The sequence below is a fragment of the Haliotis rubra genome, unplaced genomic scaffold (genome assembly GCF_003918875.1).
Source record: "Haliotis rubra isolate DU_JTF1 unplaced genomic scaffold, ASM391887v1 Scf332, whole genome shotgun sequence".
Taxonomy (NCBI): Eukaryota; Metazoa; Mollusca; class Gastropoda; order Lepetellida; family Haliotidae; genus Haliotis; species Haliotis rubra.
In genome coordinates this window covers 865,004-937,092 of record NW_025767005.1, presented here as the reverse complement: position 1 = coordinate 937,092, position 72,089 = coordinate 865,004, and the positions used below count along the sequence as shown (strand labels likewise).

General features: G+C 40.4%; 1 protein-coding gene and 1 long non-coding RNA gene across 2 annotated transcripts; one reads left to right on the top strand and one right to left on the bottom strand.

The window, feature by feature from the left end:
• Positions 1-37,966: 37,966 nt before the first annotated feature.
• LOC124284276 lies at positions 37,967-52,542 on the bottom strand. The gene is made up of 3 exons (XM_046720353.1): positions 52,197-52,542; positions 42,093-42,296; positions 37,967-38,344 (listed from the first exon to the last, which is right to left on the bottom strand). The coding sequence occupies exons 1-3, from the start codon at positions 52,288-52,290 to the stop codon at positions 38,145-38,147; spliced, it is 498 nt and encodes a 165-aa protein (XP_046576309.1). The 5' UTR covers positions 52,291-52,542; the 3' UTR covers positions 37,967-38,144.
• On the top strand, positions 41,611-63,437 carry LOC124284282. Its single transcript, XR_006900519.1, has 4 exons — positions 41,611-41,620; positions 43,278-43,283; positions 54,075-54,085; positions 63,364-63,437. It is a non-coding gene; the product is annotated as an uncharacterized LOC124284282 (long non-coding RNA).
• The last annotated feature ends 8,652 nt before the right edge of the window (positions 63,438-72,089 follow it).

The following is a 72,089-nucleotide window of genomic DNA, read 5'->3' as shown; positions in this document are numbered from 1 at the left end:
GTTGTCTACTCCTATGCTGTGAGGGACTATACAGCGTCATACAACCATCGTAAGGAGCGACTTGATTGACTGGGTTCTCAGGCTGTTTGGTGGAATACGAATTGTTGATTCAATATTTGTCAATAAGTTGGTTCAATATTTATGAAGAATTATATTTGTACTCTGTCAACTGCTGATGTTTGTGAGATGAAATCGATTGTTTTACAATGTAATTTATCCAACTGTAACCACTGCTTCGCTATTCTCTTGATCCACATCTAATGTTCTGTTGATGACAGAATGGTAAAGAGTCCCAAATGCACCTGATGTCATCACGTTTTTAACTTTTAGGACTGATTAAATGAATGTCACTACAACGAGTGGAAAAGATATGTGCGTTTTCTGTAAAGTCCCCATGGATCTGAAGACACATGCGACACCTTTAACAGTTCCAAACGACGTTCAAGATACTCATGAGACAAAACTGGTTTCTTGGGTCATATTTATTACTATTAATAATAGATTGAAAGACTTCCTTTAAAATAAACCAATATGATATTGTCTTAATGTTTCTGCTTTGATTGTTCTGACTGTATTTGGGGCGGTTTTGTTAGTCTAGTGTTTAAAGGGTTCGCTCGTCACGCCAAAGACCCGGGTTCGATTCACCACATTGGTACAATGTGTGAAGCCCATTTCTGGTGTCTCCCAGCGAGATATTGCGGGAATATTGCTAAACGCGGCGTGAAACTAAACTAACTTATTCACGGTGACTAACATGGCATTGCTCCGTTTGTTGATTGTTGTACAAAGCTGGATGCTATCTGTGGTCTGTAAGCACCACGACTGTTGTTTTACCTTCCTGTACAACTCGACGTTTGAACATCCATCACATCAAGGTGACCAATCATAAAACACTGTCATTTAGAGAATATGTCAACAACAACACCCTCTCGCAACACTCGCCACACAAAATGACTGTATTACCCATATTTACTAACGTTATGATATATACGTTTCATTCGGCGGCCATATGAACAACGTTTGAAATCTACGTATCATCTGGCTGTCAGATTTACACACGTTTAAATGAGTGTTAAAATAAACGAATATTCAACTCTGTATTTACATGTATTTCACACTTATCTAAATCTGGCCATTGTTTTCGTGTGTTTTCTAGCATGTGTAACATATGTAAATGCTGTGATTGTAGGACATGCATTACAATACCTTTGAAATCTCGTATGACCAGGGTTAGGTTTGTCGTATATTTAGTACACGCGTAAATGGTTGGTAATGGGTAAATAGAGTTTTGCAAGATTGACACTACTTTAACATGTATTTCAATGGTTCTGTACTCGCTCAAGCTGGTTGTTTAATAATGAGACTAGGTATGTGTACAAAAACACTCATTGGAAGAGAATATTTCGACAGCAACCTGGAGACATGTGGATTTCTGTTTTGGAAATCTCTTCGGAATCCTACAATCAGTTACGATGGTTACATTTACAGCATGTTTCCAATTGGTGGTGTCTATTCCTTAGCAACACGACCCGTGAAGACACACGTCATCGTATCCAAAATGCGTAGATCGATGCTCATTCCGTTGATCACTGGATTGTCTGGTCCAGACTCGATTATTTACAGACCGCCGTCATCAAGCTGGAATATTGCTGAGTGCAGCGTTAAGCAACAAACCAGCCAACCAAGCAGAAAGAGAAGTCACAAGTTTTACAAGGCAAGCCGTAATCAGTAATGGTTTTTTTACGAATCCATAATTCATTATATGTATACATTTAATAAAAGTAAACTAAATTTACATTCTTTAGAAATATATGAACAATATAAATCTCAAATATTGACATTAATACACAAATAAATGTATGCTGGGCCTTCAATACAGCATTGAAAAATATTCACGCTTGTTTCACAATGTCTTACAGAGCCGTACAACTCAGTAGTGCACACAAATGGTAGTCCTTCGCTTCACTTATTGTAAGTGTCGATGTTGACATATGTGGTACCATCGATTTGATTGGCCCAAAGCTTAAAGTCACAGCAAGTTTTGACTTCTCTTTTCAACAAAGCTATATTTCTAATTAAACGATGTAGATCACAAAATTAACTGTATCCAATGTATGTTAAAAAAACTTGTACAGTGTTTTATGGTTGCAGAGCTTAGAGCTCAACGTCCCTGTAAGAAAAAATATATACACAACTATTTTGATTAATACTCGCTTTTGCGAAATTCAATCGAATACATTCATGCCAAGTATTTACACTACTGCGCGAAACATATGTCAATATTAGCCGAACCACACCTTTCAAGTCAGTTGATAGATTTTGTGATGCTGTTAAGAAATGACCTTGTGTTCTGTTTCAACAATGGTATGTATTGTTGATAACTAAGGTGATGTAAACATATTGACAATGTATGCTGAGGACACATATTTTTACAAGCGTTAAATGACGACGTCAAACCCATCACGTGTTCGCGAACGATGAACACGGTGGATGAAGTTCAGTTCCTTAACAACTCACGTCATATCGGCAATAGCCATATCGTGACGAGAACTGGACAGATTCAGCTAACAAGCATAGTAATTAATTAACCCCAAAAGCACAGTATCAAAGAGGGCTATATATCTCCAGTTCTTGGAGGTAGATAACACAACCCATGGATTGCCATATTTTTCGTAGATTTTGATCATGTTTGTTTGGTTGGTTGTTTAAAGCCGCGATGTGTCTTGTGTATTTCAGATGTATATTGTTCATATATTTCTAAAGAATGTTTCTTTAATTTACCTTTATTAAAGATATACATATGATGAATATGGATTCGTCAAAAAACCCATTAATGATTACAGCTTGCCTTGTAAAACTTGTGACTTTTCTTTCCGCTTGGTTGGCTGGTTTGTTGTTTAACGCCGCACTCAGCAATATTCCAGCTATTTTGGTGTCGGTCTGTAAATAATCGAGTCTGGACCAGACAATCCAGTGATCAACAGTATTAACATTCGAGTGTTTCTGACATCATTTGTTGTACATTAGATGTAGATGTTGACGTTAGAGTTAGTGTTTGACATGTTTGAATCTGTTGTCTGTATCGCATGTAAACTGTAGACTGCAAAACATCTCAAAAAGGCTCAACATCGATGTCACGGATATTTGTTGTAAGGTGAGGTGAAATTGGGTTTAACGTCGTGCTTGAGTATATTTCGCTCATGTGACAAGGTGCATGCGTGTGTATGTGTATGTGCGGTTGCTTGTACTAGCCCAGACTTAAGCTGGTTTTATAGTGCTAGCCCACTGAGATACCATGCCGCAGTGAAGCATGAATACCCTACTCAGACACATTATACTGACTCCGAGCCGACCAGTCCTTGTTGTACCCATTAATGCCAAGCGCCAGGCAGGGACTAACAAGTACCATATTTTAAAGTATTTAGGTTTGACGCGGTCGGGAATCGAACCTGCGACCTTCCGCTCTCCGGGCGGACGCTCTAACCACTACACCACGGAGGCGGTCGGATATTTGTTGTAAGATGCTGTGGAAATATAAAGGGATGTATCAAAGAATTAACAAATATTATACTTTCTGTTTTCTTGTGATGATATCATGTGTGTTTGAATTCATAGGACTTATAGTTAGCACTACGTCTTTCAAAAGGCAATATTTTAATAGTAAAAATGACAACATTTTTGGGTTTGGGATTTTGGTAAAGTAGCCTCCTTTACACCACCTTTACATGGGACAAGGCTTCGGAAAACAGAACCATTTCCGTATCCCCGGTTGTTTAAATACAGTCGGTAAATATTGTTCCAGAAGTCTGGTGTGAATTGGTTCAGGTTCCCGACAATTTCTTTGTGTGGAACCTCCTCTTCAGTACAGATGAACACGTAGAACTAATGATCAATAAAGTGAAATCTGTTTGTAGCTGTAAACATTGATTGTAAAAACACGACTCAATTGTAGGTAAAGAAATCATTTTTACTCACTGATTGACTTCACAACGACAACAGTACATATACTAAGAGAAACAAATAGAGGAACACAGGGGAATTCAAGTGTTCATTAACATGTTCCAGTTTTCATCACCAGCTTTGAATACCACTGTTGGAGGAATTATGAGAATAAATAAAGGAACACTAACATGAAGTGTTGTTTCCTTATTTGTTTCCTCCAGTATATTATTGAACCCGTCTTTAGATGCACCATATACTAATCTATTAATCAATGTAGCCAATTAATTGATTAATTAACCAGTGTAGCCAGTAAGGCGTTGGAGAGGGGTATACGGAACTTACTTTGAAAAAAGGCACAGTTAAATTTGTGACCGAGGCTGTTAGAAGTGCTTTAAGGACACGTGAGGCTTGCTATAGATAGACGAAGAAAAATGAACGTCGTGCTACTCAGATTCAATCTTTTCATCTCTATTGCGTTTGCAATGAACATTGCATCTAGGCACTTGTTTTCACGGGTCATCACTCTTGACGACCTGGAGGCAGAAGCACTAAAGGTGAACACGTGTCAGTCTGAAAGCATACAGGACTGTGTGGGCCTCTGTGCACGGGACGCCCTCTGTATGGCGGCAACACAGTATCAGGACCACTGCTTCACCTACAGATCATCAGTGTCATCATCTGGGAAGACAATCGCGACGGCCAGAACATTCATTAAACAATCGGGTGAGCTAGTGTTTTCTCAAGCTTATAGTTATGCATAATCAAAGATAATTACATCATGTAATATAATTTGTCATTCAGAGGTCATATTTGTCTCTTATAAAAAAATATTGTTTTGATAATGATTTTAAATATATGTCCACCAACATAATGCAATACTTATGCATAACTTGAATACTAAAAACAACAGGGAAGCTATAAGGAAAACGTCAATAATGGAAAACTGTAAGTCTGAATATAATTTCGGCACACCCATGACCAAGTAGTGGAACATGATTAAGAACAGTCAAGACAAAGGATCAAAGTCCGTTCCCACTGTCATTAAGAAATAAATCTGAAACTGCCAACATATTCAGCTACAACCCTCGTTTTCGGAAATACCAAAACAAATAAGAGGAATTAAAAGGTATCATAATGGTGGGAAAGACAATGAAACAGTTTGACTCATTTATATACTAACCTGTACCGTGCTGAAACACCAATTCACGTTTGAATGTATATGTTGAAAAATCGACATGCCGACAGTTTTCTCTTTATATTCCTACCAAGCTTTGGCCGTGATCATTCTGATCCTTTCAGTGACTGTTTCATAATCAGTAACTAACCGTGTTTGTAAATCCGAGGAGTGCATGGCCAACAATTGATCATTATGGTACTTGGAGATAAAAACATGGATACATGGTTAAACGGTATATGCCCTCACATTGTGAAATCAAATAAAAGTAAATTAATACAGCCCAGAAAGATTTTATCAAACAGTTCCTCTATGAAACACCATGATCGCTGTTACACACTGGGCCTAATGACGTTTAGACAAGTGAGTCTGTGGATTCAAATTCTAGTAGACTCAGTGTATGCAGAAGAGTTATAATTAGTTTATAAATGATTGAATATATTTACTGCAGTAAATCGCTAGCGAACGGGATTGGGGTGTGACAGTCGCGTCTTTAACCTAATTTGTAGAACGGGATGAATAGGCGCGTGCGGAACTAATTGTGCTGGCTAATTATGTCCGTTGTTGCATGCAGGAACATATTAAAGGTAGCTTGATCTGCCGCACTTACTCGTGCTTGATCTGTGTATTGATCGTGTTTAAGAAAATGTTTTCATACTTATTTTTATCATTCCTGTAAATGTGATTTGATCAAATATGCTGTTTGGTAAAATATTTATGGAATCTTTAAGCTGAATCCATAATATCTACTTTGTAAATTGTAATTGAAGTCTAAATAAAGGAACTTGGTGGTTCCTGTACATTGTTTTCACTGATTTTGTGTATGTCGGAGAATGTTACTTACATTTATGTCCTCCATTTTCAGTTATTTGCAATCAATATCTACGCTCAAGTGTGGACTAAATTGATACATCACTTGCTTATTTGCAGCCCTGTGACCCGTGAAGATACGGGTCAGAATTGATCTTCGGTAACCCATGCTTGTCATAAGAGGCGACTAACGGGATCGGGTGGTCAGGCTCGCTGATTTGGTTGACACATGTTATCATATCCCAACTGCGTAGACCGATGCTCATGTTGTTGATCACTGGATATTCTGGTCCAGACTCGATTATCCACAGACCGTCGCCATACAGTTGGAATATTGCTGAGTGCGGCGTAAAACTAAACTCACTCACTCACTCACTATTACAGCCCTGCAAACCCCAGACCCATGTCCCGTGTCTCAAGGCTACACATCAGTCCTGTCTCCACGCCTGTGTTACAAACTTCTTAACATCAGACTGAGCTGGGCGCTAAGTCAAATTTGGTGTCAACATGCGGGCGGCCGCCTGATCATCCTCAACACAGATGAGAAATACGATTACATTGCTTCTTACATGAAGCAAAACAATTTTCGTAAGTAACATATATTAAATTTAATACATAGCAACTACGACTATTTGTACAGCACATGAGTCCATGCACTTGTACATGCTCAAGGCGCTAACACATTATTATTTTTTACCCCGGATTGCTCATGCTGCCTCTAGAGGCGCTAGAATGTTACCAGTCATATGGCATATCTCATCGGGTACCCATTCACTGCTGGGTGAACAGAGGCACTTTATGGACAATCTGACTTGCTCAAGGTGCGCCCACATTTTAAGTGTGCTTCCAATTTCCAAACCATTAGCATGTCCTGATTGTCTTGTATGTCTTTTATTATGGATTTGTGTTTAAAACAAAATCTAAGAAACAGATATCAGGCATTACGAATTTTATCGTTGTCCGGCAAAATACATTTAGGAATTTGTCACTAAAAGGGTTAAGCAGTGGAGTTACCCTGAAGGTCACAATGTGGTGATGTTCTCAAGCTATAGCTGGGACATTGTTGACTTGGTCCCTACACATACTCAATAGTGTCCTGATAAGAGGTCTTTATTCTGCTTATTAATGTAAGTCATCATTTAATTCTTAGTTTTTAAAAGAAATTGATACAATTCATATTTTTTGTCGTGGTTGGTACTGTAAAAATAAGTTACTTTTAAACTGTAAAACTATATATAATATAACGGTGATTTTAGTGGCTGTACCCTCAAGAGGGTTGAAGTAGTCTGGAGACGGTACGTACGACTACATCATTCAATGTATCTTTATCTTTGAAAAATTCTGCAGCACGGGTCATCACAAGAACACCAAGACACGTGCACATGACACCAGTGCTCAGAGACCTCCACTGGTTGCCAGTAAAAGCTAGAATAGAGTTCAAACTTCTCTGTATCACATATCGATGCCTCCATAACACCAGCCCTGACTATCTATCTGAACTCTTGACTCCACATACTCCAGCACGTAAACTCCGATCAAGTGATCAAAATCTCCTCCAAGTTCCTAAATATCGACTGAAGACATTTGGCTCCAGATCCTTCTCCAGCACTGCCCCTATCCTCTGGAACTCACTTCCATCAGAGTTGAAACTGTGTCCAACCTTTGAGAAATTCAAATCAAGACTAAAGGCCCATATGTTCTCCAAGTATCATAGTGACATTTAACTCATCTCAAAACTCCCTGACTTTTATCTTTATACATTCCCATTGTAGCGCCTTGAGCAGGCATATCTGTCTGGATTGCGCGCATTATAAATGCACATTTATTTATTATTATTATCTTAATCATTACCAAAGGTATTTCACTGAGTGGCTATTGGTATCTAGTGTGGTGATCTACCTTTAGTTGCTCGTCATCTACAGCCCATTTTTATATTGTCTCTTTATGTTCTCTTTAATGTTATCGTTTTTGATATCATACTAACTTAATATATGTGACACACCAGTACATTTGCTGTCCATCTACGACAGGTTTTAAGCTCTAAATTTATTCATCTTTGATATATAAATTGTTCTCGTCACGATAAGGTTGACATAGGATTTAAAGGAATATATTTACAAAAAGACACCTGAGTAAGTGACTTCACCAATACAGGTATCTGTGTAGAAACGTGCCACGTGTTTGATTACAATGACTTAGTCTGCACTGAAAAGCAAAAGATCTTGCAAAACGTGTTCCTCCCCAGAGCCGCTTTATAAACAGTGCCTTTCACTGCAATTTAGACAGAAAAATGTGTGAGTCGAACAATATTGTATTACATTTAAGTGACCGGCAATACCTCATTCGGAAAGTGATTTGATATCAAGACTTTTCATTGTCAGCCTCTGTAATGAATCATCCTTCAAGATCAGAAAATTCTAAAGATAATATGCACAACGGAAGCCGAGAATTGCAAAATTTGCGCAAAGGGAGCTCAATGATTGGGTAAATGTTACATGGTTAACAGCTTCTCCGGATCACTGTCCTCAAAATATTTACCTGTACAACACATTATCCGATCGTATTCCACCTTCACCCACAGGGTCATGGATTGGTCTGGAGGTGTGGAATGAAACCTCTTACGCCTGGACGGATGGTTCAATCTATGTCAAGGAAGAAGCCAAGAATGCTAAAAATTTCTACAGTGGGTTCACTGGATGTGGATTTGTGGACGAAGAAGACATTCAAACCATTAGGTGTGGGAGAATAAGTCGGTCTGCCTTGTGTGAGATTTCGGTATGAAACCGTCCTTTTCGTTTTCTAATATGTCTTTTTCAATATTCATATTCTACCATTAGTTCATAACTCTTTAAGACAACTATTCTGAAAAGGATATTGGAACTCAAACCTTGTCCACACAGGAGGTACCATTACGTGATCTAATGATTTACAGTAGCTTACATTTAGTAGGCCAAAGTGTATTGAGTAACAGGCCAGATTGTAGCCTTTATATGCAGATAAGAATCTCAGCATTGGTCCTCAAGATCCTACAATGTATGCTTGTTATAACAGGAGACTGAACCAATTGGGTTCTCAGGGTCAGCTGCTTGCATTCAAATCTGTAATAAATTGCTGATTCAATACTTGTCAATATTCTTTAATCTGAATCTGGCTGATGTTTGTGTCTAAAATCAATTTGCTAGTTAACCGCCATGCTTCTTCATTCACTTCATCTAATTCAGATTGTTCCAAAGTCATATTTACAAACGGCATATGATAAAATTAACTGCTATTCATTCCATTTAAAGGTGTATTTTATTAACCAATTAGGTTCGATCCAAGAGTGTGTGATTATATGTGGACTGTTTATATAATCCAAAATTCTTGAAAGGCATGCGGCATCATATTTATGAAAAATCAAACGACTTTCATTTCTAGTTCTTGACACACAACCATTTTCATCATTGATTTTGATCCTAATGAAATTGACTGTCTGATTTGAATAAAACAATCTGATATTAACTGGTTCCTCTTCGATTGTATTGTGTGGATAATGGTATTGCTCTATTTTCTGACTCATCATTTCCTTATCTGTACAAACCCGGATATTAGTTTTGATCTGTTCGCACTGTATTTAGCCATTCAAACAATGCTAGACCCAAAACACTCACTATATGCCGGCGGTCTGTAGATAACCAAGTCTGGAACAGAATATCCAGTGATCAACAGCATGAGCATCAATCTACGCAACTGGGATACGATGACATGTGTCAACCAAGTAAGCGATCCTGACCACCTGATCCCGTTATTCGCCTATTATGCAAGCAGTTTTAACTCAGATATTCACGGGTTGACAGGACAGATAGATGCAGTTGAATCTTCCAGACTGCAGTGCCCAGTGCTCAGATCCTTCTAGGTCTTCGACGAAAGCACCCAAACACAGTCAGGAACTGCTTACATCATTTAGGGTTACGGTGGGGTAGCCTACTTGTTAACGCTTTCGCTCGTCACGCCGTCACATCGATTCCCCATATGTAAAATGTGTGAAGCCCATTGTTTGTCCCCCACCATGATATTACTGCAATATTGCTGAAAGCGATGTAAAACTAAACTCACTCACTACAACATTGAAGTATACGACGATGTCGTCCGGGCCCCACGACTTATCTTGATGCAGCACCATCGAGAAAATCATGACTGAAATCATGACTGTTGATATCAGTTGTGGTGGAGGACTGGTTTATGTCACAGACGGAACCAGACTTAACATTTCCCATAATGACGGACACAGCGTGTATGCAGATGTTTGAGGACTTATGCTTAAACTCAAGCTAGTGTCATGGAAAGAAATTTAAAATGTAGGATATGAGGCGATGTAAATCCAAGCTGCTCGCAGTTGGCTCAACCGTTATTTAGGCTGCTTGGACTTGTAATGTCAGCATCATGGACATTAAGCATGCTGGTCCACCATATTTTTTTTGATGGTAATATTACCCAACTAAAGTGTACATGGAAATCTTTATTATTTGACCTTGCACATATAAAGTGAAACGTCTCGTGACCATTCATCTTGCAAACTGCACTGAAAGTGTATTTATGTGTATTCGACAAATCGACCATATACATTGATGTTTGTAGTTCGGAGATGAGTTCTACCTCATGCCTGGAGGCATATTTTCACAAGCCTCATATTGTTTAAAACATTGACACCTTTAAGACAATCTGGACAGATCTTCTTTCCTTGAAATTAAATCCTCATGGAATCAAATGGACTGAACGTCTCCTCCCACTTTGGATGACCTCCGTGTTTCTGACATCGTATCTTGTTAAAATTGGTGTTGTGCAGAAAATATGTGAAGTTTTGATGTCTCTCGTGTTGACGGTGAAGACTGCAACATGTCTCTGAAGGTGTCAACATTGATTTCATGGATATTTGCTGTAGGATGCTATGGGAATATATAGGAGAGTGTTAGTTAATTCACAAATTAAATCACTGTTTCCTTTTGATGACATTATGTGTGTTTGAAATTTAGATTTAGAGTTGTTGTTAAGTATTCTGCAGGCAATATTTGCATATTAAATATCACACGTTGGGAAAGTGACCAGTTAGTTGACATGGTGAACTCTACATAACAAGGTAAGCTGTAGTGTGTGGTTGCTATCCATCGCATTTCTATACTTAACAGTAAAGTGAGTACACCGGTACAAGACACTGTGACGAGGCAAATCTGCAAAAGCTTTGGAAAAACATAACTATTTCTGGATTTCAGTTACTAGTTTCTTAGAAATCTGGAATGAACTGGTTCAAGATCCTGAACATGCAACCTGTCCAACACATAATGATCAATGAAATTAATTCTCATAATCATAATCAATGTAAACATTGGTTGAGAAAGCACAATTTATTCGTTGGTAAAATCATATTTACTCACTGACTGACTTCTGAAAGAAAACAGCATGCTCTAGTGGAACGACCTTTAGCTGCAGTATATATTCTGATTAATCAATGCAGCCATTATGGCATTCGAGGGGATATAAGGAAATTCTTTGAAACAGACATAGGTCAGTTTGCGATCAAGGCTGATACAAACGCTTTAAGGACACCTGTGCCTGCTAAAAGTGAAGGAAGAAAAATGAACGTATTGCTACTCCGATTCACTGTTTTCATCTCTATTGCGTTTGCAATGAACACTGCATCAAGACACCTGTTTTCACGGGTCATCACTCTTGACAACCTGGAGGCAGACGAAGTCAAGGTGACCACGAGTCAGTCTGAAAGCTTACAGGACTGTGTGGGCCTCTGTGCACGGGACGCCCTCTGTGTGACGGCAACACAGTATCAGGACCAGTGCTTCACCTACAGATCATCAGTGTCATCATCTGGGAAGACAATCGCGACGGCCAGAACCTTCATTAAATATTCAGGTGAGCTAGTGTTTTCCCAAGCTTAAAGTTATATTTAATCAAAGAAGATGATTCATTGAGAGGTTATATTTGTCTTTTATCAACTGGTTTAATACTGATTTTAAAAACATCTGCTCAACGCCAACATCAGCAGATCATCAGTGTCATCATCTGGGAAGACAATCGCAACGGCCAGACAGCAGTGGCCAGAACATTTATTAAACAGTTGTGTGAGCTAGTGTTTTCTCAAGCTTATATCTAATGCAAAAGACATGGGACACTCAGGTAGGTATAAATACATGTAACTTAGATCAAACTAAACCAACAATTTATTTTCACTTACTTGAGTTGTCCGTCCAAGTTTGAAGAGGTCACAGTGCGACGGCCATGCTCACGAATACTTGTTAAAGGCGAGGATCCTACTTTCTATACATGTATTTCTTGTGATGAAAGAATCACGATCAAGCATGTCCTTCTTGACGGTGTTCATTTATCCATTACAAGGGATAAATATGTCAATCTTAAAACTTTGAAGGATCTTTTTCGTGTAAATTATTATTTCATCATTTCATTTTTAAAAGAAATAGTGTTGTGAGATAAATTGTGTTTAAAGTTGTGTAAAGATATAAATGCTTTATGATTGGTAGTTTCAATTAACAACTGAGATCGTTAGTGTCTGTATCCTCGAAGGGGTTAAAGTATTGTAACGTTATTGTCCTCCTGAGAGGGTACATAAGTCCCCAAACAAGCGAAACGATACCAAACTTTTTTTAAATTATAAGTTGTGTTTGGATTTCGATATTTTGAGTGTTTATAGTTAGAAACATTCAGCCGAACACAACAAAGCTGAATCAATGAAATAGCCATGTAGGTGCCAAGCAAGAACTCAGAAAAGTGAACTTATTCACGATAGTTTCGTGCACGTGCACACATGACACACGTGACAAATATTCGGTATAAAAGCACATGGAAATGTTTATGGACATCTACATTTGTCTATTTGTCTTCAAATTACAACATTGATTTTCTGTTGATCTTTTGCCATTAATTAACCTCAATAATATGGTATCGTTTCTTTTGCCCCTGAGTGTATATGTTGTATTAATTTGTGTCTAGATTGTCAAAATTGCTAATAGCTAGAGGGGTGGAAGCAAATGTACTGTAAGTCCCCATGGTACCTAATATGGTGATCGACCTTCAGTTGTTGGCGATCTATAGCCTGTTTTTATATTGTCTTGTCATCTATTGATAAAAGGTTTTAGATTTAAGTACTAGTTTTAAATTTATATCTGTGATAATCTGGTTATTTTACTGTACTTCGTTCACAGTTTTTTTGTAATTTACCATTAATTATTATAAATCTATAACTTGATTTATTCACGATATTGCTGAAATACTGACGGTGTGTCTTAAAATCGTAACTTACTCATGCATTCACGCACTCAAGCTTATAGCTACATATATTCAAAGCTAATAGTTGGCCATTCAAAGCTGATATTAGTATCTTCTCAATAGGTTTAGTAATGATTGTAAACAAGCTGAAACAGAAAGCCGAAAAATATTTCCACTAACAACCTATAATACTTTTGCATAACTTGAGTACTAACTCGCGCAAGGAAAAACTAAACCATAACAAATGACTCCAAGCATGGTGGAACTATGAGTCCAAGGCGTGGAACATTAAGGGCAAACGAACCAAATCTGGTTGTCACAAATTTAGTTACAACCCTCAGTTTCTGAAATACCAAAGGCAACAGGAATAGAAAACAGTCAATTCAATGTCTGATAATTGGGAAATTACAACAGCACATTTTCACTCCTTGATCCGTTTTGCCACGTGCAATACATTTGTCTGTATCATGGATTTTAATTATGTATGTTTATTACATAATTACTAATTACTTTTATTATTCTGATGGGTTTACCAACCGAGATTATGGGTTAAAGCATCGTACACTGTGAGTAACATGCAGTTTCTTCGTTGACATAGATGTTACTGGGGATTCACGCAGAAAGATTAGATAACACAATTTTCAATGTTGAGGGGAGGGAGGGAGTTAAAATTCATAGTCACATCGGCAATACCTTGAATGAAATAAGTGGTCAAACGTTAATAACAGATATTATCTTAACTCACGCATACATGTTACGCGTGAAGGTCCGGGTTAGAATATTGATCTTCAGTAACCCATGCTTGCCATAAGAGGCGACTAACGGGATCGGGTGGTAAGGCTCACGCTGACACCAGAAATGTTGACACATGTGATCGGTTCCCAATTGCGCAGATCGATGCTCATGCTGCTGATCACTGGATTGTCTGGTCCAGACTTGATTATTTACAGACTGCCGGCATATAGCTGGAATATTGCTGAGTGCGGAGTAAAACTAAACTCACTCACTCACACATAAATGTCATTTTCTGGTTGGCTGAGCGCTCTTCTATTATTTTCAATGTACCCGGCTTACAAACGAGTAACGTTTTCTATGTTACGCGCTGGGAATGCCGAACTGTGGTATTTCTTTTGCTACTTCATGTTAGTAAATTCTAAACTCGAATAACTGAGTCACGTATGATGTACGGAAATTACCAATGTTTTGCGACTGAAGGGAGATAACTCTATTATTTATTCTTGTCTGTCGTTTTCGGTATTGGCTAATTGCCTTACTCTGGTACTCCTTATTATGATCCGATACTCGTGCTTTGAAGAGTTCAAAATCAACATTGAGGTATTTGGTAAGATAAATACGTTGTTCACTGGGCCCTCGGGGCCCATCGGTTGATGTACCCTGTATGTTTGTTTATGTTCACTTCGGGCTCAGGGCACATAAACTAACATAGAATGTACATCAACCCATGTCCCCTCGTGACCAGTGAACAGCTTGTAATGTTATATAATAAAATCTGTCGCCAAAGGTCAATAAATTAACTAGAATATAACTGTTAGAGATAAAAAAGACTCGCATGTGCCTTAACATTATATGACTATATGGTAATAAACGGGCTATAATTAGCCATCAACTGAAGGCAGGTCATCATTTTAGGGACCATGAGGACTTACAGTACTTCTGCTACCTGCATGGTCTTACACCATCCCTTCAATATTTTTCAAACTTTGTGTAATAACTTATTCATATCACATATACATTTGTATATCTGCTGTGGCCAATACAGCATCGTCTAAAGAGGACTTCAAATCTGGACTGACAACCGAAGTAAGTGTAGCCAATAGTGGGTTTTATTGCATGTAGTTTATTCATATCTACGTGGGTGTCCCACTTCTGTGGCATTAGGTCACGTATGTAAGATTTTATCACGGGTTTATGAAAATCAGAAGTAGAATTAGAGCCTCACTCGCGTCCACTACAGGGACCATGTGGCACGCGGGGCCCTTTATGCCATCCAAGAACTCCTAAAGTCAACCTTACTTAATCCTACATGACCCTAGACCCACATAGTTAACCGTACTGTGAACGAACTGTGAAGACCTCCAAACGTAGTTCAATCCTAACAGTGGTGCATAGTGTGCCCTACTCAATCGTAGTTGACCCCACTGGACCGTAGTGATTTCCGTAATAAAACGTACTTTGGTCGTAGGGCCATGTTACCACGGTGTACTACGGTCAACACAATGGTGCTTTAGGGTCAGTTACGGTCAACTAGGGAAAACTAGGGTCAACCACGTTGAAACTACGGTAACCGTAGGGTCTTGGCATTCAAGCTAACCGTAGAGATAATTTGAACATTTTGAAAAAAATTTGGTCTAACCAGGGCCCCGTTCCTCAAAGCGATCGTAGCGTTAAGATGATCGTAACTCCCATACTTTAACATAGACTTACAACAGTCGTAGCGCTACGATCGCTTTGAGGAATGGGGCCCAGGGCAAAATCATGGGTTGGCTGCAGTTCAAAGTACGGCCATAAATATGGTGATCTACGCTGAACAATGCTGAAATACGTCTAAGGTCAAATACGGTCTACTTTATTATATACGTTCATCCTCCACTACGGTCTACTACGTGCGTGTCCACTTATACAGTTCTCTGATACACCTCTGTGCATATGTTCAGTCCAAACGGTAAGCGGTGGAAACAGTAATTACCAAAAGGTGTGCTAAATGTGGTTAATCTAGCACTTCATCATCCAACTTTATTTGCCAGAAGGAAGATATTGCATCAAGTTTCACGAAGTACTTTGAGTTCCCCAAGTTTGCTGTCATCTCCTCAATGGTTGGGATCCTAAAGTGGTCCGATTTGAGATACTGATTCAGATTTCTTGGATCGAGACAGATCCTCAGATCACCTGAGGGTTTCTCTGCAATCACCATGGAATGTATCCAGTCAGTTGGCTCCTCAACCTTTGATATCACACCATTAGCTTCCATTCTTTCTAACTCTTTCTTTACTTTATCATGTAAAGCAAAGGGTATCCTCCTTGGAGGATTCTGCACTGGTTCTGCATTTTCCTTGAGTTCAAGCTTCACTGGTTTCTCATTTATGCCATCAATCTTTTTATCAAACACATCCTGATACTGATCATACAATTTTTTCACAGGACTGTCCTGAACCTGATTAACACGCTGGACAAGATTAAACAACAAACATTCCTTCAATCCCAACAATGAAATTTTTGCATTGTCTACCACTGAGAAATTCACCACTTGTGATTGAGTTTGAAAATGAACAGGTAATTTTACTTCACCAACAATGCTGATGTCCAGGTTGTTGTATGCAGTTAGCTTCCTGCTAGGTTCTACTAGTGGTTTATTTGTCACTGCTTTGTAAATGTGGTAGGGAATAGTACTGACATCAGATCCAGTGTCCAATTTGAAAGTGACAGTTTTATTTCTGGAACCTACTACCGGCTTCACAAACCACTCTGACTTGTCAGACATCACACTGTCTACCGATGATCCATTGGAGATATATCCCACATAAAAATCACTTTCATGATGATCATTTGTTGAGTGCGGTCCATACATATATGGCCTATTGTACTGGTGATATTCCTGTGTATAATTCACAGTGCTTTGGCGTGACCTACACAGTTTCTGAAAATGTCCTAATTGTGACACCTGTGACACTTCATGTAGGCAGGACATTTGTTTATGGGATGATTTTTGCCACATCTAGTACAGTTAGTTATCATTTTTTCTCTTTCATTTCCCCTCATTTGATTGCCTTTTTTGTTTATGTTCATACCTCTGTTCTCTTTCATTTGGTTTGAATGTCCTTGAGTTACTTTCCTTGCGTGTTGCATGCACCACATTTGTTTCAGTATTCATGTCTTTCAGTTGTCTACACACACGTTCTTGTGATTTGCACAATGTGTTCAGGTTTGTGAGGTCAAGATCTTCTGTTGTGAGTAATTATTCTTTAAGCTGGACACTAGCGATGCCCTCTATCACCTGATCACAAATGTTCTCATCCATTTTATCTCCAAATTCACATTTGCCCGCTTGAGTTCTCAATTCTTGCAAGAAAGTGTCAAAAATCTTATCACCCTGTCTTATCTGACGAAATATGTGTCTTTCGTAAGTTTTGTTTGATTTACCCACGAAATGCTGTTCAAACATCTGTAATAAGCCATTGAATTTGGTATCTTCAGGCACAGTAAAGTTATTGTAAACTCGTCTGCCTTCATCTCCTATCAGAGTGTGAAGTGTCGCCTGCTGAACGCCATCACTCTTGGCAACACAACCTGTCGCGGTCATATACAGTTCAAGCTCTTGTTTGAATTTCCTCCATGCCGTTGCTATCTCTAAGCTAGTGTCAAACGGTTTTGGTGCTTGAAGGCCTTGCATTGTGTGTAATTTACCTTTTGACTTCTGACACCATGTGTTATTTGTTGTTATTTCGTATTTGAATACAAAGTCAGACGCCCATTTATTCGGGGTTTATTTTACTACACTTCGGGGTTTATTTTACTACACTTACTACAAGCTTTCTGATTGGCTCCTCTGGTGCAGCCAGTACTCAGTCTAACAGACACACTGTTTATATAAATGAAGTGCAACTGTATTAAAGGTCTCGTGACAATAAGTACGGCCACGGACTTGTTAGGTGTTGCCTTTGCAGCAGAATTGGCCAGTGATCTGTATAATAATCTTACCTCACACATAATTATCTTGTTCTGATTATATTGGGAACAATATGTTAAGCCCATTTCTGGTGTCCCCCCGCCGTGATATTGCTGGAATATTGCTAAAAGCGGTGTAAAACTAAACTCAGTCAGTCAGTCAGTCTGATTATATATGTTCCCCGCTGGAAATGCCGAACTGTGTGAATTCGTTTGTAGTGTTTGACCTGTTGCCTAACTCTGGTACTGCTTATTATGATCCAATACCCGTGCTTCAATCAGTTCAAAATTAACACTGAGGCGTTTGGCAAGAGAAACACGTTCTTCACTGGTCCCTCGGGGCCGGGTATATGAGTTTAAGAGGGTAACATGATCTCCTCATAAACTTTGAAAGAAGAAACGGCTTACAAAGAAATCAAGAGCCTTTCGGTATTAAGCTTGTGACAGACAAAATACTGCCTTCAGGAACACCCTGAACCTGATTATAATGATCAAATAGGATCGACCCCACTTGGACTTGAAATTATTTGTCTGTAAAAAAAAAAACTGTGATAAAAATGAGGTAAACAACGTCTCAGACCAAAAGCATATAAATCCTTTAAAACTGCCGTGATTCCAAGTACATCGTATGATTTTTCCGTTTTGTTCTAAAAATTCTAATCATACAAAACGATCAATACTACTTCGACTTTTCTGGAAACCGCTTTGTACATTGGTAATTATGTTATTGGTTTCCAGATGCCAAATTAATCTATTATTTACCATTCGTTCCATGGTTGTGATGATCGAATCTACGGTCAAGCATGTTTTGCTTGAATGTATCGTGTTTTCCATCACAAGGGCTAGATAGGTAATACAACATTATTCACAGCGATATTTAGTGGCCGTACCTTGATGAGGGTTGCAGTACTATAAAATTATTGTCACCTTGAGAGAGTATGTAACTCTTCTTAAGTCACAGAATATTACTATCTACCACCGTTTGTAATCGCAGGATATTTGTGTTCATTAGGTAAACTGAAAGAATTGCCCACAATCGCTGCCAGCTGAAGGGAAGCGGACGAATTGTCCCCGCCATGTACTGTAATTAATCATTTCGTTTTAGATTTGGTCGAATGGATAAATAACTTGTTGCTGTGGCTGTACCCTCGGAGGAGGTTTAAGTAGTGTAAAATAAATGTCCTCCGAAAAGGGTACTTAAGACCACATCTTCCAATGTATGTTTATCATTTCCAGAATTGTAATCGTACAATTTTTGTAGTTTTAATTTCTGGCTATCGTGCTAAAAAATCGCCAACAGCTGAAGAGATCGCCGTCCAGCTTGGGCCCATGCAGGTAGAAAAAGTACTGTCAGTCCCCATGATCCCTAGCATGGGGATCTACCTTCAGTTGCTGGCGATCTATAGCCCAATTATATATTGTGTTGGTGTTAAGTGTTTTCCCTTACACAATGCCACATATACCTACATTTAGAATACAAGAACCCAAGTAAACTGCATCACTCTCAAAACCTAGGAAAACAGTTGATGTGTACTCAGCTTAATGTCATTGGCAATGATGACATAATGATTGCATACATATACCAGGTTTTTATAAATGTACAACAGTTAGGAAAACATGGAAGTTATTAACTAAATAAAGCATCTATTCTTTACAATTTGCACTGGAAGACATTGTACGTTTTGTCGAAATTTGGGGATATTTCCTGTACAATTCAAGAAATCCAAGTGTTATTCGTGCCGTGGTGCTTGTTCCCTGTTCATGTCAACTGTGACTGGTGGACTTATGCAAAAATGTCTGTTGGCCCTTTTTTTTTTTCTTTTTTTTTTTTTTTATGCATTATTTTTTGTATTCTTGGTTTTTTTAGTTTAGTTTGGACTTGATTTGTTTCAGCACTACACGACCCATGCCCCGTGTCTCAGGGGTACACATCAGTCCTGTCTCCACGTCTTTGTTTCAAACTTGTCCATGTAAAACTGAACTGGACAGACTGTCAAGATCTGTGTCAAAGTGAAGGAGGTCGCCTCATCCTCCCCAACACCGGGGGCGGTGGGGTAGCCTAATGGTTAAAGCGTTGGCTCGTCACGCCGAAGACCCGGGTTCGAATCCCCACATGGGCACAATGTGTGAAGCCCATTTCTGGTGTCCCCCCGCCGTGATGTTGCTGGAATATTGCTAAAAGCGGCGTAAAACCAAACTCAGTCAGTCAGTCCTCAACACAGATGAGAAATACGACTACATTGCTTCTTACTTGAAGAATAACGCGTCTCGTAAGTAATATATTTTTAATTTTCAAACAGAGGACATGTCCTGTTTAACTTGCTTTGTGACAAAACTAATACATAAAAAATGTTGTCGTTGATGATTTGTCTTTTAAACAAAAATCTAAAGGCTTATTTTATAGCTGGAGGAGTATTATCCTTCTTCACAAATAATCATTTAGGAATGGCAGAAACTGACGCTGTGGTTTTACCATGAAGGTTTCTATGTATCCTTATGCTTTCCTCCTTTGATGATGTCCTTGGGGTGTAGTGTGACCATAATAATAATAATAATAGTTCCATTTGTTGCAATAATCCAGCCGGGACAGGATGAAGGATCTCGCTAAAGTTGCTGCAGTGTCTTGGGTGAGAGATGAGGTATACTCACTATGTTCCACAGATGGTAATTGCAGACTCTACAGAGCTCTGAGACTTGTCTGTCCCTGGAAAGATCTGATTGAAGATATACTCCCAAATTATCCACGGATCTGGAATGTGGGACTGTGATGTCACATATTGGGATGTCAGTCACATCTAGTTTCTGGAGTCTCTGTCTTGGTCCAATGAACATGGCTTCCGTTTTGTTCTCATTCAACTTCAGCATGTTGGCTGTCATCCATGTTTTGACATCGGTTGTGCAAGTTGCCATTTTTGCAAGAGATGAATGTTCAACACCAGGAGAAATACTGTTGATCAACTGGGAGTCGTCTGCATAAACATGATATGGTACTTCATGGCTATTGAGAAGCTTTCCCAGTGGTTAAGTATATAGCGTGAACAGTACTGGTCCAAACACAGAACCCTGGGGCATGCCACAACATAGATCGATCCTTGATGATTGGGTGTTTTTGATGATGACACTCTGGCACCGATCTGACAGGTAGGAGGAGAACCAATCATGGACACATCCTGACAGGTCATACTGCATCTCAAGTTTACACTTCAAGATCTCATGGTCGATTGTATTGAAAGCTGCGGATAAATCCAACAGCACAAGCATCCCTAAGTCACCACGGTCAACCACTGAGCGCAAATCGTTCACAACTCGCACCATGGCCCTCTCTACCCAATAGTGTACTGATCTCGTATGAAGAACAGTTTTTATTCTGCTACAATCCAAAGTTCCCATATCATTTGATGGAAAATTTTAACAAATCCACACCTAAGTACAGTTACTACTCTACAGGTGTCTGTCAAGTGTCACTTGACTCAAAACGTTAGCTCAGAAAAGGTAAATTTTTGACTGGCATGATTCACTCTGGAGTCATATAAGGGTCTTGCAAAATGTTCGTCCTCAAAGTGGTTGTATACAATGAAAACAGAAACAAATTCTAGCCGGAACAACATTATGTTACATTCAAGTGACAAAGCAGGCGTATCTGCAATATGACTTTCACACAGCGAGTTGAAATCATGACAATTTGCTGTCAGCATCTGCAATAGACCAACCTTAAGGTTCAGAGATTTCGAAATACAACGTACACAATTACAGTACACAATCCGATCTTGTTCCACCTTAATCACAGTTCTATTTCACAGGGGCATGGATCGGTCTGGAGGTGTGGAATGAAACCTCTTATGCCTGTACTGACGGTTCAACCTACCTCATGGAAGGAGCAAATAATCCCAATTAGTTCTACGAAGGGTACAATGGCCAATGAAGACATTCGCAGTCCTCGGTGTGGGAGCAATTTTCGTCTTCCCTTGTGTGAGATTCTGGTATAACATATATTCTTTGGGTCAAACAACCGTATATAAATTCTACCCTTCGTTCGTAACTCCTTCAGATACCTTCTGCAAAATGATGTTGGATTAAGCCTTATATGCCAGAATATGTATCATGCACACTGCAGATGCAAATCCCATTGTAACCTAATATGCAGATTAGAGTCCCATTGTAGCCTTATATGCAGATCATGAATCCCATTATAGCCTTATATGCAGATCAGAGTCCCATTGTAGCCTTATATGCAGATCAGAGTCCCATTGTAGCCTTATATGCAGATCATGAGTCCCATTGTAGCCTTATATGCAGATCAGAGTCCCATTGTAGCCTTATATGCAGATCATGGTTCCATTGTAGCCTTATATGCAGATCAGAATCCCATTGTAGCCTTATATGCAGATCAGAGTCCCATTGTAGCCTTATATGCAGATCAGAGTCCCATTGTAGCCTTATATGCAGATCATGGTCCCATTGTAGCCTTATATGCAGATATAAATGCCATTGTGTATTTGGCAGATAAGAATCCCAGACTTGGTCCTCAGCATAACAGGCGACTCAGTTGATTTGGTTCTCGGGCTCGGTTGCTTGCAGGATTACGTGCTATAAATTATATACTATAAAGAGTCTATACTTGTCAATAATTTGGTATCTCAATCTGCCAACAGCTGATCTTTGTGTCTAAAATTAGTTTGCGTGTACACTACTGTTCTTCCTCTAACGACTAATTCTCCATTCGCTTTATCTAATCCACATGTTTGTTGAGTACAGAGTGCTACTAATGGTAATATACAACTACTATTCGTGTTCACGTCTGTAACTGTCTGTATAATCCAAAAGACTAGAACGACATCCATGAACGACTTTCATTTTCAAATCATTGAAGACAGTCATGACTAAATCCCATTTTCATCATGCACACTCATTGTTACTAATGAAAGGGACACTATCTTTGAATAAAACTGTGATATCACTCGACCTGTTCGTCTTTGATTGTGTTGAGTGGATATTGACATTCGGTCATTTGTTGACCAGTAGATCCCGTATCTGGACAAACACGGATATTATTTTTGATCTGTGAGCATTGTATTTTGTCATCCAAACAATTGTGAATCAAAACACCCAGTGGTGACACTTTCTCGAGCTGATGTATGAAACGCATTTGGTCCCTGTACAAATACAGCAATGAAATCACCCATTGGACGAAAAGATTTCCATCAGTAATAGATGGAAGAAACAAGTGATATTGACATTGTCTGTGTATATATAATATTTATCTTACCTCACACATGTCGTTTTCTGATTGCCTGAGCCTATCAATGTACCCCGCTGACAAGCGAGTAATATTTTCTATGTTACCCGCTGGAAATGCCGAACTGTGGGAATTCGTTTGGTACTTTGTGTTAGTAGTGTTTTGGCTGTTGCCTAACTCCGGTACACGTTATTATGATCAAATACCCGTGCTTCAAACAGTTCAAAATTGACATTGTGGTATTCGGTAAGATAAATACGTTGTTCACTGGCCCATCGGGCCCCATGAGTTGAAGTACCCTCGATGTTTGTTTATATAAACATGTTTACATAAACATGGTTGACAAATGTCATCGTTTCCGAATTACTTAGATCGATGTTCATGCTGTTGATCACTAGATTGTCCTGTCCAGAATCGATTATTTACAGACCGCCGCCATATAGCTAAAATATTGTGCACCGAAAACTAAACCCACTCACTTTCCGTTAACCTCAAAGAAGGCGCCTATCGATGCATGTTAAGTGCGGAAATACAGAACGCGCGTAAGGATTAAGGTACTTTGATAACAATAATCCCGAGTAATTAACAAAAAAACACCGCTAACAGATTTGTGTTGCCTAATTTGAAGTTTTTGATAAGAATAATGACATGTACGGTGAGAAGTTCAAATACACACACGTGCGTGTGTTCACACAATGGCAGTCATGTTTCCAGTTGACTGTTGGTTTTGCTTTGGAGATTTTACGTGCGCCTTTCGACATTTTTCCGACCTCCAAAACGAAACTCGTTCGACTATCGATGAATGTTAAGTGCGAAAACACAACAAACCAATTGGAACACGCGTAAGGATTGAGGTATTGTGATCAAGATAATCCCGAGTACATAAATCGGTAACGCAGTAAGTGATTGATTAAAAAAGTATGGATAATTTTGGCACATGTGATCTTTTTAATAAGGGGATAGGGCCAATAAAGGTGAGAGATTTAAATACACACACGTGCGTTTGTTTACACCACGGCTGTCATATTTCCACAAGACTTTTAGGTTTGCTTAGGAAGTTTTACGTGCGCTTTCCGACATTTTTCCGACCTCCATGGCGACTATCGATGAATGTTAAGTGCGAAAATACAACAAACCAAGTGAAAGTTAGTGAGTGAGTTTAGTTTTACGCCGCTCTAAGCAATATTCCAGCTCTATGGCGGCGGTCTGCAAATAACCAAATCTGGACTAGACAATCCAGTGATCAACAGCATGAGCATCGATCTGCGCAATTGGAAACCGATGACATGTGTCAACCAAGCCAGCGAGCCTTACCACCCGACCCCGTTAGTCGCCACTTACGACAAGCATGGGTTACTGAAGGTTCATTCTAACCAGGACCTTCACGGAGAGACAAGCATGGGTTACTGAAGGTTCATTCTAACCCGGACCTTCACGGGGAGACAAGCATGGGTTACTGAAGGTTCATTCTAACCAGGACCTTCACGGGGAGACAAGCATGGGTTACTGAAGGTTCATTCTATCCCGACCTTCACGGGGAGACAAGCATGGGTTACTGAAGGTTCATTCTAACCAGGACCTTCACGGGGAGACAAGCATGGGTTACTGAAGGTTCATTCTAACCCGGACCTTCACGGGGAGACAAGCATGGGTTACTGAAGGTTCATTCTAACCAGGACCTTCACGGGGAGACAAGCATGGGTTACTGAAGGTTCATTCTAACCAGGACCTTCACGGGGAGACAAGCATGGGTTACTGAAGGTTCATTCTAACCCGGACCTTCACGGGGAGACAAGCATGGGTTACTGAAGGTTCATTCTAACCAGGACCTTCACGGGGAGACAAGCATGGGTTACTGAAGGTTCATTCTAACCAGGACCTTCACGGGGAGACAAGCATGGGTTACTGAAGGTTCATTCTAACCAGGACCTTCACGGGGAGACAAGCATGGGTTACTGAAGGTTCATTCTAACCAGGACCTTCACGGGGAGACAAGCATGGGTTACTGAAGGTTCATTCTAACCAGGACCTTCACGGGGAGACAAGCATGGGTTACTGAAGGTTCATTCTAACCAGGACCTTCACGGGGAGACAAGCATGGGTTACTGAAGGTTCATTCTAACCAGGACCTTCACGGGGAGACAAGCATGGGTTACTGAAGGTTCATTCTAACCAGGACCTTCACGGGGAGACAAGCATGGGTTACTGAAGGTTCATTCTAACCAGGACCTTCACGGGGAGACAAGCATGGGTTACTGAAGGTTCATTCTAACCAGGACCTTCACGGGGAGACAAGCATGGGTTACTGAAGGTTCATTCTAACCAGGACCTTCACGGGGAGACAAGCATGGGTTACTGAAGGTTCATTCTAACCCAGGACCTTCACGGGGAGACAAGCATGGGTTACTGAAGGTTCATTCTAACCAGGACCTTCACGGGGAGACAAGCATGGGTTACTGAAGGTTCATTCTAACCAGGACCTTCACGGGGGAGACAAGCATGGGTTACTGAAGGTTCATTCTAACCAGGACCTTCACGGGGAGACAAGCATGGGTTACTGAAGGTTCATTCTAACCAGGACCTTCACGGGGAGACAAGCATGGGTTACTGAAGGTTCATTCTAACCAGGACCTTCACGGGGAGACAAGCATGGGTTACTGAAGGTTCATTCTAACCAGGACCTTCACGGGGAGACAAGCATGGGTTACTGAAGGTTCATTCTAACCAGGACCTTCACGGGGAGACAAGCATGGGTTACTGAAGGTTCATTCTAACCAGGACCTTCACGGGGAGACAAGCATGGGTTACTGAAGGTTCATTCTAACCAGGACCTTCACGGGGAGACAAGCATGGGTTACTGAAGGTTCATTCTAACCAGGACCTTCACGGGGAGACAAGCATGGGTTACTGAAGGTTCATTCTAACCAGGACCTTCACGGGGAGACAAGCATGGGTTACTGAAGGTTCATTCTAACCAGGACCTTCACGGGGAGACAAGCATGGGTTACTGAAGGTTCATTCTAACCAGGACCTTCACGGGGAGACAAGCATGGGTTACTGAAGGTTCATTCTAACCAGGACCTTCACGGGGAGACAAGCATGGGTTACTGAAGGTTCATTCTAACCAGGACCTTCACGGGGAGACAAGCATGGGTTACTGAAGGGGTTCATTCTAACCAGGACCTTCACGGGGAGACAAGCATGGGTTACTGAAGGTTCATTCTAACCCAGGACCTTCACGGGGAGACAAGCATGGGTTACTGAAGGTTCATTCTAACCAGGACCTTCACGGGGAGACAAGCATGGGTTACTGAAGGTTCATTCTAACCAGGACCTTCACGGGGAGACAAGCATGGGTTACTGAAGGTTCATTCTAACCCGGACCTTCACGGGGAGACAAGCATGGGTTACTGAAGGTTCATTCTAACCCGGACCTTCACGGGGAGACAAGCATGGGTTACTGAAGGTTCATTCTAACCCGGACCTTCACGGGGAGACAAGCATGGGTTACTGAAGGTTCATTCTAACCCGGACCTTCACGGGGAGACAAGCATGGGTTACTGAAGGTTCATTCTAACCCGGACCTTCACGGGGAGACAAGCATGGGTTACTGAAGGTTCATTCTAACCAGGACCTTCACGGGAGACAAGCATGGGTTACTGAAGGTTCATTCTAACCAGGACCTTCACGGGGAGACAAGCATGGGTTACTGAAGGTTCATTCTAACCAGGACCTTCACGGGGAGACAAGCATGGGTTACTGAAGGTTCATTCTAACCCGACCTTCACGGGGAGACAAGCATGGGTTACTGAAGGTTCATTCTAACCAGGACCTTCACGGGGAGACAAGCATGGAAGTTACTGAAGGTTCATTCTAACCCGGACCTTCACGGGGAGACAAGCATGGGTTACTGAAGGTTCATTCTAACCAGGACCTTCACGGGGAGACAAGCATGGGTTACTGAAGATTCATTCTAACCAGGACCTTCACGGGGAGACAAGCATGGGTTACTGAAGGTTCATTCTAACCCGGACCTTCACGGGGAGACAAGCATGGGTTACTGAAGGTTCATTCTAACCAGGACCTTCACGGGGAGACAAGCATGGGTTACTGAAGGTTCATTCTAACCAGGACCTTCACGGGGAGACAAGCATGGGTTACTGAAGGTTCATTCTAACCAGGACCTTCACGGGGAGACAAGCATGGGTTATTGAAGGTTCATTCTAACCCGGACCTTCACGGGGAGACAAGCATGGGTTACTGAAGGTTCATTCTAACCCGGACCTTCACGGGGAGACAAGCATGGGTTACTGAAGGTTCATTCTAACCAGGACCTTCACGGGGAGACAAGCATGGGTTACTGAAGGTTCATTCTAACCCGGACCTTCACGGGAAGACAAGCATGGGTTACTGAAGGTTCATTCTAACCCGGACCTTCACGGGGAGACAAGCATGGGTTACTGAAGGTTCATTCTAACCAGGACCTTCACGGGGAGACAAGCATGGGTTACTGAAGGTTCATTCTAACCAGGACCTTCACGGGGAGACAAGCATGGGTTACTGAAGGTTCATTCTAACCCGGACCTTCACGGGGACCAGTAAGACGATTAAGGATTGAGGTATTGTGATTAAAATAATCCGAGTGCTTAAATCGGTTATGGCATTATGTGATTGTTTAAAATCATGCATAATATGTAAGGTCATTTTGGTTCATTTGATTTGGTTTTATAATGGGATAGAAAGAAGAAAGGTGAGAGATGTACATTCACACACGTGCGTTTGTTTACACAACGGCTGTCGTGTTTCCACATGACTGTCGCCTCCGCGTTGTAGTGGTTAGAGCGTCCGCCCGGAGAGCGGAAGGTCGCGGGTTCGATCCCCGACCGCGTCATACCAAAAGACGTTAAAATATGGTACTTGTTGGTCCCTGCCTGGCGCTCGGCATTAATGGGTACAACAAGAACTGGTCGGCTTGGAGTCAGTATAATGTGTCTGAGTGGGGTATTCATGCTTCACTGCGGCATGGTATCTCAGTGGGCTAGCACTATAAAACCAGCTTAAGTCTGGGCTAGTACAAGCAGCCGCACATACACATACACACGCATGCACGTCGTCATATGAGCGAAATATTCTCAAGCACAACGTTAAACCCATATTCATTCCACCTAAACTCCACTTGACTGTTGTGTGGGTTTGCTTTGAAGATTTTACGTGCTCTTTGCTACATTTTTCGCTATTCTAATTATAAATAGCGACTAGTTTCAAAACGATACTTTTATATGCTCTTTAAAAATGTATGGGAACCTGAACTTTCAGTTTGGATAGGCAGTATAAGCGTTCACAAAGTTTCAAGGACAGACACCTTTAAACGCACTACCATTTGTTTTTATCACCACCCCTAACACAACGCAAGGGATGCACGTGCACAGCGCAGTAGCCCATACACGTCATTCTTAATTTTGACGGTTTTCAAGAAGGTCGATAAGTCTCTGTAGACCATTAGTTTTTGACAGTCATCTTGCATCACACATTTGTTAGTGTTTGTTTCCAGCGGTTTTATTTTGTTTGAAAATGAAAATCGTACTAATTTCACATCATACACCAATCATCTTTCAAGAGCGATTACTATACAAGCAAGTACGTTCATGAGGAAGTGCAAGTGGTGATGCACTCTTAACACATGCATTATTACCCCATCAACTTTGATTGACCCTGATGTATATTTCCCCAACGGCGAACGATCTTCTGCAGGTAATCGAGTTTTGGCAAGAAGAAACATATTGACTCATCTATTATATATTTATTGCTTGTACACCTGCAGAAATCACTTGTTTACGAGCGTCTATAGGGTCTTTCATATCTATTGCAACGTATTTATCTTAAATTCCAACTGGGGCATGGCAGCGAGGTTACGTGTTTTGTCAACTGGTAGAAGTTACATAAAACGGGGCGGTATTTTCCCACTGACATCCATCAGTAACGTTCGTGTTATTATAATTTGTAAGCCCATTTCTGGTGTCCACCAATATGCTATAATATGTAAAAGCGTGCGTGCATCAGTTAATTCAAATGGTCTTCTTAAAGAAGCAATACAAATATATAATATGGCCAAATTGGCCAGCTCCTCTTCCGAAAACAGGAAGTTAAACAGACCAACCCCAGTTCCGCACAAAATGTCACCCGCCTGAAAATACCTGTGATCACATTCACTATAAGTCATCATGTAAACAAAGATAGCACTAAGTATTAAAACGTATGGTCAGTTTTAATTACTGGATTGATATACATTTATAAAATACAAATATCGGACACAAAATCAGCCAATCACAGCTGTCAGATGATTCAGTCCACACTGAAGGCTACGGATTTGGATTGGTGTAGTGTAACGGGAGCGGCTGGTCACAGTTGGATGACAATTGCGTAGATCGATGCGTATGTTGCTGATGACTGGATTGATTGGTCCAGACTCGATTATTTACAGACTGTCACCACATTGGTGGAATACTGCTGAGTGCGACGTTACACAATAAACAAACAAACACCCAAGCAGTACAAGAGAAGTAAATCTGTAGCAGCAGGGGGATCAGGCTAAAACGGCCCCATGACAAAACGGCCCAAGTTTTGCTTGGCTATTTTGCTTGGCTAAAAACGGCCCCGATGTTGCTATCAACTATGTTGCTTGAAATGACCCCGTTCAATTGCAAAACAAGACGTGAAATATATTTGGGGCCGTTATAGCCAATTTGGGGCCGTTTCGACTTGGGGCCGTTCTGCCGTGGGGCTGTTTCAGCTATAACCAACAGCAGGGTAAACAGGAAGTAAGCTTCGGAAATATAGGTGACTAACCCATCTGAATTTCGAAGGATTTGCAGTTACCTTGGGTAACCACCGCGGTTCATTTTTAAAACAGGGTGATGTGTATTGGTGCTTACAAGAGAATGACACTGAAGACTTTAACGCTCAATTCACTGTAATTTAGTAACTGTGGACTCTTGATAATTTCATGAAGACATCTTAAGCTGGCATGCTTGACGCATGTTTACATGAATATATTGCACACGAAGTCTGAAAATATATCTCTTCGGCTTTATAAACATCCGTTAGAAATGAACCGATCTACATCTCAATGTTGATATGCAGGTGACCATGAGACAAATATCAGAGAGACACGCCCCAAACGCAACAGGCTGAAATTTGTTGCTTCATCTACTTTTACAAAATATTCTCGCCCATCGGAAGTTTACAGATTATTTACAAAGGCAAGGATATAATCTTGTGGATACATTTTGCCTTATGGTGAGGTGAGGGTGAAATTGGGTTTTACGTCGTTCTTGAGAATATTTCGCTCATATGACGACATGCATGCCTATGTGTATGTGCGGCTGCTTGTACTAGCCCAGACTGAAGCTGGTTTTATAGTGCTAGCCCACTGAGATACCATGCCGCAGTGAAGCATGAATACCCCACTCAGACACATTATACTGACTCCGAGCCGACCAGTCCTTGTTGTACCCATTAATGCCGAGCGCCAGGCAGGGACCAACAAGTACCATATTTTAACGTCTTTTGGTATGACGTGGTCGGGGATCGAACCCGCGACCTTCCGCTCTCCGGGCGGATGCTCTAACAACTACACCACGGAGGCGGTTTTTTGCCTTATGGAATGAATTTACTTTGTAATAACAAAACGTAATGGATGATCTGGAAAATATGTGGGACATGGTATGCATGAAAGTGTAACACTACACGTTGAAGAAATACGTGGGTAAACAAACTGAACAATGCCAATATCCATTCAACTCAATCGATAAAGAACAACATCGCACAGATGTATTGAGGGTATAGATTTTGTATAGAGAGCAATTTAAATACGTACTGAAAAATACGCATTTTTCATTCAAACCGGTGGGAATATAGAACAAGCAGAGTAAGTACCAATATCTTTAATTCGCAATGGCATTCTTTTGGACCATTCTTCTGATTTTTTGGGTAAATTTGTAAATATGGATCTTATCAGATGCACATCAGGTGCATCTCATTTCGCAACTAGGCAGATCAACCGATTGCAACATTACTGGTTCAAGGTTGAAAGATCGATTGCAGATATATTGATTGCCACATACATATACATATATGTTTTGAAGGTAAATACTCTGAAAACACTGATCATGATACCTTCACAATGCAATGTTGCAATTGCTGGCTTTGCTGTAGGTGTCTCTATCAGCCCCGTTCCAGAATCAACAGAATTACGTAGTTGAGTAATCAGAATACTTCATACGTCTTTGCTAAAATATCCCGAAGCAACTTAAACCATTGATTGATAGATTGATCATTAACAGTGTTCGTACAACTAGGCTCATCTTCACCTTGCCCATCATAAAGGTTTGCTAGGTTTCTAAACCTTTATAAAGTAGTAAAACTGCCACAAGCTTTAATATAATGAAGAATGACATTGTGATCTTCATGGCGGACGCTATTCCTCGAACACACACAGTAGTCCAGCCAATGAGATGTCAATACTGAGAGCTGTAAGAGATTCCACCATCGCCTTCCGTTGATTTACAAAATTCAGTAAATTGTGCGCCACATTATCTAGCAACTTAAACGATGTTCTTAATGCTTATTCAGGTCATAGACAGACACAGGTCTGCGCTTTCTGGTCATTAGTCCAGGCCATGCGTGAAGACACAAACAACAAGCACTTAATTCTTAATGTTGAAATACCGTGACAATATGACCTGCTAGAAACCTGAGAACAGTATCTACATACTGTAGGAAGAAACTGACATTTGTTGTGGTCTGAGTTGGCAACGATTAGGACCCCAGCCGAAGTAACGGAGATGTTTATTCAACGGACGGTTATTTTAGTCTGGATTACAAAGCATTGTTCTCATAGCAAGTTGATTGTTGGGACTGTTATTTTAGTCCGTAAATCAGTAATTGTTCGGATTATAAAGCAAGCTTTAATGATAAATTAAGAACAATTTTGCCGGGACTCAGGGAGAAGTCCTGATTATGGGGAAAACCGGATTACACAGAGTCCGGATTTGACAGATTCCACTGTACCTGATTTTGAATGATTGTTTGTTGTTTAATATTCCTGATATGGGACGGCAGTCTGTGAAGCAGACAATCCAGTGATCAACATCATGAGCATCGATCTGAGATAGCAAGTGAGATACGATGCCATGTGTCAACCAAGTCAGCGAGCCTGACAAGCCGACTCCGTTAGTCGCCTTGTACGACAAGCATGGGTTGCTGAAGACCAATTCATTCTTGGATATTCACTGGTCTGATTTTGAATGAACTATGAATTGTATAGTGCTGTGAAGAGCATGTATTTATCGCACGACGTATACATAAAATACATTTATAATAATAGAATGTATAAAGCGTGGCTAACAATAGAGAATTAAACACAATATAACGGTAAAGTGGTCTAGTTTACTCTCACAGAAGGGTTGGTTAACCAAGCCGTTGTTGCTTCAAGCGTGGGGATCGTCTCCTTGAGAGAGAAGAATGGTTCAAATTATTTTGCATGAGAAGTTTACTTGGTTTGTGATTTACTTTTCCATGTCGATGGAATTTTGCATTCGGTTATATGCCTGTTTGTGTCCCGTGTTGTGTTTGGATTGTTGCTCTTTGGAGCATTAGATCAATCCCTGGAAATAACAGTAACTGTTACCCCCAGCAGAAGATATTTCTGGTGGATGGAAAGCGGGAAAGAGCAGGTTGTTAGACAAATGAAATAATAATATACACTTTTCAAATATGTTGCTTATGGGGTGTCACCGTGATTCCTCAAATATATCTATATGTACCTCTAAATTATGACTGACAAAATAACCTGAAATACAATGGGATGGAGACTGAAGAGCTGCTGATGGGGTCATGACAGAGGTCACCCTTCTTTCAAACGCCATCACTGTATGTTCACAATACGACTGTTGTACGCTAGTAGGTCACGGTTCTTCGCGAGACCTTAGTACTTCAAACAACATTTCATACCTTTTCAAATGGTCTCATGGTTGTCAGTTCACAGGAACCTATACTATTTGCAGGGATAACAAATGCCAGATACACCCATCCCCCAATTAGCCAACTATTACGACTGTCAACAGCTTTGACAGCCAACCATGGTTGTACACTTGGTCCGGTCTAGTAAAGTCATATTTGGCGGTCGGGCAGTTAAAACTAAAACTTTTTCTTGAATATACGCATGTCACAGGAAATCTGGTACCGGAAGTAAGCTGGGTCCCGTCTCGCATATCGTGAGTTGGCGCGCTCAAAGGGAGCCGGGAACAGCTTAATACCGAAAGTAGCGCCTCGCGAGACTTACAAGCCCTATTGCTTCTGCATATATATAATTCTCGTGTCTGTCTCATAGACACAAAGATAATCGATAACAACGTAAATTAATCTATAAATGATTTCAATACGTTTCAAAAGCAGCTTCTGAACTAATATCGATATGTGTTTTAAAAACAGCAGAAACTCATATTGATCAGAATTGTTAAAAGCCATTAATCAAACAGGAAGATATATACCCAGAATAAAGAAAGAAGATCAATGTAATGATTGAATCGCACAAATGTTTTGTTGGAGATATCTGTGTTTACTGTGTCCATGTTGTTTCTGTCTCATTATGCCAGGTATGAGTACCGTGAACTGCATCGATTCATGTACAGCATGGGTATGATGCAATTTGTGTGGTTATTTACCGAGTTATATACTCGGGTTAATTGGAACGATTCTGTACGTAATTCAAATCTGGTGTGCATCCCCTGCTGAACACGAAAATAAAAGATGGCCGGCTACGGTACTTCATTTGTTTGAAATATTGTAAATATCTTTAGGCTACTAATTACTAGTAGTTAGTTGGTAGAAGATAAATAATATATTATAAGAAACACACGTTTTAACTGACATTGTATAAAAATACCTACATGTCACATATAGTGGTAAAGTGAGACGGATAATTCTGCCTAGATCGGACCCTGTACATGGGAGAGGGGCAGTTCAGCCTAGGTCAGACCCTGTACAGGTACAGGGGCAGTTCAGCCTAGGTCAGACCCTGTACAGGTACAGGGGCAGTTCAGCCTAGGTCAGGCCCTGTACGTGTGAGAGGGGCAGTTCAGCCTAGGTCAGGCCCTGTACGTGTGAGAGGGGCAGTTCAGCCTAGGTCAGGCCCTGTACGTGTGAGAGGGGCAGTTCAGCCTAGGTCAGACCCTGTAGTGAGAGGGCAGCAGCCCTAGGTCAGGCCCTGTACGTGTGAGAGGGGCAGTTCAGCCTGGGTCAGGCCCTGTACGTGTGAGAGGGCAGTTCAGCCTAGGTCAGGCCCTGTACCCTGTGTGTGAGAGGGGCAGTTCAGCCTAGGTCAGGCCCTGTACGTGTGAGAGGGGCAGTTCAGCCTAGGTCAGGCCCTGTACGTGTGAGAGGACAGGGCAGTTCAGCCCTGTACGTGGTCAGGCCCTGTACCTGTGAGAGGGGCAGTTCAGCCTAGGTCAGGCCCTGTACGTGTGAGAGGGGCAGTTCAGCCTAGGTCAGGCCCTGTACATGTGAGAGGGGCAGTTCAGCCTAGGTCAGGCCCTGTACGTGTGAGAGGGGCAGTTCAGCCTAGGTCAGGCCCTGTACATGTGAGAGGGGCAGTTCAGCCTAGGTCAGGCCCTGTACGTGTGAGAGGGGCAGTTCAGCTTAGGTCAGACCCTGTCGGCTGTACTTCTGTCAAATCAGTAGGGATTTTAATTTATTTAATTTAGTAAAATCCTCGTCTCCATGGGTCATCATATTTCCGTTTTCCGGTGCAGAGCTACATTCCGCACACTTTAATCTTCATCGAACCTAATATCTTTCGAAATCTGAAGCAGGGCAAAAATCATGACGTGTCCAGTCGTTCACGTGTGACATCACGTCAACCAGAAAAACATATTCGGTTGGTGCATCGATAGAATCAATACCGAACTGCCACATGAGGAACAGGGAACATTCAATGGTTAAGACCGTATGAGTTCGTGCTTCATCTGAGGAACCCGGGTAAAGATCGAACAAAGATCTTGGTACAGGTTTCGTCGACGATCTTGCTATTCAGCCCACGTCGAACTCAGTTTTTCGGGCTGAAATATATCGGTGGTATTGCAACTCACGGTAGACTCACTCAACTTATCTTTATTAATGGTAGTTTCAATGACGTACTGGGACAATATCATTCGAGATCATAATCTACCCTTTGTGCAACCCTTAAATGCGATATGCGACAGAATTTTTTAAATGAACACCATTTTCATTGTGATTGTTAACATATAATTTATGTTGTGACATTTTTTGTCGAGTATAGCTGGAGCATCGCTGATGCGGCCTTAAGCAATATTTAATCACTTACTCACTCACCCTTTGTAATGCTTTGATCTTCAGCAACCCTGCTTGTCGGAAGAGACGACTAACGGGATCGTGTGGTCAGGCTGGCTGACTTGGTTGACACATGTCATCTTACCCCATTTGCGTAGACACCGATGCTCATACTGTTGATAACAGGATTGTCTTGTCCAGACTCGATTATTTACAGACCGTCGCCATATAGCTGGAATATTGTTGAATGCGACGTTCTGCAGCAAACAAACAAATAAAGCAAGAAAATGCACACCCAGGCGTTGAATGAGCTTTATGAGACCGAATGCCCTCTGTGCTGCCATGGATGGCTAGTTCCTAGACTTGCACTCTCCCCACATGTCTGGGATCAAACGGGTAGATACCTACGACAGGAACAATATTGGGCAAGTCATGGTTGACATTCGGAACATTTTCCACCATGCTATTTCAGCCATGTGTTGTCATTAGTGCACTGCCTCGCCTGTATCAACGCAACGGGTGTCCACACCCGACATTGACATCGTCAACGTCTCTTAAGGAATGCATTCTGTCTCCTCTTAACAGTTATTGGCTTTGTAAGTGGGGCAATATTCCAGCAATATAATGGCGGTGGACACAAGAAATAGGTTTCATACATTGTACAAATGTGGGAAAGCGAACACGGGTCTTCGGCGTGACGAGCGAACGCTTTAACCACTAGACTACCCCACCTAACCTGGTTTAGTCAGTACGGCGGTTACGATAAAACATTATCCCACTGATAACACGCACATTTACGTCAAAACATTTTTCCATCAGTGAATATGGATAGAATCAATTCAATTGAGATTCTATGTTTTCCAAAACGACTGATCTTGAAACGGCACTTCTCTTATGAAAAATCTGCGTTTTACAAAAACATACAAAAAGTATTACGTGGGAAGATTCATACAATAATGCCGATAAAAGCATTGAACTCATTTTGTCAAACTGTAAACTGTGGAAGACAAAGTCTTAAGTAGATACAGTCAATAGGCATCAGCCAGTATCCAATTATCTATAAAAGGTTTTAGAAGGTATTCACAGAAATCGATTCAGACCAAAGCCCTGCCATCACAGAATACATCTTCACGTCTTGATTGCCACAGAAATAGCCGTAACCGATTGTGTTTTTCAATAATGGTAATGTTTCTTTAATGTTTGGATGTCCCTCTTTTGTTGTATAAGTTGGGGAGTATGGCTTTGTATTGTTGGTGTTATTGTTGATATGAGCTGTGGGGATAATGGCTTGTCAAATGATGATTTAGCGTCATCGTTGGGTTTGTGTTATTTTCCTATGAACGCTGGCTAGAAAATCGGAAGATGATTTCTTATTAGCCCTGGCAACAGGATCGTTATTTAGGTAAAACATCTATGGAATGATTGTATCCCGCACAGGTAAATACCTGGATCAAACAGTGTAGGGGCATTGGGTAACCAAGTGGATAAAGCGTTCGCTGGTCACGCCGAAGGCCTGGTATAGGTACAATACCAGGCCTTCCCCCATATTCATAGGTACAATTTGTGAAGACCCTTTCTGGTGTCCCTAGTGATATTGCTGGAATATTGCTAAAAGTGGTGTAAAACTAAACTCACTCACTAAAACAGAATAACCATCTGTCTGCAGAGGTGATCTACAATTACAATCTAAACAAACCCATTTTAACTTTATTAAACAAAATTAAAAGTACAATATTGTCATACAGTTTCTATTACGTGTCAACGTTCACAGAATGTGGATACAGACTTATATAACATATACCACCCGTGTTCAAGAGACCAATGGGACAGGGGACACTCTGACGAGATGGTAAATGTTTGTGGCTGTTAGTGGACTGTTTAATGCAAGGTGGAGGGCAGTTATTTAGCGTTGTGGTGGTAGATATTACCGGCAATTCAGGTGAGCAATAATTCATAAAGTACAATTCAAATCAAGGTCAATATGGATTGTTAATATCGTGAACTGAATCGGAGAGAAAAATTGCATATTGAACAGCGTTGGAATAGTAATTGGATTTATCAACAACATGGGTCTGAACCAAAGATTGGTGTCCTCAAACATAATTTTTTTATGGTTTTGAGACGCGAACAAGATAAGGTGTCAGTATTACTGCATCTTTACAGTTTCCTTAAACTGTCCAGCTGAATTTCATTTTACTCAAGACGTGAATCTCAAGACGTGAGTCACTCTGTTGTATGAATTTGAAACAAATCATGTTTTATACACATGTCGAGACAAAATGTTTGGAAGTAGAATATATGTCCCTGTACATCACTGCACAGCACAGCACAACACGGCACATCTCATCACTGCTCAATCCAGCTCGGCTCAGCTCAGTACAGCAGGTGTCAGCACTGATCTGCTCATCTCAGGTCAGCTCAAGTCAGCTCAAGTTGCTTCAGGTCAAGTCGGGACAGCACAGCAGATATCAGCACTGATTAGCTCATCTCAGGTCAGCTCAAGTCAGTTCAAGTCAGCTCAAGTCAGTTAACCCGACACAGCACTGCAGATTACAGCACAACACAATACGACAAGACATAGTGTTGCATTAGACAGCACGACACAGCAAGGTCCAGCTCAATTCAGCTCCGCACTGCACAGCAGAGCACAGCACAGTCAATGTCCGTTTCCATGTCTCAGGCGACGAGTATTTCACACAAGTACTCATACCCATTCTTACAGTATCGGCTTCGAATTTCCCCTCTGTATAGGAACCCACAGGCGCCATAGCCTATGTAGAACTTCGTCAGACTTTTAGCCCCGCTTCGAATGTACGTTGAACCGTCTGACCATTCATAATTGTTTTTCCCCTTCACAAACAGTGCAATCCACGGTCCTGCAAAATACAAGCAACTTCATGCATGAAGACGAACAATAATTTTTCAATCGACAACTTCTTTACTGCAACATATGCGACGACTCGGTGTAGATGCTAACACTATTATCAGGCATCTACCCCGAAACGTCGCATCTATTGCAATAACACCACTATCAACCATCTACACCGAAACGTCGCATCTATTGCAATAACACCATAATCAACTATCTACACCGAAACGTCGCATCTATTGCAATAACACCATAATCAACCATCTACACCGAGACGTCGCATCTATTGCAATAACACCATTATCAACCATCTACCCCGAAACGTCGCATCTATTGCAATAACACCACTATCAACCATCTACCCCGAAACGTCGCATCTATTGCAATAACACCACTATCAACCATCTACCCCCAAAACGTCGCATCTATTGCAATAACACCATTATCAAGCACCTGTACCGAAACGTCGCATCTATTGCAATAACACCATAATAAACCATCTACAACGAAACGTCGCATCTATTGCAATAATACCACTATCAGCCATCTACACCGAAACGTCGCATCTATTGCAATAACACCATAATCAACCATCTACACCGAAACGTCGCATCTATTTCAATAACACCACTATCAACCATCTACACCGAAACGTCGCATCTATTGCAGTAACACCACTATCAACCATCTACACCGAAACGTCGCATCTATTGCAATAACACCACTATCAACCATCTGCCCCAGAACGTCGCATCTATTGCAATAACACCACTATCAACCATCTACACCGAAACGTCGCATCTATTGCAATAACACCATAATCAACCATCTACCCGAAACGTCGCATCTATTGTAATAACACCACTATCAACCATCTACACCGAAACATCGCATCTATTGTAATAACACCACTATCAACCATCTACCCCGAAACGTCGCATCTATTGCAATAACACCATAGTCAACCATCTACACCGAAACGTCGCATCTATTGCAATAACACCATAATCAACAATCTACAACGACACGTCGCATCTATTGCAATAACACCATAATCAACCATCTACCCCGAAACGTCGCATCTATTGCAATAACACCATAATCAACCATCTACACCGAAACGTCGCATCTATTGCAATAACACCATAATCAACCATCTACCCCGAAACGTCGCATCTATTGCAATAACACCATAATCAACCATCTACACCGAGCGTCGCATCTATTGCAATAACACCACTATCAACCATCTACACCGAAACGTCGCATCTATTGCAATAACACCACTATCAACCATCTACACCGAAACGTCGCATCTATTTCAATAACACCACTATCAACCATCTACACCGAAACGTCGCATCTATTGCAATAACACCACTATCAACCATCTACCCGAAACGTCGCATCTATTGCAATAACACCACTATCAACCATCTACCCGGAAACGTCGCATCTATTGCAATAACACCACTATCAACCATCTACACGTCGCATCTATTGCAATAACACCATAATCAACCATCTACACCGAAACGTCGCATCTATTGCAATAACACCATAATCAACCATCTACCCCGAAACGTCGCATCTATTGCAATAACACCACTATCAACCATCTACCCCGAAACGTCGCATCTATTGCAATAACACCACTATCAACCATCTACCCCGAAACGTCGCATCTATTGCAATAACACCATAATCAACCATCTACACCGAAACGTCGCATCTATTGCAATAACAACACTATCAACCATCTATACCGAAACGTCGCATCTATTGCAATGAAGAAGTTGTCTATAAAAAATATACTATTCCTCTTCATTATACAAGCTTCTAAATGTTTCTCAAAGAAACGTCATGCTTGACTGGGCCATCGGAAGGTCAAGCACAGACAAGAACATCGTAGGTAGATCCTAACCCGGGAATAAAAACAAGTTTCTTCTGAACAGAGATTTTTGGGGAAATTAAAGAACAAAACATACGACATTATGGATAACAACGTCTTGTTTACTGCATAAAGGGACGTTTCGGTGTAGATTTTACACCGTTTTCAAGCTCAGTGTGACTGCAACGATGATGATGATAATGATGATGATGGTGATGATGATTAAGTAGGAGGGATTAAGTAGTAACACGGTAAAAACAGGCTGATGGGGGCTAAAAGATAAAGTCTATAGCTTGATTAGCTCTTCATGGGTGATTGTATGTACTACCATTGGTCTATGTTGGTCGAAGGCATCACCAAGGAGATTTATTTCAAATCACGAAACATGACGGATCTTTTTAATAATATAAGTTCTCATTTAATTATTGTATTTTTAATAAGATTTGTAAATAGATTTGTTAACTGATTTGTAAATAGACAATATTTTATGATTGAAAGTTTGAATTAATATCTCAGATTATTAGTGGCTGTATCCTCAAGGGGGGTTAAAGTACTGTAAAATGATTGTCCTCCTGAGAGGATACAGAAGTCCCAAAACATTCAAAGTAAATTTAAACTATCCCCTTTGTAAATCGTAGAATGTATGTTCATTTAATTTGAGGGTAGATTATCTAAAATTGCTAATAACTGAAGGGATAGTGTAAATGCAGCTAGGATCCATGCAGGAGGCAACTGTACTGTAAGTCCCCATGGTCCCTAGTATGGTGATCTACCTTCAGTTGTTGGCAATTATAGCCTGTTTTTACCTGGTATTGTCATCTATAGTTAAACTGTTTTAGATTTAATTACTAGTTTTAAATTCGAATCTGTGATAATTTAGTTATTTTACTATTCTTTGGCCACAGGTTTTTACAATTTACCATTAATTACTATGCATAACAATTGATTGTTCTCGTCATGATATGGCTGAAATGTTGCCGATGTGACGATACATTTTAACTCACTCACTCACTGTTGGTGGAAGGTTTGTGGATAACTTTTTTGAGTGGCATTTAAAGTTGGTGTGATGAACAACAAGGAAAGTTCCGTGGATTTACAATTTTGTATTATGTTCATATTACATTAAAGAAGTTGTAAATCCATAGAACTCTCCTCGTTGTTGAAGGTTTGTTGAGTTCAACATAATTTCAACATGTTTGGTTGTTTTTTTAAATTTGCAATGCAGTTAACGAGCATCGTTATAATATGTGTATTTGAATTATATTCATTACCAACATTTTTAATGTGACATTATGTATAAATGTTATCCGTGAAGATATGGATTAGAATTGGCCTTCAGCAACTCATGCTTGTCGTAAGAGGCGAATAACGGGATTTCGTAATTTCAACTATGTATTTGATTATTTAATTTCGATTTTCGTCTCGTTACTTCGTTTACATATGCGTAATTTCCATAATTTGAAACAAAAAGTCCGAGCAAAGGGAAAATACAGGAAGAATATTGAAATAACGAGAAAATGTTTGAATTAACGAGAAAGAATCGCAGTCACGTGAACAAAATTTTCAAAAAAGTAATCAAAGTATCTAGATAACATTAGAAAGTTTGAATTGAAATCACAACACAATGATGGCACATTTCCTAACATATATAGGCAAAAGAAATAAACAGACATTTGAAATAAGGAGACCGTTCGTATTATAAAGTGATTTATGTTACCAAAGTGGCACCATTAAGGTTTCGTGTAAAAGTCCTGTATATGCCCAGTTTCACAATACAGTTCTCACAGAGAAGTGTTCCTGTAGCTCCATACAGGTACAGAGACAAGAAGTAATAAGTATTTGCAAATCGTTAGGCATTACGTACGTGAATCGATCCTTTTGGTGTAAGCAGCCATGTGGTCATATTTCTCATCTGTGTTAAGGATCATCAGTCTACCGCCCTCTTTTTCACATAGGTTGTGAGTCTGTGGCGATGTCTTCCGTTTCGTGTGAAGTCTGTAACACATGCGGGGGGATAGAACAGAGGTGTAGCCTTCAGACACGGGGCAAGGGTCAGGCGTTGGTAGGGCTGAAACAGAGATACGTGAATTTAAATGTTATAAAAGAGAAACAGGGGGCTAAAAATGAAACAGAGGGCTAAAAGTGAAGCAGAGGGCTAAAAGTGAAACAGAGGGCTAAAAGTGAAACAGAGGGCTAAAAGTGAAACAGAGGGCTAAAAGTGAAACAGAGTGCTAAAAGTGAAGCAGAGGGCTAAAAGTGAAACAGAGGGCTAAAAGTGAAACAGAGGCTAAAAGTGGGGGCTGGCTAACAGAGGTGCAAGGGCTAAAAGTGAAACAGGGGCTGACTAAAACAGCTGAGGGGGCAAAAGCCAAACAGAGGGCTAAAAAGAAAAAGGGCTAAAAGTGAAACAGGGGAACTAAAAAGAACAGGGGCTAAAAGAAACAGAGGGCTAAAAGTGAAACAGGGGCTAAAGAGTGAAACAGAGGGCTAAAGTTAAAATGAACAGGGGCTACAGAAAGTGGGCTAGGGCTAAAAAACAGAGGGCTAAAAGTGAAACAGGGGGCTAAAGAAGTGAAACAGGGGGCTAAAAGTGAAACAGGGGCTAAAAAGGGGAGTGAAACAGAGGGCTAAAAGAAGTGGAAACAGAGGGCTAAAAAGTGAAACAGGGGGCTAAAAAGTGAGTGGAAACAGAGGGCTAAAAGTGAAACAAAAGTGGGAACAGGGGGCTAAAGTGAAACAGGGGCTAAAAAGAGGAAGAAACAGAGGGCTAAAAGAGTGAAACAGGGGCTAAAGTTGAAACAGAGGGGGGCTAAAAAGTGAAACAGGGGCAAAAAGGAAACTGAGGGCTAAAAGTGAAACAGAGGGCTAAAAGTGAAACAGAGGGCTAAAAAAAGTGAAGAAACAAAGTGAGGGGCTAAAAGTGAAACAGTGAGGGGCTAAAAGTGAAACAGAGGGCTAAAAGTGAGACAGAGCAGAGGGCTAAAAGGAGAATTAGAGGGCTGAAAAACAGAGGGCTAAAAGGAAACAGGGCTAAAAGTAAACAGAGGAGCTAAAAGTGGAAACAGGGGCTAAAAACAGTGGGAGAACAGAAAAGAGGGCTAAAAGGCAAACTAAAAGAGTGAAACAGAGTGCTAAAAGTGAAAAAGAGGGCTAAACAGAGTGCTAAAAGGAGTGAAACAGAGGGGCTAAGAGTTGCTCAGGGGCTACAAGCTAAAAAAAAGTGAAACAGGGGACTAAAAGTGAAACAGAGTGCTAAAAAGTGAAACAGAGGGCTAAAAGTGAAACAGAGGGCTAAAAGTGAAACAGAGTGCTAAAAGTGAAACAGAGGGCTAAAAGTGAAACAGAGGGCTAAAAAAGTGAAACAAACAGCTAAAAAGTGAAACAGAGGGGCTGAAAGCAAGAAACAAAGGGGCTAAAAAAGTGAAACAGGGGACTAAAAAGTGAAACAAAGAGGGCTAAAAAGTGAAACAGGTGGAAACAAACAGAGGGCTAAAAGTGAAACAGAGGGCTAAAAGTGAAACAGAGGGCTAGAAGCGAAACAGAGGGCTAAAAGTGAAACAGGGGACTAAAAGCGAAACAAGGGGGCTAAAAGTGAAACAGAGTTCTAAAATCGAAACAGGGGACTAAAAGTGAAACAGAGGGCTAAAAGTGAAACAGGGGACTAAAAGTGAAACAGGGGGCTAAAAGGGAAACAGGGGACTAAAAGGGAAACAGATGGCGTTCTGTTTGCTGCCCAAGACCAGTCACTTCAAAATCGCCAAAATGTCATTCTTAAAGAATATGTTTACATCAAATGTCGATTGTGAAATGAATTTAATGACTGTCCAACAGTTTATCAATGGATCCCCTTCCTTGGTACAAATAGAATATTTTAAACGACATGATGGCATGGCTTGTTATGCTTACTATCGCCATGCCTATGGCTTTGACTCCGATGTCCATCCATGGCCAGGGCGTCTTGGAAAATCATGCCTTTAAACTTCTTTGGAATAGGCCCATATACAGCAAGATTCAGGAAAAGCATTCTAAACATGCGGACATCGCCTTTGAAATGTCTCGCTTACATCCCAAGTACACTGTTGTCAGACGCCCCATTGTTCTCGGTGCCCATGGTTTGGTACCTCCTGATATATTGGCACAGATCAAGAGAGTACCCGGGTTCACCACCGGGAGCACAGCCCTTCATATTCTCCGGAAGGTTTTTGGTGGGATCGACTAGGCAGTTCTTCCTGGGAGACGTCCCATTCCCTGTCTAAGCTGCGTGTAGAGGGGTGCCAGAACCATCCAGCCTCTCTCCGCTGCATTTTATTTACATACGTAAAACATAAAAGTCAATGTATAAAGTGCTTTAAGCCATACTAAGTTCACGCTCTACGAGAGCAAAGTAGTTGAGATGGAAAGTCAGATTTGAAAGGCAGTTTGGAAAAAGACAGATCTTGAGCTGAGATCTGAATAAAGCGAATGGTGGGGACAAAGACCCAAGATGAGATTGTTCCACTCTGTTCCTGCATTATTCATTCATAGGATATTTATATAGCGCACATATCCACGCAACTAGTGCATGCTCAAAGCGCTGGTATTTTTCCGTCGATCATTGGATGTCAATCTCAACCCCCCTGGGGATCATACAACTCTTGCAGCCACTAGGTGCACCGAGTTATTGTGGCTTTCTCATCCTGGTGAGGTACCCATTCACAGCTGGGTGGACTGGGACACATAGTCACAGTACTTTGTCCAAGATCACTCCATGTTGCTGTACCCGCAACAAGGTGTTTGCACGTATTCGGTATTCTCAGGCGGAACATTTTACAGGGTGTGTTTAAACCTTGCTGGTTTGTATTCTGCGATCAACATATACAAGTACCATTGGGTATCTTCAGATAAGCATCCATAGACGTGACACAAGATATTATAGTTGATTCTTTGTCGGATCATCAGCCAGTTTATGTCAAGCAGACATGGGGACTGTAAAACCTCCACCCCAGATGATAAACAGTATAGATCATCCACCGTTACAGATCCCATTAGTGTGAAGGAAACAGTGGTGACGGAAATGCGGAAAAATAAGATGAGATCAGGCGAGCTATTCTCGAAACGTTCGTAGCCTAGCGAACTTCTTAAGCCCATTCTTAACACATTGGCTACGACTAAAGTTAGGAATTCTTAGGGCTACGAATGTTTCGAGAATAAGGACCCATGTGTTTTCGAGAAGAGTGACATATTGTTCTGCTCTACCGGTTGTAACATCCACAACCTTAACATTCCTTAGAGATGTGGGTCTGAGGAGTTTCGGACTATCGATGAATCGTTAGTTTTCATGCGACGATACGATTCTGTTTTTGTTATTTTTCTGTTTCAATGCAAGGCTACTTTTGCAAAAACAAATTACTTTCAAATCTACTAAAGACCATCCAGCGTTTTTTTGTCAGTCTAATATTGGAAAATGTGCCGTTAGTAGCGTTTTAATGGCATACTGATGGCCGTTACGAACATGTTTCGACTGCTGGAGTTTCCTTTTAAACCTTCTCTGAAGTGTTTCTCGTCAAACTGTCTGCTATGGTGGCTCATTCGGGCCATTGCTTTATCGCCCTGAAAAATCTAGGCGATATTGCGACAAAGCGATAGCACGACACGATATTGCGATATGGAGACACGATATAGCGATATTGCGATATAGCCAAAAACGAAATAGCGATAACACGACACGATATGGCGATAGCAAGACACGATATGGCGATAGCAAGACACGACATTGCGATAACACGACACGACATGGCGATAACACGACAGGAAATGGCGATAACACGACCCGAAATGGCGATTACACGACACGAAATGGCGAAACAGCGATATAGCGATATAGCGATACGGCGATAATGCGATATAAACAGGCGACACGGCGATAGTGCGACATAACCATATGACAATATAGCGATACTGCGATAAAGCGATAATGCGAAATGGTTAAGCGACATGGCGAAACAGCGATACAGCGATATGGCGATAAAGCAATATATTCATCTTTATATGAGTTTGTGTGTATGTGGTATGTACTTATGTGTATTTGTGTGATGCGTCCATGTTGTATTTGAATTAGTATCGTATTAGTTTAAGTGAGAAAGCAGAAACTTTCTAGGGATTTCACGTAATGAAAATATTCGTGTATGCAAATGGATTTTATGCAATAGTAATCTTCTATGCATGCTCATCATGAATATGGTGCTATTGTGTAACTCATCGTCTGAATCATCAAAATGCAGCAACAACCGAATAATACATAGAGAGAGAACAAACATGATCGACGAAGTACCAAAAGGTGGAGTGGTTATTATTATTTAAGACTAGATCTCTTATAGCAACTGTTCAACTTTGGCGTCACATCACCACTACATTAAGCACAATGGAACAACGTCGGCCAATGGAATCACTGTTCCATCCATAAGTGTTGAAAATTACACTTAATGTAAAAATGTTTGTCTTATTGACCGGTTTTCTTTAAATTGTCATTACTAGCATATCATTTGGCTGATTATATTCAATCTTAATACATACAACACGAAGTAAAAGTTCGTTATTGTACAAATTTACCATTGTCTTATCTTTAAAACCATCGTATGAGCTACAAAGTGTTACTCTTGCTTTGTGAAAGATAAGTTCTACTTTTTTAAAACAAAGTGGGTAAATTGGGTAAACTGCCATGCCGTTTTGAGATGTACATGTCTTTTAAGGCCCATGTTAAACGCATGATCAACATCTGTATCGTGTATACGTGTTGTAACTAAATATACACATGAGCGTTAATTAAGCACAACCTGAAACTAAGGGCAATTTTAAAACTTTTATCTCAAACAGGCGATCATACTATACTAGCCACATAAAGAAACTGTGCATTGTCAAAAGATTATCCCAGTTGATAAGAAAGATAACAATGTCAAAGGTACATATAAACTTTGATGGAGGGATCATGATACCATAACAAGTCGGGAGAATTTCATTTGAAAAGTCAATCACAATGACGTCACGAGTCCACAAGCGGGACAGGGGTCAAACGACCATGTCACAAGCTCAATAACGGGTATGTCAACCATCGGCATTGAGAACAGCAGTGCATGGACGACGCATAGAGCCTATCAAACGTGCAAGGAAGGCTTGTGGGATGTCACGCCAGATTCTCTCAAGTTCGGTTGCAAGGTCAAGGACGTTATCTGGCGGATGAGGAAGACGGCGTAGACGTCGATCCATCTCGTCCAAAACATGCTCTATCGGGGAGAGATCCGGTGAATTTGCAGGCCAAGGCAGTAAGTCAACGTTGTGGTGTTGCAACCCTTGCCGTATGAGGGCGGGCATTGTCCTGTTGGAAGGTTAACCCAGGGCCAAGGAATTGCCACAGGTCGTAGAATCTAATCCCTGTAGCCCACACCAGTTAAGTTGCCCTGAACAATCACCAAAGGAGTTCTTTGGCGTGCTGTTATTCCACCCCAAATCATCACGGAACCACCACCAAAGCGAATCCTCTCCAAGACACATGTCTGTGCATAACGTTCTCCCACGCGTCTATAGGCACGTTGACGTCCATCACTATGGGAAATGTTAAACCTGGACTCATCTGTAAAAACAACATTTCTCCACCAAAACAAGGGTCTGCGGACATGATTTCGGCACCACATTCGGCGAGCTTGTCGATGACGTTGTGTCAGGATAGGCCGTAAGGCGGGACGTCGTGGTCTGATCCCGTGATGACGTAAACGTTGTCGAACTGTGTTGGGGTGGATACGGCGAAGTCCTGGGATGGTTTGGGCAGTCATCACTGCAGTCTGAAACCTGTGGCGAAGATGGGTCACCTTTATCCATCTGTCCTGTCTTGGCGTTGTTACACGTGGACGTCCAGAACGTGGCCGATCGATGACGTCATGTGTGTTCCGGTAGCGTCTCACCAGTGCAGAAATGGTGTTCCGGTGGCAGTGGAAATGTGCAGCCACTTGTCGTTGAGACATTCCCCCACGGACCATCCCAATGGCTTCATAACGTTGTGCAGACGTGAGCCTTGGCATGCTATGCGTTTCAATAGCCGTTTAATTTTTTTAACGATCGCAAGGGCAGGGGTTGAGCTTTCCAAAGTGACAGTATTGTGTGGCATTCATTTGCTCTGTTTCTCTTTCGTCACGCCGAAGACCCGGGTTCGATTCCCCACATGGGCACAATGTGTTAAGCCCATTTCTGGTGTCCCCCGCCGTGATATTGCTCGAATATTGCTAAAAGTGACGTAAAACTAAACTCAGTCAGTCAGTCAGTCTGTTTCTCTTTCCCGGAATGCACGCGCAACAACGTATTGCACGTCTCAAGGACGAACCCACGTGCATGCATGTTGGATATATGTCACTAATCTCTGAGTTTAAATCCTTCTGTGTGTACATAGGTTTGATAAATTTACATTTTAAATTTTTGTATGCACAGTTTCTTTATGTGCCTAGTATAGAATGCACATGTAAAGCACGTGCTTCACCCAATCTATAAAATGCAGTGGGTCGCAGGTTCATGTGCTGCGAACGCGCCTAATACATTGGGGTATATATTTCAAAATTGCAGTATGTGCAGTCTGAACTGATATAAAAGATGACAGTACATGTATTTTTCCAGTAAAATCCTAATGCTCTTGCCTCCACAAATCTGATAAAAATAAATGAATTGGACCTACTTTTGAAATCAAATACTTTAATCCAATCATGTGTAACATTGTATCCCGGGCTGTTTAGTTGGGCTATCTGTCTCCTTAATCACAGAAGTTCCTCAGCGGGTCCACAACACTTTATTCGGTGTCAAATATACAATTACATGATAGTATAGCAACGCACAGATAGCATCTCAGAGGGGATCATCAGTCCACCTGCCTTGCCGTTTTATGAGGGTCCAGTCCCGTTGAAAACCAGAATTCTACATATATTCTCACTTTCAGTCATCTTTGTATCGTATGTACAGTACATGTATGGTCAGTCTGCAGTACCCAGTACCTCATCCACAATATTAAGCTTCCGTGGCCAACCGGCCATTTGCTGCTGGCCTACACATGGCTTTGCTTTTAACTGCACTGTAAAGATTTAGATATACTACTTTTACTTAACTTAGTGAATGAGTTTTGTTTTACGTCGCACTCAGCACTATTCCAGCTATATGGTGGCGGTCTGTAAATAATCAAGTCTGGACCAGACAATCCAGTGATCAACAGCATGAGCATCGATCTGCGCAATTGGGAACCGATGACATGTGTCACCCAAGCCAGCGAGCCTGACCACCCGATCCCGTTAGTCGCCTCTTACGACAAGATTGGGTTACTGAAGATCAATTCTATCCCGGACCTACACGGGTGACTTAACTCAGGAATACACGAACGTAACTATACACCCCTTTAAAACCTACATCCCGCCAAATTGCCAACGATAACTGTCAAAAACTCTGAGATTAATTTACTATACAGTGGACTCTGAATTATCCGACAATCTGTGTATTCCGACATATTTGGGCCCCGGCAGCGTTCTTCTATATTATCATCATATTGATATCTAATTATCTGACATCTGTACATTCAGAATTCCGACACCATTTTCTGGTAACAATGACACTCTCACGCTATACAATCCGACATCCTCTCCCCATATTAGACTAAAATAGCCAATCAACCTGCCAATGGCTACAATGGAGGACTTTTTCATGAAAATGTGAATATGATCGTGATTGGGTAGTCAGCATGGTATGTACATGTCCATGTATGTATATTGTACTGAAGAGAATAAATGCCAATGATACATGTGTATGTAAATACTGATGTTGTTTGTTCCCTTTATTCACCAAGTAAATAGCTATCAAACATTAATTTCATGAAGCCAGTTACAATGTATGGTACTGTTTGAAAAGTATTCAAGCAACGAGACAGTGAATTATCCGATACGCTGTATAATCCGACATTTTCCCCCGGTCCCAGTGAGTGTCGGATTATACAGCTTCCACTGTACCTACTGAAATTATTTTGGTGAGCAATGTATTGTTTACTTATTTATAGATAGAAGAAGAAAAGTATTCTAGAACCTTTCGTTTATAATGATATTTTCCTTTCTTGATAAGCAACCACCATTCTTAAAAGTAGACCCTTCAGAGATCGTTTTCCCATAAGATTAGGCAGATCGATCAGGCACCGTAAGAGCCCAAATCTATTCTGATGAACTCTTATAGCCTACAGAATTCCCAGGATCTTGACATGGACAAGTGTCACAGTTTGGAATATGTCCATCTCTCATTGTGATTTTGGATGAGCTATTTCAGTAGAATGGACGGTTTTACGAATGCGTTTATCTCACATACTATTTTTTGACATTTTTTTATTCACTTCACTTGGATACGCTTTGTATGAAACAATCCGTGGACATAGTTTTGTAATGACATATTATGAGAAATGGCATGTCACTTTGTTTCAATTTCACTGGGAAATAAATATGTAAAACTGGAACAAACGCAGATACACTTGAGTAGAACTATTTCATTGTCATAATCACAGAACATTTTGGAGCCTTATCCATTTTCTCTCAAATAAACTCATATTGAAATTGTTTCTGGCAATATATTTCTCAATGTCATATACATCTGTTAATAACCCTTTATATTTGGTGAAACTTGGTTTCACACCCTTGATATTCCTGACAAAAATGTGGCGCTTGGCTAGTATGATCATATGGTTGAGCAAGGGGTCGCTATTGGCACAAAATAGTATATCTTGAACTGAGAGTACGAATGCTCTGTAATGGACACAATTAACAAAACCGGTGAATTCTTTCCAGAATAATCTAATGGTGGGACTTTCAATATATACATGATAAATATTCTCACTTACGTCACATGATATACATATGTCATTATCAACTAGTTTCATTTTAATATATAAATAACTCTATGAATAAATTTGTATTGAAAATCCAAAAGCTTTGGGTCTTTAATGGTTAGTCTATATTGCACAAATATGGTCTTAAAATCGATATGATCGTTTACTTCACTTTCCCATTTATCGCGTTTGGAAAATTGGATTTCGATATGAAACTATCGTAAACTGATCTAGATCCTTTAGTAGGTTTAATAAGATCATTCCAAGGGGAACTTATCGATACCTTTGTTAAGTTTGGGTGTCCAGCAGTTTGAATGACTTCTTTCCATTTTGGGGGAATACTGACGATGACACGAGTTATGTCAAGTACTGAACCCTTAATATCAAATTTTGTTTTAAGTTCTGCAAATGAGAGTACCTCTTAGTCATTGAAAATGTCTTTAATATGCGTTATCGCTATATCGTGTCTTGTTATCGTCATGTCGTGTCGTGATATCGCTATTTCGTTGTTGGCTATATCGCAATATCGCTATATCGTGAGGCCATATCCCAATATCGTGTCGTACTATCGCTTTGTCGCGATATCGCCTAGATTTCTTCAGGGCGATAAAGCGATGGCCCGAATGAGCCACCATAGTCTGTACACAATCGGACGTACATGTGCGTATCGCGATACGCATTATATCATGAACCATGTATGGTCATACGTATCGTATAGTGACCTATTTGTGGCGATACGTATAGGATAGTGACCAATTTGTGGTGATGCGTATCGGATTGTGACCTATTTGGGGTGATACTTATGGTATCATGACCCTGTTCTTTTGTTTCAACTATAATAGAGAGGTATTTCGTGAGGTAACATCTGAGGCCCCACAGCAAGGGAGATAAAGCAATTGCGATCAAATTCAGTAAACAACGGTTATATCGAACCTCAAGGCACTACTAATTTACTTCGTTATAACCGTTGTTATACGGGGAAAATGGAGTTCGTTACATCTGTCAGTTCGTTATATACAAATTCGTTATAATCGTAATTTACTCTAAGACATCGATGATGTCATCTACTCGACTTCATTAGAGATTATTCATCCTTCTCACCTCCATGCTTCAAGAATGTAATGGTGCCTGTTGACGTTCCGGATCTTGACACAGACGATCTGTAGATGGAGCACTTGGTCCCACTGTACGACATGGCAACGCAGACATCATCTCGCACGCAGATACGTACACAGTCCTCTAATTTCTCAGACTTTTCACTTTACCTACAAGTTCCTCAAGTCGGGAGTTATCCAGAGGAACGAGTCTCTCAAATTGGTATACGATATAAGAAGCTCCTTTTGGAAAGATACCGAGGGAAAGGAGGACCAGCATGTACACCACTTTCATCCTTCCTCCTTGACGTCAACTGCGGTGTCTACGTTGACGTTTGTGTCTCATGGACTGGATACAAATATTGACGCAGTTTGAGTAAATGATTAAGGGCGTAGTATACTATCTATCAATTATCGGCGGGGTCAATATACGTGTACATACCGTTGTATGAAACAAACAAGTTCAGTTATTAGCTCACGTGCTGTTGCCGGACCGGTAGGCAAATCGATTTCAGGTTGTAGCAATTGACCCTGGAATACCTAGGAACAGAACGCCTGTCTTATCAAAGCGGCATCTTCATTGGAACCCATTGTGTAGCAAACAGTTATTAAAAGAGTAAGTGAGTGAGTATACCTTTTACGCCGCTTTCAGCAATATCACGGCGGGGTACACCGGAAATGGGCTCATTGTACCCATATGGGGAATCGAACCCAAGCGAACGCTTTAACCACAAGGCTACACCACCGCCCCTAGTTTGTAAAACCAGAAGTGTACAAGTACTTCATCCTTTGGGACAACCACGTGATCACACACTACCAAAACAAAGTTCACTTTAAGTGAAAATTCCAAATACCTTTGCCAGACATACATGAGTGAGCTGTACTTCATAAGGTTGGGGTCCTGTGACTACATGTTTTATAATAATACATGTAATAATAATATAACAATAATAATAATGATAAAATAATAATAATACAACAATTTTTCGTCGGATTAACGTGATTGTCGGATTTACGAGAGCTGACGGTAATACTTAGTCATACCCCTGATAACCCAAGCTGCCTGTTAGGCGATAGAAGGTTATAGTCACATGACTTTATCCCACATCCCACTGGGTACCCATTTTCTGCTGTGTGAACAGAGGCAATTTGAACAAACTCATTGCCTAAGGTGAGACCACATGCATCACATGTGCTTCGTTGTGGGGCAGGACTGAAGTCCTAGAAACTCTCAGGAGTCAGGCTGCCAAACACGGTCACCAATCCAAGAATTGTCCGAGCTCGACGTTGCTAAACTTCAACTGATTTGTGACCTGAGATCTGTGCACAGGACCACGCGCCACCACATAATATATACATATTCTTTATAAACGTCAAATTTGTTCTCGTCACGATATGGCTAAAACATTGCCGATGTGACGTTAAATTTGAACTTACTTACTTATAAGTTTGGGCCAAAGTGAGGACAAACCGATATTTTCTTTTCTCTTTTTCCATGGCATAACCGACGTCATCTGACGTCCAGAAGCGTGGTCTCGGGTGAGCAAAATGTACTGATCTATTCGATTTTACAGTCTTGGTCAAATTATTTATTACAGATATTTCCCTCCATAATTACATCGGTATGTTATATTGGTACACCTACAGAATACCGGATACCTACTAGCCATATTGTTTAGTGTCACGTCACCCTAACCCTAACGCTAACCCTTACCCTAAACCTAACCCTAAACCTTACCCTAACCCTAAGTAAACTCGCGTGCTTTCGAAGATGGCGGGATGAATCCGGTATTCTGTAGTCTTACCGTTATATTATTAACACAAGTAATACCAGTTGAAAGAAATGTTTCAGTAGCAGATCAAGAAATTACCTAGGTTATTGCAGAGCTTCAAAGGGTTCAAAATGAAATTGCCATGGTTTTTTAGTCAATCAAAGAATTATTCAAGGACCACCGTGGATTTAAAAATTCAGTTTAACATTCTACCACTTAATTTTAATCAAAGCATGGACTGGCACTTCTTGAAGACAAGAGTTGACCGTACAAAACATAATTTGGATCTTGTTTTTCATCCTTAATTTGTTTTATGGACGTCAACTTCTTAAATTATAAGGAACACAACGTTTAGGAGTACATTCTGACTGTTTCAGCAGATGAATTATAAAGTTAGACTTACCTGTAAGTTGAAGTTTGACTTAAATTCCACCCAGCTATGAGGTAGGGCTGACTGACTGACTGAGTTTAGTTTTATGCCGCTTTTAGCAATATTCCAGCAATATCACGGCGGGGGACACCAGAAATGGGCTTCACACATTGTGCCCATGTGAGGAATCGAACCCGGGTCTTCGGCGTGACGAGCCAACGCTTTAACCACTAGGCTACCCCACCGCCCTTAGGTAGGGATTACGTGAGATGTGCGCATGTGGATAGCCATCAGTCTTTAAGTTGAACATGTGTTAAGTTTAAGAAACCATTGGTGGGTGTGGTGGGCACGTAATCCCTACGCCATACCTCGGTGGAATTTAAGTCAAACTTCAATTTACAGGGAAGTCTTGTTTAACTTTATAATTCCACCTCACTTTTCCGTGAAACGGGATCACGTGTGACTTTTAGAGTACGTAGTACATTTTCCAATGAAAGTAGAATCTTCAAAAGAGTTTGAGATAGATTCACTGAAAAGTGTCTCATCTGATACTGATTTCTGGTAAAACCTCCGAAAAGCACAGTCTCTTTTCCACCCTGCTGTTCTCAGTATTGTGTGCAGTGGCACCTTGCTGTGAAAACCTGCACTTGTTACAGCTGAACGTACACTGTGAGGCTTAAAGATGTTCATGTTAATACCAGCCTCTGTCAACACAAGTGTGAACCACCCAGCCAAAGTACTCTTGCTTACTCGTTTATGAGGCTTTTGTGGAGCTATAAACAGAGCTGTTTCATTATTTCGAACAGTCTTGGTGATTTCAAGGTAAGTTCTCATGGTTTTCACAACACACAGAGCAGGGTCACTAAAACTAGAGGAATTAGCTCCCTTTGATGATATTGGGGCCTGGGTTGCTTGAATAAATCACCAAATCAAATTTTCACTACACTATCACTAACATCTACATTTCTAAGGTCTATGAGGTGCAAGGAATGCACCCTCTGTGCAGTGAGCAACAATTATAAAGATACCAACTTCAAAGTTGTACCTTTAAGAACCAAGGAAGTCCCCATGTGGTGCAGGTAATTGAGCACCGTAGTCACAACCCCAGGTAACACTGTATCTTGGCAAGGCTGGTCTGAGATTGAATACACCTCCCATAAATCTCACAACCCTGGGATGTTGACCCACAGGTTTGTTCCCTATGATCACTGCAGAGGACAAGGGTGACCACGCACTGTTGATAGCTGAATACTGACTGACTGACTGACTGAATTTTGGTTTTACGCCGCTTTTAGCAATATTCCAGCAACATCATGGCGGGGGACACCAGAAATGGGCTTCACACATTGTACCCATGTGGGGATTCGAACTCGGGTCCTCGGCGAGACGAGCCAACGCTTTAACCACTAGGCTACCCCACCGCGCCTGATAGCTGAATTAAGATCTCTCTGAGCACAAAACCACATCCATTTCGAGAAATACGTCCCATTCTGTTTGTGGGTACCATCTCTCCATGATGAGAACAGGATGTCCTCAACTGGTTTCGATACTCCTTCACTTTCGAGGCCTTTCCTGACAGCTTGACAGCTGCTAACCTCAGTTTTGGATATAGAGGGTGAACTGCTTGTTGGTTGTTCTGTAGTGTTAGGAGCGTGTTTTTATATCGGCAACAATCTTGGACAGTCTGCTGATAGCTCTATTAGTCCGGTGAACCAGCACTGCGTCACCACAGAGGAACGACCATCAGCATGTCTGTTTGCTCCGCCTGAATCTTGTGTAATACTCTGCCAATCAGACTGAAGGGACATAGTCATAATAAGAGTCACCCCAAAACAGTGTGAATGCATCGACGGCTTCTGCATAGGGGTCTGAGTGCCACGACACAGCCGTCAAGCTGGTTATTGAGACGCGAAGCAAATAAGTCCCTAGATGGAGTACCAAAGCTATCATAGCTTGTCAAACATGTTCGGGTCTAATTTCCACTCGTTTTGGTCTGAAAAGTTGCGTGAATACCAGTCAGCTTCAACATTAGGCACATGGGCTGCCGATAACCAGATTTTACTCATGGACCATAACTACATGTCTCTTGCAATATTGTTACAAGTTAATTGCATACCACCCATGTTGTTAACATTGGCCACTGCCGTAGTGTTATCCATCAGTAGTCTAATATGCACGTGTCCGCACTTATCTGCTAAGGACTGAAGAGAAAACCATGCTGCTTTTAATTCCAGCACACTGATATGTTGTTCACAATCTTCAACGGACTATAGTCCCCCAGTGCGGGTTTAGTCCCCTAACCCCTTTCTTTGATGCATCAGGCTTAATTACACGATCTGGTTTAGAAATTTCGATTGGTTTGGCAAATTTGTCAATGTCTCAGTCAACCAATTGAGATCATTTACACGGTGCTGAACTAATCTGACTCTAGTATCAAAATTCCCACATTTTTAAGTGCCTGGTTTTTGAAAATCTCTAAACATTTATAGTATATAGGTGCATATTGGACTCCATGTCCACATGCATAGTAATGAGTTCACCAATCACACCAGCGAAGTCTCTGATACTGACAGTCTCTGATGTTATTAAGTCTCTACAAGCACTGAAATCTTTTGTCTTTTGTAAGGCTGACAGTCATAGAACAACTGTTTATAACAAATCCTAATATAAGTTGGCTATCTCCTGACTTGGTGACAGCACTGACTTTGTTGGGTGTATGGTAAACTCTAAACTGTCCAACAGTGCTACAGTTGCCATAACATTTTCAGCACAATGAGCCTTATCTTCACCAACAGAATAGAATCATCTGTGTAAGCCGAGTTAGAACATCCCTGTTGTCTTAAAGTTGAAAACACTGGTGTTGCAATTTTATGAATATTCTCAGTGCTGAGGTGATACCATTGGGGAGACATGTAAACTGTAAAAGTTCACCTTTCCAGTAAAATAGCAGGTCCTTGCGATCATTTTCACAAACTGTGATTGTGAAATATGCATCTTTTAAGTTTACTGATACAAAGTAACAGTTTTTGTAAACCAGGTACAAAGCTGTCTTGAAAGTGTCCATCTTAAAATGGAAATTGTTTCTTTTGATTCAAAATCAACCTTAGTGAATTGTCTTTCTTAGATCCACAGATGTTTTGACACATATTCACCACATGAATATTCACATCTGTCAATCACCTCCTTATCTAACAGATGTCTGACTTCCAAATCCATTTTTGAAAACTCATCCTCATTAAAGATAATAGATTGTGGCACAAATGTTTGTTTGAGGGAACTCAAGAAATTCAAATTTGACGCCATCTACAGAGGTCAAAACCCACTGATCACTAGTCAGAGCTCTTCAGTTTGCTGAGCACCGTTTTGTTTCACCAGCTTTGAACTTATCAGGAACGTTTGTTACTGTCTTTCTCACCTGGTATGCTTGTTGAGACTGACTGTTAGGCCATGTGGTACTACAGTCTATCTTCTGTACCCGCCTTGATTTCTCCAGCGTTTGGGTAAGAAGGGGGGCGGTAGACTTCTCCTGAGAAACATGATGACCGGAGCCATTGTTGCGCCTCTGTCCATAACCTCTGTTCGCTTTCCCCCCTCGCGGTGCATAGGGAGTGCTGGACTGCTGATTGGGCCGATGGTATGGAGCGAAACGGCGATGTTTCCCACCTTGGAGTTTGTTCCTCTCACCTTAGAGTTTACTCGTTAAGAGTTTGGAGTCAGTAATGTCCCTTATTTTCTTACCTAACTCATCCCCAAACAAGTTTGCTGTAGTAACGACAGCATTTGGTTGGCACAGTCTTGTGTATGGCCCAGTCAAGCCTGGCTTGAAAGCTTCCCTTCTTTTCTGATTTTGTGTGACAAAGTTGCTATCAGCAAACGATGAGCATCTTTTGATTTTGTCAGCCTTGGGATCAACTTCTTTCTTTTGGCTACAATAGCGGTCATGGTGTCATTCCTCATCTGCACGTGTGACCCACCTTGGAATATAGGAGGAAAATTCAAGACAAGTGATCACTAGTTTATTCTTCCCAAATCGAACTTGGCGGGGACACTCCTCGAAAATCATAATGCAAAACTACATACATGTACATGTCCTTGGACACGTGCGCAACGGATTATATATTAATAAAGTTCACACATATGTAAACCTGGGTCAGGGCTTGGAATTACTTAGCAGTGACAATGTGTCCTTGTTCTAGAATAATGATATTAATAAGCCAACACCATTGGAATAATTCTGTACTTGTAGTATAATGAAGGAAATATTTACAACATAAATATTTCTACAAGAGAAATTCAGTTTTACATTCAGTTTATCAATGGTTCGCAATAAGTGTTGATTTGTACAAAAGACAATCAAAATATAATAATGAACCCTAAATTCTTTACTGAATGGTAGCATGTTTTCATAATTAGACTCAAAACAATTGTTATTCTACTGTCAGAAACGAGTTTTGAGCCTTCTGAGCAATACTGTAACCATATTCATTCATACACCGATTATCTCCCTTTGATGCATAAGATGCATGGTAAAGAGGTTTTACGAATGCTTCATTTCCTAGCTTATTCAGGTTACGCCAAATTGTCAAAATCATGTCCATAACAATTCAGGAAAAGTAAAAATACATTGTTAAAATACATTTACAGTGATATACTGATGCTATACACACTCTAACACCAAATATTTACTGAAACAGCCTTTTTTTGCCACTGGCGGGAAAAACCACATCGAGACAGCGTTATAGCAAAATCGCTTAATTTACAGTAAACACAGTTCCAGGTTACATAACTTACATACATTTGTGTTCATCAACATGTGGCTTGAAAATATACATTACAGTGGATACAATAAAGTCATAATAACCTGGAACATAGGAGAAAAATGTCAAGACAAGTGATCACTAGTTTATTCGTCCAAAAGCGAACATGGCGGGGACACTCTCCAGCCAATCAGCGGCCTGGATTTCCATCGATGCAGTTGTCTCAGAGTTGTTTCCCTTAGACCATGGACAAGTGAATTTCTATCAATGTGGCTGTCCCAGAGTTACTTCCCTTACTTAATCATTATTTATTCTATCGGACGTTGTTCACTTTGTCAACGGTCTAAGGGAAGTAACTCTGGGACAGCCACATTGATACACACACACACACACGTGTGTGTGTGGGGGATGTGTTCGTGTGTGTGACAATGTCAGGTAGTGGTTACTAATTGTTAGTAATACTAAGATTCCCCTTTTGAGTGGACGTATTGTGAGGGTTGTAATAAATGTGACTCCAAACATATAAAAATATTATTCAAGAATCCCATACTTAATGGATGTACGAAAACACTCTATGTTGTCGTATATACTTTGAGTGAGTGAAAGAGGGAATTTTGTTTTACGCCACGTTTAGCATTATTCCAGCAATAATATGTTGGGGAACACCAGAAATGGGCTCCACACATTGTATCCAAGTGGTCCTCGGCGTGATCGGTAGCTTTAACCTCTAGTCTACCCCACCCTCCTGTATATGTTTTGAAAATCAAATTCACTGTTATAAATCTGCTTAGTCAAAACCATACTGAAATTTCTGTTACAATTCACTGCTATATGAGACGATTTCAGAAAAAAAACGCGAATGACAGCAATGCCAAATCGTTTGGTCCGCATGACTTCGCCACCCATTTGATTGTCTCAGTTTTCACATAACGATCCTTGTGGCTGTATGAACCAGCACTGACGACCCCATTAGTACCTTGTGTAGCCACGCCTCACACGATAAAACATGCTTTAGGTGTTGGTTATTAGGTATAACTCATAGTGACGGTTTAGTCAGAGAGCGTCAGGACCTACGTGTTACCACAAAGGGCATGTTAGCAAACACCAATGTGTGAACCACCTAGTTTAGCAATCCTTCGCCTTGATAACATATGCCAGGCTCATCTTGGCAATCAAGGTGATCTACCTTCAGTTGTTGGTGATCTATAGCCAGGTTTTTATATTGTATTGTACTGTATTGTAATAAATGTTTTAATGCTTACATGCTAGTTTTAACTTTCTATCTGTGATAGTCTAGTTGTTTTACTGTCCTTTGTTGACAGATTTTACAAAATAACGTTTCTTTATTATTAAAGTATATATTGTTATAGTCACGATATGGCTGCAATATTGCCGATGTGACTCTAAATCTTAACTCACTCACTCATTCATTCACTTGGCAATCAAGCGTTGAATCAGCATCAGAATCATCTGCCACTGCAATGCGTTAATGTCAGCAGATGGCGAAAAAGAAGATAAAATATTTTAACAATGAGCCCGAAAAGCCCTCAATTGATGTAAATAAGTTATATGAATATTCTAAAGAGTTGAATGAGTGTGAGTTTGATGACAATGTTAGCTTGGATGTGAGTGATTTGCCTGCTATGTAGAACTTGATTGTGACATAACTGAAGACGAAATCGACTCAGCTGCAAGCAAGTTACATAACAATAAAGCTTGTGGTGTAGACAACATATCTAATGAGTATATAAAGTCGTGAGTTGAAATCAATCAATGTCAATCAATAAGCAGTGAGTTGGTATCAGTGGAAATCAACAACCAGTAAGTTGATATCATGTTCATATTACTATGTGAGTTGATATCATGTAAATGAACACCGATCTCGTTATGCAGTTCAGTTTATAGTATAACCGACCTCATTAATCCATTAAAACAACATGAGTCTACCTCGGCGAAACATCAAAGGAATTTCACTGTAATTATACCAAATGTCGCCTTCCCGGGAAGACACCATATGTTGATGTTAATTGCAAACAGAGCATGACATTCGTCCGCTTTCTTGTTAGTTCGTGGCATTGTACCTAAACCATTCGAACAGCCACTGGAGACAGGGAAGTATATATGTTTGAATCACATCAAGTAGGTTCACACAGTAACATACTCTCCCCAAAAAGAAACGCATATACGAATTTCAACTGTATTTTTATGTTTATTTTGAAAAATCTTGTAGGCTTTATGAGTCAATGAAATATAGCGAAATTGCACACTGGGAATGTAGACTTATCCGTCTTTGGCACCAACTCGAGGAAAGTCAGTTTGAGTGTCACTTGGAGACGTGTGGTGGCGCTACGACTCAATACCTGGTGTGACCACCGTGGGCATCCAGAACTGCACGGCATCGCCTCGGCATCGACCGAATAAGTCTCAGAACCTCGTGTTGCCCAACCTCAGCCCACTCTGCATGTAGTGCCTGTGCGAGTTGCTGAAGTGTCTGGGCCTGAGGGTTACGGCGTCGCACCCGTCTGTCTAGGGCATTCCACAGATGTTCGATCGGGTTTAAGTCCGGTGATCTTGAGGGCCAGGGGAGCACATTGATGTTGTGGTTCTGGAGGAAGTCTCTAGTGTGACGTGCTGTGTGGGGCCTGGCGTTGTCCTGTTGAAACAACTCCCTCTGGCGATCAATAATTGGAAGGAGGTGTGGGCGTAGGATTTCGTCACAGTACCGTTGAGCTGTCGGGTTGCCCTGGGATCATCACCAAATCACTTCTCCTACGGCAGGTGATCGCTCCCCACATCATAACACTGCCGCGGCCGAATCTGTCCACCTGGGGAACGCAAGCGTCGGCGAAACGTTCACGTCCACGGCTGTACACCCGCATTCTTCCATCCCGTCGTTCTAATAGAAATCGTGATTCATCACTGAACCAGATTCTACGCCAATTCAGTAGGTTCCAGGCCTGAACGTTGTTGCACCATTAAACTCGATGTCGACGATGTTGTTGTCGAAGCACAGGGCCAAAATAGGGTCTTCTAGCACGTAAACCAGCCTCTCCCAACCTGTTCCTGACGGTCTGTGCAGAAAGCCTCCTCATTCCGGGTATTTGTCGAGCGGTACTGGTCGCCGTAGCTGTTCGATGACGCCGGTGATGTACCCGGATGTAGCGATCCTGCGCCGCAGTGGTCGGCTCGGAGTCAGTATAATGTGTCTGAGAGGGGTATTCCTGCTTCACTGCGGCATGGTATCTCAGTGGGCTAACACTATAAAACCAGCTTAAGTCTGGGCTAGTACAAGCAGCCACACATACACATGCATGCACGTCGTCATATGAGCGAAATATTCTCAAGTACGACGTTAAACCCAATTTCACCTCAACTCAGACATGGATAAATATTCCCCAAGCTTTCTTCAATCACGTTGTGTCATCTATGCGCCGTCATTGTCAAGCCTGCATCAACCCCAATGGTGGACAGATACGAATTTGTGAACGGACTTTTGACTCCACATGTCTTCAAGGGCGTGTCACGATGCCTAGTGTGAAATCATAAACCAATTAATGTCCCAAATTAGATTGAAGATCTTATTACGGTTTACGGAGAATGGGCTGCGAAGTTGATTCAGATATTTTGTTGAGTGCTGCCTTAACAGCCGAGTTCGTCCCAAATGCCAATGATAACGTCTTTGAGTTGCATGGTGAATTGTTGGAGAGTCAGATAAGGACAAAATTATGGAGGTGATGCGACGTTCGGTACAGATTCTTGTATCGTGGTAATACTCAAACATGCTTGACAACGATACTAGGATATGTATCGAAGCGTTACATCGCCTGAATAAAGAAGTTGTTTACCCCCTAAAGTTTGTCCTTATCTAAATGCCAAGGAGGAAAAGGAAGCATGTGGAAAGCGGAAAGGAGATATATTTTCTTTGCTCAAGGAAGGAAAGGTTTAAAAAAAATTCCAAAAGGTGGAATTGAAGATTCCTCATAGTGCTGATACTGCTGATAGTGCTAATAAAGATTATCCTTGACATTGGCGGTGTAGTAGTTTAAGGTTGTATTTACACAGTCATTCTCAGTTAAGTTGTACAAATGCTGTCGGACTAGTTACAGGCCCCGCTATCCATACCGTGAAACCGTTTTTCCTATGAAATCGACAGTATTCAATAGTCAGATGTAATAGAAATTTTTGGTAAACTACAATACTCACAAACATTTGAGAAAATAATTGAAACTGACTGTTTCTTTACAGTTGGTTGTGATTTTCTTGCTGTCGGCAAAGCATATTGCCGTCAATGATTCTCTTCTAGATAATACTAATTACTTACAAGTCAACGTAATAAACCAAAATAATGAAATTTCAAAGTGTGCTTTTATATTTAAGAACATAAAAATCAAGAATGAGAAAGAAACAAAAAGATATTTTTTTGTTTTAATTTTGTCGGTAGAAGTAACGTAATTTACGTTATGGTAACTGATGTACATAACATTTACTACATATAAACAAGTTTAGCAAGTAAAATGGGTTGTATTCTATGCTGAACACAATATTGCTTTCAAACAAATGTCAACTGATCAACAAGTAAAATTAATAGAACGAACTAATCCATTTTATCTTCAGTTATTGGAACGATTTTTTAAGGATGTAATTCTACGTGACGGTCACAGTAAAATAAGTCTCATAGGAATCGATGCTGGCCCTAATCCATTTACATGGATAGCATAACCGTGTATGTTTCCAAACATTAAATCACCAACACGGAGTAATGTGTCCCTCATCCTGGACATTTAATGTAAGGATGTAATTTACGTTTTGTAATTTACGTTTAGTAGATGTTCAGAAATCCCTTGTAAGTGCAAAAGTGCACCACAAATACCCTATGCAATCACACGTTGGAAGCAGTGGTCATTTCAGCACGTCATTCGAATGTGAACTTTGATGAACCGGAGTTTCCTGATTCATCCTGAAGTAGAATAAGTGTTTTTCAATGATAAGGATGACTGTACTGTTTTGACACATGCTGTATAATAAGTCCGAGTTATATTTCTGCAACATTACGATAACATATTGATTAATCAGTTTAAATACTTTCATAATTCAGACATGATTTATGAAAACCATTCTTTGCCTTCCATGCATGGCCCTGTAACGTAAATTACAAGAAGTGTGACGTAAATTACTTTTCATTGCCTCTACATTAATCTTTTCTGTATAAAGCACAGGTGTATAAAGTAAGCTGAATATTGAAACATATGGTTTCCTATCAAGTGATAAAGCAGTAAACCTGTGATTGGATCGTGGAGATTTAAATTTAAAGATGTAAACAGAACTAATTTCAGTGTTTGATTATTTATTGATGTAGTTCTTCATATGATACTTGTGAAACTGCACACAATGATGATAATACTTAAAAACATGCATGTTTTATCCTGAAACAAATGGCTATTGGGATACTCTTCAAAGTAGTGATGTTATTGCATGCGATTCATAATAAAGCATTTATGAAGTCTAATATTAACTAGTAACGTAAATTACATTACTTTATTTGGGATTGTTTGGAAAGTGGTATTATGTTAAATGATGGAATCTATACATTATTGCTTTAATTGTGGTCATCTATTACAGATATTATAGCTAATTCTCAAGCAGAGAAAGAAAGAGAATACATAGAACGGGAAAATCAGAATTGGGAAACAAATGGAATAGGAAAGAATTGGAATGTGTTATAAGTATTATAAGCAGACCAGTACACTGTTTAGAGCTGAAAAAGAAAAAATAACCATAGCAAAAGAAACAAAAAGAAATGTCAGAAAATATGGAGAAAATGTAAAAGGCATTCTAGCTACTATTATGACCCAGAATGAAGCGACTGCAGAAGTTGTTCTACGGGAGCCTGTACTGACTAAAAAGTCTGATGAGAATGGTGTTTCCAGTACAACACACGGACCAGTGATTTTAAGCTACCTGCTTTTATTCATGTACAAGTTTCTGTGTTTTATACGTTCATATACGTCAAATGTTCTTCGAAACCTCTGCTTTGGTCCTTGCTTATGATAGAATAACCAATGACCATTTATATTTAAAGTTGCAATTGTTGACTGGTAATTTACGTGACAGTGGTATTTTGATCAGGGTTTATGTGTCTAATGTTCAAGGTCAGGTTAACCAAAAGTTGTTGGTTTCATTAATTAGTTGTCAATTTGGAACAAAACAACTTCTAAATATAGGCATTTAAGAGTTGCACCTTTTGTCATTTGGTATTGTTTATTTGTATCAAAATTAATGAAACATTGTAATTTACGTCACTCAAAAAAAGAATGCGTTGTTATCCAGATGACTGTTAAGATCGTTTGGACCAGCATGTGAGATTATTGCCTGACAATACAGTATCACAAGGACAGGTGATAATCAAATATCGAACGCAGCAATTCTGTTTTAGCATTATCGATGAGAAAGCGTATCAGTTTTAACAATGTCATTTCCTTTCATACCCAGTATAAAAAATCTGAAATAATAAAGTACATGCCCGGATGTTCATATTGCTTTACCACATAGATGACATGTGAAACTGTCTATCTTATTCTGCTGTTTTTGAAAATATCAATGTATTGCTTGTTGAAAGGTAGCTGGTCATTGTGGCTTGGGTGTCGTCACGTAAATTTCATTGTAACATCAGGGTACAGTAGTATAAAGAGCTGTTGCAGGGTAATTGTCTGTGCCTGAGTGTTGAATATTTAGTAACAGGTTCTCTAATGCTTGTACTTCATGAAAAGTAATGCAATATATCGAACATGAAACATTTTTTTCCGCGAGTTTCCACTGGCAATTGTACATTTTAACTGAGAATGGCTGTACAGAGTCCACCATATACGGTGGAACAGTAGCCGTAAATGAGAGTAAAAAATGCGACCCAAGAACTTGGCTTCTTTTACAACTGTCATGAGGGTAACATACGCAAAAAATGCAGAAATATGTTGGGTATTATTTGCTGTATTTGGCTGTGTACTGACTGACATTGAAACGAAGGTCGGACGTGCATTGACTGCACGTGTTTTCCGTGCACCGGACATCATGTGAGACTGTCTCGCCAATTGGCGCGAAAGAATTGGATGTTTTCTACCTAAAGATAAACGTTCAAACAAAGTGAAAAGTTTGAAATTTGAAGGTGCTTTAATGATGAGACAACTGAAAGTATTGATTCTGATAAACGTTGTGTTGCACTACTGTGTAATTCTGCTGAGATTGGAGAAGATTTCCGCATTCATGACCCGGTATTTACTACTTATTGTCGCCCACTACGAGGGGCATCTGCTACCGCATTCTGCCGGCGATATCTCTCCCAGAGCCGTGAAATGGTGCTTTGGTGAACATTCATGCGTCGGGCAACTGCACGTTGAGACTGGCCAGCTTCAAGCAAACCAATGGCGATATGACGGTTGGCTTCGCTTAGACGTGGCATTTTGCGTTCGTCAACAATATTCCAAATACAGTGAATAATCGACAGACAGCGATCAACCTTTTATACCCATAATTGAGACTATCTGATCCCCAACTTTCACCTGCATTGCATGTGAATTGTGTATTCTGTGACACTACACGCCGAAATTGAAAATTATGCTGTTAAATACGGGTATTTTACGGATGGTGCGTTTTGTTGTGATGTTTCAAAACATAAACACCATAGGACTCATAAACAGAGCAAAACCTTTTGTAAAATGAATCACGTTTTAATTCATTGCTACATGACATTGCTATTTTCATGATGCGTTTCTTTTTGGGGAGAGTATATATATTTTTTCAGTATACTTACAGTCACGTGGCCAAGTCGCTGAGATACAGAACTAAGTTGCCTTGACTCGAAGCAGTGAACATCAACACAAGCAGTCGCCAGCTGATACTCACCCAGTTAACAGTATGCTTATTCAAGGGAGTTTTCAGACACTTCTTATTGTCTTGACAGGAACAGGAACACACGGCTTTGTTACTTTTCAGAACATTGGCATTATGTTATGCCAAGTCAAATGCACGGAGCATGGACCGTGCGTGGCTATTGAATACAACATTGACTCTTTAATCTGTCGACTATTAAGCGTGAAATCAAAGAAGGCAGAGGAAGGTGGCATTGTTCGACGTAAACTTGAGGCAGATGTGAGTAGTGCGTGTAACTGTTCTTGTAAACTGGTGATATCGTTGATGGAGGGTAGGGGTCTTTCATATCATTTTGTTATTTAATAACAGGATTGATTGGTTTAAACTTACAGTAAGGGTCAATTGTGTCAAACACGACAGAGGGTGGTGACTTTGTTCGGCCCAAACTTCACCCAAATGTGAGAAGTGCTTATAACTGCTCTTGTAAACTGGTGATATCGTTGATGAAGGGTGGGGTTCTTTGATATCACTATATTACCTAAACATCAGTATTGGTTTAATTTTTCAGTACGGGTCAATGTGTCTGTGTTCTAAGTTTTTCACCAGCAAAGCTGCACATGATCTTCCGGTATCTGTCCATAGCGTTTTTGATGGGCTAAGTTCCATCTGGGATTCTCAGAGTCAGGCATGGAAGTGGGACAACGGGGCGGGGGGTATAGTTTTAGGCTCCGTCCGTACATACGTCCGTCTGTCCGTACGTACGAATAAGAATATCTTAAGAACCGTTGACTAGATTCTTTTCATATTTGATACCTAGCTTCATCACAGTATAAGAAAGGTTCCAGTCAGGTTTGGTGACCTTGTCCTTCATTTCAAGGTCACAAGAGGACTTTAAAGTTTTACTCTTGTCAGCGAGATATCTCAAGAACCGCTTACTAGATTTTCTTCGTATTCAACACCAAGCTTTATCTAGGCAAGGCACGGGGTCCAGTCGATTTTCGTGACCTTTACATAATTTTCAAGGTCATGGTGACATTTTGAAGATTTCTGCATATTAACCTGCATGTTATGCTTGTCAGCGAGATACCTCAAGAACAATTAACTGGATTTTCCTTATATTTGACGCCAAGCCACATCCAGGGAAGGCGCAGGGCCCAGTCGATTTTGGTGACCTTCACATAATTTTCAAGGTCACAGCGACACTTTAAAAATTTCAGTATGTTAACCTACATGTTAAGATGGTCAGCGAGATATCCCAAGAACCATTCACTGCACTTTCTTCATATTTAACACCAAGCTTTATCTAGGGAAAGTGCAAGTCCCAGTCGATATTGGTGACCTTCACTTAATTTTCAAGGTCACAAAGACACTTTGAAGATTTCACCATGTTAAATTGCATGTTAGGATAGTCAGCAAGATATCGCAAAAAACATTCTCTGGATTTTTATCATATTTAACACCAAGCTTCATCTAATGAAGGCGCAGGGCCCAGTCAATTATGGTGAGCTTCACATAATTTTCAAGATCACTGCGACACTTTGAAGATTTCAGCATGTTAACCTGAATTCACTGGATTTTCTTCATAGACTTTAAAGACTTCCTTGAATGTTTTTCAATAAGCAATTTCTTTAGTACCAGTTTTGCATATTTCATACACTATGACATTCATGGCAAGATCAAAGTCAGTCTTGAAAATATTTGTGAACTTGAACAACTTAAGAGCAAGATGTCAAGAAATGTTGACTAGTCATGTTTTTGTTGACGTTTAACTTCATCTTTCATTACTTTTTAAGTTTGATTTGATAATTTGCGGCGGGGATTTTGTCACCTTAGTGACAATGCTTGTTATGAAGCAGACAGACATTTACAGCCCTGTTTCTCTTAATACAATTCTTCAAGCTGTTGCCGTCCGCCTAAATTTGCATGCTGTACATCTGTGCTCGTTGTATATACCTCCATCGAATACTTCGATAATATGAGCTTCAACAAACTCCCTAAGCCGTTCATAATGCTTGGTGTTATGAGTGGACACAACCCTCGATGAGGAAAATTTGACCGGGCTGTTTTGGGAAATACAAAGATACTCGAGGAATTCATGAATGACAACAAACTATACATACATACTTGATACAAACACATATTTACATCCTGCTATTGGAACGTATTCAGCACTTGACCTTTCTAGTTTTCAATTGCTAACTTCTTAAACGAACTTGAATGGTCGGTCCATGATGACCTCGGTGGCAGTGATCACTTTTCAAACTTTCTGAAAGGCATTAACCCAACTGCTGTTTTCTCTTCCAGTTGATGTAATTTAAGAAACAGCAAATTGGACATTGTATGAAGTATTATGTACCTCATATATAATACCTAACTCTTTTATAAATGCTGAAGATCCAATTAAGTTATTTGCAGATCAGTTCAATGACATGGATGATCAAACAATACCTAAGTCCCCTGCCAATCCTCACATTCGCCAACCATGGCTAAACAATGAATGCAAACATGCACGTAAATATAGGTAGAAGGTGCAAAAATAGTTCCGCCGTCATCCTACTGTTCACAATTTAGATGATGTTAAAGTTACAAATACCCAGGCAGGACGTGCTTTCAAACAAAGTAAGAACTACGTCTCTATAATACATTCCTACACGCCTATGTCAATAGTGTGGAACATGCTTAAAAATCAAAGGCAAGGGATCACGTTTTTATCTCCACCATCTTAAAGAAAGTGACAGTTAATAACTGATAAAACTGACATTGCCAATAAACCTGGTGAAACACTAGTCAAAAACTCTTCATCCTCCAATTATGTCCCTTAATTAAAAAAAATATTCAGACAGACACGAAAAGATGTAATCTTATTTTGATTCTAATAACTGTGCGGACAATAAAACATTTGAATTTAATTAATTAGTTAATTAATTTAATTATTTCATTCATTCATTCATTCATTAATTTAATTAATTAATTTAATTAATTAAGCAATTAATTGAAGATGGTATCATTAAAGTATTTTGATTACAAGAGCTTCATACCGCTCTCGAACAAGCTCCTAACACTGTAGCTGGTAATGATAGCACCCATTACCAGTTGCTGAAGCATTTGCTTGAATCATGTCTTTTGACAATTTTAAATGTATTTGACCATATTTGGATTTCAGATAATTTCCCTCCTTTTGGCACACTGCCTTTGTAATTTCCATGCCTAAGCCTGTTCAGGATCATACAGATCCCTCAAATTACCATCCTATATTCTTAGCCAGTTGTGTTGATTAAACCATGGAACGAATGGTAAATAATAGATTAGTTTGGTATTTGGAAACCATTAATCTGATAACAGATATTCAATGTGTTTTCCAAAACAATCGAGGTACTACTGATCATTTAGTATGATTAGAATCCTTTGTAAAAGATATTATATTATCTAGGCAACGTGGAGTATCAATTTTCGTGGATCTGGATAAAGCATATGATACTACTTGCAAGCATGGCATTTTAGAGGATATACATGATTTTGGTTTGAGATGCCGTTTGCCTCATCTTATATCATAATGTTTAACCGACAGGCAAAATCCGGGTGGGTTCGATGCTGTCTGATCACTACAGTTAGGATTAGGGTGTTCCACAAGGCAATATTTTGTCTGTCACATTGTCTGGTATTGAAATAACTATCCTTTCAAATGTTTTAACCGATTCAGTCGGTGGGTCCCTTTTCGTGGATTATTCTAACATTTCTTGTCGTGTTGAAAATATGCGAACCATTGAGAGACAGTTACAATTCTGCCTCAACAAGATTTTTCCATGGTGCCTTGAAAATGGGTTCAAATTTTCTAAGTCTAAAACACATTGTATCCACTTGTAGAAAATATATACCACACAGAATTGAGATGGCACGCTTATTAAAATTGTGAAGGAAGCCAAATTCAAATACCTAAGGAATAAATGTCTGAAAGTGCTTTATTTTTTAAAATGTTTCCGATTTGAAATGGGGAGGGGGACCAGTCAACCTGTGTCCATTTGTATAGAGCAGTAATCCAATCCAAACTCGATTATGTCTACATCGTCTATGGTGGAGCCTGCAAAAGCAACCTCAAATGTTTACTTTCTATCCACCATTAGGGCCTTACGGCATTGTCTTGGGTCTTTCAGGACATCACCTATTGACAGTTTGTATGTGGAAGCCGAGGAGCCATTGCTTAAACAACAAACAACATCGTGTAAAATTTGCTTTACAAAATGTCACGAAACTTAATTCTAATCAGTCCAACCCTGCATACAGCTGTATTTTAAATCCTCTTTTTGAGGATCTTTATGAGAAAAAGTCTTCTCCGTCTCATTGAAAAAGAATTAAACCTTTCATTTCTGCTGCCAAAATTGAGTTTAAAAATATTTCCTTTCTAACTGCTTTCATCTCTTCCTTGGGAACTAGAAAGGTCACAGGTTGATCTAATGTTATCAAAGTTATAGAAATCTGATACAAATCAATCACAATATCAACAGGAATACAATCAGATTCAGCAGTACTTATGACAGTTATAAATCTATATATATTGATGGGTCGAAGGATCGTGACGCTTTTGCCAAAATACCTGATCACTGTTCAATTGTTACTGCAGAAGCAAATAACACTTTAACAAATTTAAGATATATCAAAGTATAGTCCAAACACAACCAATTTATAATATTTTCTGACTCTCCTTCGTGCCTTCAGGCTCTTACACTTCCACTTTTAATTAAAAGTATTGAATTGAATAATAAGCTTGCTTCTGGTCGATACGACATCGTATTTTCTTCGTTACCCAGCCATGTTGTTATCACAGGTAACATGATGGCTGATGCTGATGCTGCAGCTCAAGCACTCAACAAATCAGTGACACCACTTCTGATGCTTTACAGTGATTATACACCTGTAATTAATTAAAAAATTATCCGTAATCTAATGCAAAAGAAGTAGGACACCCAAGTAGGTATAAATAGATTACATGCAATAAAACCCTATATCGGTTATACCTATTTGGTTTGTCAGTCCATATGTGAAGAGGCCATCATGCGACGACATCATATTGGCCGTACAAGATACACTCTATATATTATTATTTATTAAAAAGTGAAGATCGTCCCTTTTGCATCCCTTGT

Coding starts and splice junctions, on each gene's coding strand:
- LOC124284276 (XM_046720353.1), bottom strand. CDS start 52,290: ATGTCGTACAGTGGGACCAAGTGCTCCATCTACAGATCGTCTGTGTCA. Junction 42,297..52,196: donor TACATTCTTGAAGCATGGAG/GTGAGAAGGATG, acceptor TCTCTGTTTCAG/CCCTACCAACGCCTGACCCT. Junction 38,345..42,092: donor CACCAAAAGGATCGATTCAC/GTACGTAATGCC, acceptor TGTATTTTGCAG/GACCGTGGATTGCACTGTTT.